This window comes from Asparagus officinalis, chromosome 5, assembly GCF_001876935.1.
Source record: "Asparagus officinalis chromosome 5, Aspof.V1, whole genome shotgun sequence".
In the NCBI taxonomy this organism is placed as follows: domain Eukaryota; kingdom Viridiplantae; phylum Streptophyta; class Magnoliopsida; order Asparagales; family Asparagaceae; genus Asparagus; species Asparagus officinalis.
Window position 1 is genome coordinate 109746459 of NC_033798.1, and position 66378 is coordinate 109812836.

At 37.5% G+C, this 66378-nt stretch overlaps 2 protein-coding genes and 1 pseudogene across 2 annotated transcripts; 2 read left to right on the forward strand and 1 right to left on the reverse strand.

Moving 5' to 3' along the window:
• LOC109842351 lies at positions 8502 to 25640 on the forward strand. The gene is made up of 6 exons (XM_020411239.1): positions 8502 to 8644; positions 23382 to 24011; positions 24090 to 24262; positions 24512 to 24872; positions 25003 to 25249; positions 25410 to 25640. Exons 1-6 carry the CDS (start codon positions 8502 to 8504, stop codon positions 25638 to 25640), a joined length of 1785 nt encoding a protein of 594 aa, XP_020266828.1.
• Positions 47296 to 49929, forward strand: LOC109840645 (abscisic acid receptor PYL8-like). Its single transcript, XM_020409371.1, is given in 4 exon segments — positions 47296 to 47714; positions 47805 to 47934; positions 47937 to 48013; positions 49321 to 49929. Coding segments are annotated over 4 exon segments (543 nt in total). The 5' UTR covers positions 47296 to 47591; the 3' UTR covers positions 49534 to 49929.
• Positions 53739 to 60738, reverse strand: LOC109842352 (annotated as a pseudogene).

Sequence of the window (66378 nt, forward strand, 5' to 3'; positions counted from 1 at the left end):
TCATGAAGAAGAACGATAAAATCAGGATTTGCATCGACTTCAGGGACCTGAATACGGTATGTCCAAAAGACGACTTTCCTCTCCCAATCACAGATGTCATTATCGACAATACGTGTGGATTTAAGAGAATGTCTTTTATGGATGGTTTTTTAGGATATAACCAAATCAAGATGCACCCAGATAACGAGAAGCATACAACGTTCAGAACGCCCCTTGGTGTCTTTTGCTACACGGTGATGCCTTTTGGTCTAAAGAATGCAGGTGCCACGTACCGGCGAGCAATGACTAAGATTTTCCAAGAACATCTCAGGAAAACAGTCGAATGTTACGTTGATGATTTGGTTGTAAAAAGCCGTAACAAAGAAGATCACATCAAGGACTTGAAGATGATGTTCGATCTCATGCGAAGTCATCAATTGAAGATGAACCCCACTAAATCCTTCCTTGGAATGTCCAGTGGAAAATTCCTTGAATTCGTCGTCACCACTAAAGGTATACGTATCGATCCTGATAAGGTGAAGGCAGTACATGAACTGCAACCCCCTAGAACTCTAAGAGAGCTCAGAGGATTGCAAGGGCGTTTAGCTTACATCCGGCGGTTCATCTCAAATCTTTCTGGGAAGTGCCAACCATTCTCTAAGCTAAACAAGAAAGGTGTGTCATTTATTTGGGACGACGCCTGCCAAAAAGCATTCGAAGATATCAAAACATATCTAACGAATCCTTCGTTGCACCGAAATCGGGTAAACCGTTCTTGATTTACATCAAGGCGATGAACCACTCGATAAGTGCTTTACTAGCACAAGACGACGATAACGGTCACGAACAGGCAGTTTATTACCTAAGTCGGACCTTGATAGGCGCCGAGTCTCGATATCCGATGATCGAGAAAGAGTGCCTCGCATTGGTATTCGCGATGCAAAAGATGCGGCATTACTTGGTTGGACAGACGATTTACGTCATTTCCAATGTTAATCCAGTACGGGTGTTTATGACGCAACCAGCCTCTATGAATTGGCGGTTAGCGAAATGGGCTCTTCTCTTGTCCCAATATGATTTGCACTTCAAACAGCAGAAGTCGATCAAAGGACAAGCGATTTGTGATCTTTTGGCGGCAAACCCGAAAACGGATACGGCAGAAGTTTATGATGACTTGCCGGATGAAACCCACGAGGTTAACACTACATCGCACTAACAAGTATGACAATTATATTTCGATGGTGCTTCGAGGGCAGTTAATAGGGCAGTAAACCCCGGATGTCCTAAAGTCTCCTCCGGAGTTGGAGTTGTCTTAGTTTCCCCGGGGATGCATGTGATGCCTCATGCTTATTCACTGACTAGTCCATGTTCCAATAACGTAGCTGAGTACAACGCGCTTCTCATTGGATTCAGTTTCGCTAAGGAGCTGGGGGTCGAATATCTCGAAGCTTTTGGGGATTCTCAATTGATAGTCAACCAAGTCCGTGGAGAGTATGAAGTCAGGAAACAAGACCTGATCCCGTACCACCAGGAGGCCATCAAAATAGCAGATTCTTTTGAAGAATTCTTTATTGAATACATCCCTCGTCTCCAGAATGCTTATGCGGATGTACTGGCAGCACTAGCGGTATCACTTGCGCAGCCTCCCGAAACCGAACTATTAGTCACAGTAAGAACGCATCAACTCTGCATACCCATATACGATATGGATACTGAAGAGGAAGATGATAGAAACATAAGCGCCAAGGAGATGAATTCAACTCAAATTGGGTCTGAGTCCCGAGATTGGCGTTTTCCTATCATTGAATACGTCCAATATGGTATTTTGCCAGAGGATGTAAAAGAAAGAGAATCAATCCGCCGAAGAGCACCAAGATTCTTCTATAATACCGAGACCCATACATTATACCGTAGAGGGTACGATGGTCTTTTACTCCGATGTCTTTCGAACAGAGAAGCAAATGAAGTTCTTAAGGAAGCACACGAAGGAGAATGTGGTGCGCATCAGCCCGGTCCCAAACTGTATGATCGCATCAGGAGAATGGGATATTTTTGGCCAACAATGGTTCGTGACATAATCGAATACGCCTGAGAGTGTCATGCTTGTCAAATATATGCAAATTATATGCACCAACCACCAGAACGTTTACACACGTCAACCACATCTTGGCCGTTCGAGACATGGGGTATGGACATTGTCGGTCCTATTTTTCCCCCTTCAGTCAAAGGCGATCGATTCATTCTCGCAATCACAGATTACTTTTCAAAGTGGGCTGAAGCAATTCCACTTAGAGAAGTGAAGACGAATAACGTCATCAATTTCATCAAGCATCATGTCATATACCGACACGGCGTGCCAAGACGGATCATTCATGACAACGGTCCACAGTTCATAAGCAACGCCTTCGTCAGGTTTTGTGACAAGTTCAAAATTCAAGATGTTTCGTCAACAGCTTATTATCCCGCTGCGAATGGATTAGCTGAGGCGTTTAACAAGACGATCATTAAGATACTATCAAAGCTCGTGAAAACCAATAAACGAGACTGGGACGATAAACTCGGTGAAGCACTCTGGGCTTATCGCACCACCATACGCACACCTACAGGAGCTACCCCATATTCATTGGTATACGGATGTGAAGCTGTGCTACCATTGGAAATCCAAATCCCATCCCTTCGGATCGCCCTCACGACTGATATGACGACAGAAGAACAACATCAAAAACGTCTCGAAGAACTCGAAAGGTTGGATGAAAAACGCTTGGAAGCTCAACATAGACACAGTCTATTCAAATGGCGCATATCGCCTGATTACTCAAGAGGGCGCCAGGCAATTAATGCCAATAAATGGGAAGTTCCTGAAAAAATATTATCCCTAGTACATTCAGGATAACCCATTTACCGGGAAGTTCCTTGAAGAATATTACGTTTAATATTCTAGAGGATAACCCAAAATCATTTTTACCACCAAAATCCCTCACTGATCAATTTTAATTGACAGTGAGTCCACCAAAAGTGTCTTTCTGGCCCAAACCACCAACAAATTCCCCTCTTGAATCTTTCCATGAACAAGAGGTCTACCTTCAGTTCAAAGTCCCTTTTCGATAAACGAAAGAACTCCATTCTTTTTCTCTTTGGTTAAGCCTTCTCATGGTTATAACCGAAGTCAAAATTCCACTTCGATAAACGAAAAACTCATCTTCAGATTAGATAACCAATCCTATAAAAGGTAAGTTTATCTAGATTTTCCAGATTCTCGGAGTGGAGATCCCACTTCTAGTTTCTTTTGCGCTGGAAATAGAATATAAAATTCTTCCTTTCCAGAATCAGGGAATATAATGTAAAATTCTTCCTTCCTTGTATTCGGGTTCGCCTTCACCCTAAAAGAAGACCGGGAAATAAAATATAAAATTTTTCCTTTCCCACACCAACCTTTTCCAAGAATTTGTCAATCTAGGATTCATCCTAGGAAGTTTATCCCGAATCCTAAGCAGGGATAAGTCTGCGCCTAACACGCGCTGCCGGTTTAGTCTTTCTCTGTAGAAAAAGACACCAGAGTTCGATTCTGGGGTATTCTATCCTGAAACCTAAGCAAGGATAAGTCTGCGCTTAACCCGCGCTGCCGGTTAGTTCTTAACCGTTAAAAAGAACACCCACCCACATATTCAACATTGTGGCAGGTTGTTATTAATAACACCAAAATCCATGCCTTACACGCATGGGGAATTTCATCCTGAATCCTAAGAAAGGATATGCCGACGCCTAACACGCGTCGCCGGTTTAGTCTTTCGCCGTAGAAAAAGACACCAGAAGACCAGTCTGGGGTATTTTATCCCGAAACCTAAGTAGGGATAAAGTCAACACCTAACACGTGTTGCCGGGTAGCCTATTCCCGTAACAATGGCGAAGTCTATGTATTCGACATCATAGCACGAAGTCTAAGAGAATTCATTCTCTTAGCACAACGTTACATGCGAACGGAGTTAGACAATCCGCATGCTAGCCCGACTCAAACGGTAGTCGGTAAAGGCTTATCAAACCCGTTGATGGCTGAGGATTTGCCAAAAATTCTATAAATGCAAGTCATTGACGCATCATCTTCATTAGTTGGTCTCGTGACTTGAGCATCCAACAATTTCAGGATAAGATCCATACATGCAGATGAATCAACTTTCATAGTTGGTCCTGCAACTCCGACATTTAGGACCGCCATGCTCCAATACCTCAAGAGCTTAAACTGTGTATACTCTAACAAATGTCAAGCGATCCGAAACCCTAGGTCAACGCTAGTCAACGTGTTGCGATCAAAAAGTCAACGTATGACGTTTGAAACCCTAGGGTCAACTCCGGTCAACGAGTAACCCTAGGTCAACGCCAGTCAACGCGTTGCGATCAAAAAGTCAACGTACGACGTTCAAAACCCTAAGGACGTTCAAAACCCTAAGGTCAACGCCTATCAACGCGTAACCCTAGGTCAACGCCAGTCAACGCGTTGCAATCAAAAAGTCAACGTACGACGTTCAAAACCCTAAGGTCAATGCCTATCAACGCGTAACCCTAGGTTAACGCCAGTCAACATGTTGCGAGCAAAAAGTCAACACGAGTCAATATATCATGATGGAGATAGTCAGTTCAAAGTCAACTTAATGACACGAGCCAAACTCAACTCATCAGTTTTAGATTTGAGACTTCGACGACGGCCAGACGATAAACGTGGCGCCGGAAGGATTTCAGCTATTCGTCAAAGCATCGAATAGACTGAAAATCGAAGGAGTCAAGAATTGAAGCTAACTGCAGGTCCTTTACACTGACCAGGCTAAACCAGTCCTGAACCAGTCCTAAACCAGTCTTGAACCAGGTTGAACCAGTTCTGAACCAGTTTGAACCAGATTTGAACCAAAATTCAAATTGGAGCTGAACCGAGTATCGAAACGACCTCAAATCGACCGATGGTTCAGTCCTTTGTTTATTCTTTCCTCTCCCACACATTCGGAAGGGTCGGAAGATTTTTTGAGCCTAATTACTGCCTTTTTGGGGTCATTATCAGGCCGGTTCAGCTCATTCGGGCACGAAAAATACTCCAATAAGGTATACGAGTATAAACTATTCCCTATTTTTGGTTGAGAAGTTTCTAGAGAATATTTTTCTAAAAATATTCTTAAGAATAACTCAATAACACTACGCCGGACAACGCGTCACAAATAAAGACTCAACGCCAATAATCGATGGTCAGTTCTATGTTGAACCAGCAAACACGAGCTAAAGATCAGAAAATCAGGAATCGACTTCAAGTTTAAAATTCCGACAACGGTCAGACAATAAATGCAGCACCGGAACCCTTACAGACATTCGACAAAGCACCGAATAGCCTGAAGGATTGAAGGAATCAAGAACAGAAGCCATTCCAAGGTCCTGTTACACCGACTGAAGGTTGGGACAATCATATCTAAAGTATTCCAGACTCTTCTATAAAAGAACGAGGTTGAAATACTTTGAAGGGGGTATCTGTAGGTGTATAAAACTGCCTATGGGTCCCTTAGCACAGCTCGGCACGGTGATTCGACAAACCAACGAAATGGGTCCCTTAGCACAGCTCGGCACGGTGATTCGACAAACCAACGAACCATCGGATGACGTATCTAAATGCGATCGTTAGTCCACAACACCGAAGCCAAGTGACACGTGACGAAGCGGATTAACGAGGCGACAAGGCTAACGAACCGCACGCAAACAACGGAATAAATCCACTCGCGTGCGGAATCAAGCTAACGGTTCGGTGAGTCAACGAGTCATCCAACTGTGGAACGGATTCGAACTGGAACATCGAAGCGGATTTACTGCCAAATCAGAGTTCAGATCAACGACGAAGCTCGGATAAACCGATAAACCGCGAAACTGGACAACGGACACAACGGCGAACACCCGGCCAAAACCGAGTCACTCAGGTGGCTCGGGGGGCGGGCCACCGGCCATGGCCGAGCCACCCAAGGGTGGCTCGGTGGCCGAGCCACACTCTGATCTGGGCTCAGATCTGAGCCCAGATCCGCTTTGATTGCCTATAAATAGAGGGGGCATGGCTCATTTTTGAAAGGTTGGAACTTTTTGAGGCGAAACTCTGCTGGATTGAGAACTGAACTTTGGAGTTTTGAAGCTTTGAAGACTTAAACATTTTCAGATCTGGTTCTTGGTGATCATCCACGTCAGATAAGATAGAAGTTCGAGAGAGAGATCAGATCTGAGATCTACACGGTCATCCTCCGGATCAAAACTTGGTTTTTTATCTCGAGAAGAGTATCGATTTCGCTTGGTCGACTTCGATTACTAAAGACTATTATTTCCTTAGTGAAATAGTACCCCCGGCTGTTATTTCCTTCGTGAAATAACACCCGTCATACCGTGTAGATCCGACCAGATCAAGATCACACGGTGGTCCACGGATTAACCCCGGCACAGGCAAAGAACCCACACAAGCAAGAGACCGCAAAACAGGATCTTGCGATTTGTTCGAGAAAAGGAGAGTTGTAATTTTTTCTTTGATTTTGTTGTAACCGGATCTTATAAAAAGACCGGATCTTTTATAATCGAAAAACTATTACTTGAGAAAGCAATGACATCAATGAAAGCAACTTTCACCACGAACAATGGGTTATTGATTCGAGAGCCTCATTCTACACCACTGCTAATAGGAAGCTTCTTCAAAACTATGTAGCAAGGGACTTTGGGAAAATATATTTGGGGGATAACGAGCATTGTAGTATTGTGGGAAGAAGCAATGTGTAGATTCAGATGAAGGGTTTTAAGTGGTCTCTGAAGAATGTTAGGCATGTACTAAAGCTAAAGAGGAATCTTATTTCAGTTGGTCAGCTTGGACTGGAAGGTTGCATTTCGACATTTACCGGAGATTCGTGGAAGATCTCCAATGCTACTATGATAGTTTCTCACGGTAATAAAACTAGAACTCTTTATTTAACTTCACATGTAAGTAACACCCTCGCAATTGCAGCTAGCAAGGAAAGTGCAGATCTGTGACATAATAGGTTGGGACACATGAGCGAGAAGGGTATGAAGATTCTACACTCTTAGGGAAAGTTATCTGGCATCGATTCAGTAGAAGTTGGCATTTGTGAAGACTGTATCTATAAGAAACAGAAGAGGGTCAGCTTTCAGATGAGTGGAAGACCACTCAAAGCTCATAAGCTAGAGCATGTTCATACAAATGTATAGGGTCCAACTAGCGTGTGTTCTCTTGGCAGTTCGGCATACTATGTCACCTTTATCGTTGATCACTCGAGGAAGGTGTGGGTATACTTCATAAAACATAAGTCAGAGGTATTTGGGATCTTCAAGAAGTGGAAAACTATGGTAGAAAATGAGACAGATCTGAAGGTAAAGTGACTGAGTTCAAACAGTGGTGGAGAATTCGAGCTGAAGGAGTTCAAGAAGTTCTATGCTCTGAATGAGATTCTCTTAGAGAGGACTACTCTAGGAACAATGCAATAGAACGACATTGTAGAGAGAATGAACAAAACATTGACAGAGCGTGCGAGGAGCATACGTCTACATGCAGGTCTACCTAAGAAGTTTTGGGCGGATGCGGTGCATACAACAGCTTATTTGATAAATCATGGGCCTTTAGTTCCATTAAATTTTAGAATTCCAGAAGAGGTTTGGAGTGGAAAGAAAGTTAATCTCTCACACTTGAGGGTCTTTAGTTACGTGGCATATGTTCATATATGTGACCATGTCAAGGATAAGCTAGAAGCTAAGTCATAGAAGTGTACATTCATTAGATACGGCATTGATGAGTTTGGATATCGCCTGTGGGATGATAAGAATAGGAAAATCATCAGGAATAGAGAAGTCATATTTAATGAATAGGTGATGTACAAGGACAAGGATAATGTCACGGATAGCCAAAGCAGTGGGAAAAATACTAAGGATTCAAGTGGATCCAAGTACATAGATTTAGAGAAACTTCTAGATAGGAGAGATAATGTTAGTTCTGACCAAAGAACGGAGGATACTCCAGGTGCAGAGACTAATACCCAGGACGAGGAGCTTAGGAGGTCATCCAGAATACCCAAACTGAATCCTAGATATCTTTCGTCGCTCGATTACTTACTTTTGACGGACAATGAAGAACCAGAGTGCCATGAGGAGACTATGTAAATTAGTGAATCTCAGCAGTAGGAGCATGTGATACGAGAAGAGATGAATTCTCTACACTCGAATGAGACACGGGAATTAGCCTAGCTACCTGCAAAGAAGAAAGTCTTACATAACAAGTGGGTCTACCGGGTCAAGCAGAAGAATGATGGCAGCAAAAGATATAAGGCCAGATTAGTTATGAAAGAATTCTAATAGAGGGAATGAGTAGATTATACAAAGATATTTTTGCCCTGTCGTGAAGCTTAAAATCATCAGGGTGGTGTTAAGCTTGGTAGTTGCTGAAAATATCTACTATGAGTAGTTAGATGTAAAGATTGTCTTTCTTCATAGTGACTTGGATAAAAAAAATCTATATGGAGCAACATGTTGGTTTCATAGAGGAAGGAAAGGAAGAGATGATATATAGGCTCAAGAAGAGCTTATACGGTTTAAAACAGGCTCCAAGACAGTGGTACAGGAAATTTGATAACTTCATGCAGAGCAATAGCTATGGAAGGTGCAATTCGGATCATTGCTGCTATTTCAAGAGGTTCGGGTCCAGCTATATCGTATTATTAATGTACGTAGATGACATGTTAGTTGTAGGGCCATGTTTACAAGAGATTAACAAGTTGAAGAGATAGTATGTGGGCTCAAGAAGAGCTTATACGGTTTGAAACAGACTCTAAGACAGTGGTACAAAAAATTTAATAATTTCATGTGGAGCATAGCTATGGAAGGTGCAATTCAGATCATTGCTGCTACTATAAGAGGTTCGGGTCTAGCTATATCGTGTTATTGATGTATGTAGGTGACATGTTAGTTGTAGGGCCATGTTTATAAGAGATTAAAAAGTTGAAGAAGCATTTGGCAAATGAGTTTGCTATGAAGGACCTGGGTGTAGCCAAGCAAATTCTTAGGATACGAATCAGTCAAGATGTGGCTGAAGGGACGCTAAAGTTGAGTCAAGCTGAATATATTAAGAAGGTACTTCAGAGATTCAACATGCAAAATGCAAAGGTGGTAGGCACGCCCCTTGGAAGTCAGTTCAGGTTATCTGAGGAGCAGTCACCTAAGATAGATGTAGAGAAGGAGTTTATGACCAGAGTTCCATACTCATCAGCCATTAGTAATCTTATATAGGCGATGGTTTGCATGAGGTCGGATATCACTCATGCAGTGGGAGTTGTGAACAGGTTTGCCAGCAATCTAGGGAAGCAATATTGGGAGACCGTGAAGTGGATATTACGATACTTGAAAAGGACTACGGATATGCTATTGTATTTTGGGAGAAAGGAGTTGGTACTACAGGGATACATGGATGTAGATTTTGCCGATGATCATGATACGAGGCGAAGTATCACGGGGTATGTTCATACCTTAGGGTCAATAACAGTGAGCTGGCTCTCACGTTTGCAGAAGATAGTAACGTTGTCCATGACTGAGGCAGAGTATATCACAGTAACTGAAGCTAGCAAGGAGATGATTTAGTTGACCGAATGTCTGGAAGAGTTGGGTCTGAAGTAGAGGAACGGAGTTCTTTATTGTGATAGACAAAGTGCTATACACCTTACCAAGAATCTAATATATCATGTCAGAACAAAGAACATCGATGTGCATTACCACTTCATACGCTCGCTGATAGAGGATGGAAAGTTACTGTTGGAGAAAATTTTAGGGATCCAAAATCCTGTAGATATGTTGACTAAGGCAGTGACCATCGAGAAACTAAAGTTGTGTGCAACTTTAATTGGTCTTCACGCATAGGAGATGAGGGCAGAGCCATACTAGGAGGACAGGTGGGATTATCGAGAATGATGTTGATTGAAGAAAGAAATTTTTTTGGGGAGGAGAAGATGCTTGCCAAGATGGCTGAAGTTCGGGAGAACTTGTTGATGGAGGTTTGGTATCCAAGTGGGAGATTGTTAGTTTCAGGAGTGTAGACCCTAACCTGGAACGAAATCAAGAAGTTAGAAAACCCCTTGATCAGTCGATCGAAGGGCTGACATCAGTCAACCGATTCGATTGTAGGAAAGAAGCTGGAAAACATCTCTCTGGTCAGTCGATAAGCGAGGTGCCACCAGTCGCCCGACAACATGCATGAAATAAGCTAAAAGCTCTTATTGGTCGACCGATGCAAGTACATCAATCGACCGATATCGGGCCATCCTGTTTCCTGATTCGGTTTGGAATCTGTTCTGAGTTAGGGTTTTATATATTTCTTGAACATTCTTTTGAGAGTTAATACATGAAAAAGAGAGGGTTTTGAGAGCACTTTGAGATCAGAGGTCTTAGAGAGAGAGTAGTCTATTGCAAACTTTGTAATCTTCTTCAATAATCAATAAATTTCTGGTGTGTCTCCCAAGGACGTAGGCACGTTTGCCTAACCTCGTTAAATCTGGTGTTCTCTCTTTTATTTATTCTTTCCTGTAAGTTTTTTGATTCGCTGTGATTTCATGCTTACTAATTGTTCGTCATAAGATCCGGAGGGCACAGGTTGTCGATTGTTCAACCCTAACAGTCTAGCCTATGGCCTAACCAGAGGAGGAGATGATGTCAAAGCCACCGAGGGACCCCTTGGGCGACCCGGAAGTTGAGAAAGGAGGAGGAGCTCTCTCTAATAAGAGCAAGATGGCTCTGATTTCATGATAAGTATAGGGAGATTTAGGGAAACTTGACAATATTATTAATCGCATTGAAGTGTTTAAACAGAAGAGCAATCATAGAAGCTTTAGGATCCTAAATAATATAGGACTAAAGTAAAGCAAAATAAAAGAGCCTAACTACTATATTTAACACTTTTGTTGTTTTAAGTTTGGTCTATTCTAACCTTAAACAAATCTAGATTTACATAAAATCTAGAATGCTTGAAAAGTAAATGAACACACACTATATATTGTGCTTATGACTAAGCAAAATGGATGGACGTATTTCTATGTTCGGTTAGACTTACAGCTCGGAGAATAGAACATGTGAATTTATATAATAATAATTACCGATAGCTGAATATCTACTACTCCAAACGTAAAAGCAAAACCTTAAAATCACTGTTCACGCTACAGTAAACATTATTGTTGCTAAAGTTTGATCCAGGACATTAAAAATATTATTCGTTCTGTAGTGATGTTTTCATTCTTAGTTGTATGCATTGCGCTGATTTTTTTTCCCATACATATTGTTCATGTTACAATATATTTTTTAACCTTAGACATACTCTATATGCTACAATAATTTTTGGCTCTTTGTCTACTGTTCAAGCTGAGGTAACACCTTTTAACATTGAAAATATTATATGTATCTGTAGGTTGTCTAAAAATCACTACAGATAGCTGATCCCCCATCAAACACCAATGATGGAAGTTACAATCTGACGACTTTTAGAAGGCTATAATTTGAAGACTTTCACGTAGATCGATAAAGGTTATAATTTGACGACCTTTACAACAACCGATGAAAGCTCTAGTTTAACAGCCTTCACAACCAACATCGGGAGTTACAATATGATGACTCTCATATTTTTAAGGAGCCAAGATGAAGATTACAAGATGATAGTATTTGCAAAGCTTCAGCAAAAGAGACCATAAATTGATGGTCTCTTCACATCAAAACGCAGAGGTCATCCATGCGTTTCATCATCAAAACGCAGAGGTCATCCCTGTGTTATAACATCAAAACGCAGAGGTCATTCCTGTGTTACAACATCAAAACACAGAGGTCATCCATGTGTTTCACCATCAAAACGCAAAGGTCATCCCTGTGTTATAACATCAAAACACAGAGGTCATCCCTGTGTTACAACATCAAAACACAGAGGTCATGCCCACGTTTCAAAGTCAAAACACAGAGTTCATCCCCAGCACTCCAGTTAAAAATGCAGAGTTCGCGGACTCAAAACGTGGAGTTCATCTCTGCATCCTAACTCTGCGTTTTAGATTTACAATGCAGCGTAACCTATGCGTTCAGCTACCAAAATAGGCCCAACTCTGCGTTTTAAGTCTAAAACACAGAGTTCGGGCCCTGAACGTTATTTTTTAGCGTTTGACTCGTTCAAAGCACGAACTGAACGGTTTTAAAACCGTTTTCCCCACGATTTGGGAAGCATTTTAAGGAGCGGTTACACCCCATTCAGCCCCACTTAGGAGCGAATTAAGGGGGCGGTTATACCCCTTAATCACCTATAAATAAGAGTAAACTCAACTGAGTTCGGATCCTTTGGATCTTGGAGTATCTTGGAGATCTAGAGATCATCTTCTTCGGATCATCTCCTTGACAGCAGATCATCTTCAAGCTTCCGGTAGCAACAAAGTTCTTGGAGCATTCCCTTGGCTTATTAACAGATTTTTCGGTTCAAATCAACTCTTTTTTAAGAGTTTAAACTTGCTCTGAATTATCAACTCGTTCAGAGTTTCAAACTTGCTTTGCAAGTTCTCCATAGCATCAAATCGTGAGGAGAAGATATCGTTCCAGTGAATTAAGACGTTCAGATCGTCAACGGAGAGCAAACTTGACGCGAGCATTCGAGGGAAGTACTCCATCGCCACCGTGAAGAACCCAAAATTAAACAAAGGGGAGAATTCAGATTAATTCTCTTCTCTTTTGTAATCAGGAAATCCAAATTGTAATTGAGTTTGAGAGAATAAAACATTCAATTCCTTCATTGTCTTTTTATAATTTTTCCACCAAGCAGTATCATTTTTTTGTTGCAATTGATGAATTTAACCTTTATCAAATATTTTAAAAATATAAATTTTTTCTGGCTCTATTATAGAAAATTGGTGAAACTTACTAATTAGTGTGCTATTTTGTTAACTTCTCTGGAGATTCACTTCGTAAATAGCAGTATAAAATCATCACTGAAGTTTTTATAAATAGTTATATATAAAAACTATAGTATTAATTTGGCGATAGACAAAGCTCAATAAATAATACTGCACCAACGCACGGGCTTAATACTAGTATTGATTAAACCTAATGCTAAGTTTTTGTAGGGATAGAATATCATACGTTGAACAAAAAAGTTTACGCTTGTCCATTTTAAGGGTGGTTTATGACCAGCAACTTTTTAAATAACTAGTTTTTACACACGTGTAATGCACGTGATTTAATATCATGATTAAGTATTTTTGGCAGTTTGTGCTTATTTTTTTCTTTAAACTCTTACGTCTTAATTATTTTTTTTATGTTTGTTTAAATGGGATACACCCAATTTAAATTTTCATGTTGATATTTGAATTGATAAAAAACAAATATAATTTAAAAATAATTTAAATTTTCATATTATTTTTGACCGATATGAAACTAAGCTTTATTTGAGAAAGTATAACATTACAAAGTGAATAATATTAAAATAGTGTTATACAAGGAAGGTGAATATTTAAAACCAATATGGCAAAATGATTGATTTAAAGTATGTTAAAACGATGCAAAAGAGAATATGAAGTTTATTCCTAATCATTGATAGACATCATAAAAAATATAAATTAAAGATTAATGCTAACTCTAGTATACTTTTATATGATAAAAACATCCACATAAGAATATAAAAGTACTGAAAAAAATTCATGAAACTCCCTTCTAAAGATTCCTAATTTAACTCAAAATAATTAAACTATTCTATAAAATATTCATAAAATATTGTTTTTATTTCTTCTATTTTATTTTTTATTGAGTTAAGATCAATCCTTCTTCAGGTTTATCATTTATCATTTCTCAGACAATTCTAGAGTATTGTCTTCATCATCTACATCAATTGTGACATCAGGCTAATTTTGTATTTTTTATGCTATTATCTTTCCTAGGCTCGTTAATTTTTTATCATCTCATTTAACTTTACAAAGAAGTCAAATGTACTTATGATGTTCAACACAAACTGCTCAAAATATAGACTTTGATTTTTTTTCTATTTCAATGAGAATAAATATTAATTTCATATATATAAAATTCTTTGTGTTCCTAATTTATTACTTAAATAAATTAGAAGCTATCTCTTTATTTTCCTCTAAAATGAATTCTTCTGATGTGCATCCAATAAGAATTTCTGTTATTTCAATAATATTACCTTTGCTCTATCCCTGTCATTTTCCATAGAGATCTAAACTAAATACTTGCATTATTTATTACCAATTTCTCTTAGATTATAATATTAATATTTAATTTGAAGAACACAGTATGGAATTTATGAATACTTACTAATTTTTCTTATGTCTTCCATGGAGATTTTTTCTTTGATTAGGATAAAGTTATTAAATTATTTTTTAATGTAACTCATTCAGTGCTTCATTAATAGATATGTCTTATGTTAATGCCAATTCAAGTGATTCATTGACGTTTTCTGAATTTTAGATTTATTTCCATCACTTTCCCATTTGCAATGGAAATAACTCAATTCTTTTAAAGTTATCTCTAAATATTCTAATAGTTTCTCCATATGTAATTCCTTGTATTCTTTTACCCTATAAATATTATTAACGTCAAAGATTAAAGTTTCTAAATTAAAATCAATTAATGCTAAGGTATAATATTATAGTGTTTTATCATTTCTATGGATTTAAACATCTATCAATTAATGTTACGAATGTATTTTGGCTACCCCAACTTATTACTAAAATTATATGAAATTACTTTAATTTATATAGTGCCGATAATTTTTAATCTATAATATTTTTAAAAATTTTATCCATTAACCGGATGTTTTTAATCAATTCTTATTGTTTTTGTTTACCAGTATCAACTTAGACTATTCTTAGATGCTGAAAATGGATAGTAAATCCCTAAATTAGAAATTTTAATATATATATATATATATATATATATATATATATATATATATATATATATATATATATATATATATATATATATATATATATATATATATATATATATATATATATATATATATATATATATATATATATTTTTGTAATTATTAAAACTATAGATTAATTTTGAAAAATATTAAATTTTAGCGGTCTACCAATCGACGAATTTGATGTGTGCTAGTTAATTTTTTTGAAAATTTAGAGTTTTTTTTACGATTTTTAAATTTTGAAGGAGTTTTTTAAAAATTTTGAGGTTAATTTTGGCAAATTTTAATTTTTTAGGTGTCTAAGGGTAATATCTTGAATTCATCTTATTTTATTTACAAATTTTAGAATTTTAGGGTGGCTTTTTATAATTTGAACTTTTGAAGGTGTTTCTATAATTTTTGAGATATTGAGGGTGTTAATTAAAAAATTTAAATTTAAATGTCAAAAATTTTAGGTGTATCATGGTAATCTCTTGAATTCATCTGTGTTGTTTGTAAGTTTTAAAATTTTAGAATTTTAATGTGCTTGTCTGTAATTTAAACTTTTGAGGGTGTTTCTATAATTTTTGAGACATTGAGGTGTTAACTGTAAATTTTAAATCCTTTACAAACTGATGTTAATTTTTTAATTTCATGTTTTTTATTTTAAGTTTTGAGACATTGGGATGATTTTTATAATTTTAAACTTTTTAGGGTCTTTTCTGTAATTTTAAAACTTTTTATGGTTTTTTTGTAATACTTCATGTATTATAATATGTTATCTACTTGTAATTTCTTTATCTTAACAAACTAATATCATTTTTATGTTTTATATATTTTATTAATATTAGTTTTTTTAAATTGTTAAGCTAAACATGGTTCACATAGGATTAGGATAAGATATGATTATGATTATGATAGATTAAGATATAAATAAAATATTCAAAATAGTGAAGGGTAATATTGACCATTAAAAATTAGAATTTGATTATAGATAAGGTAGTTCAAACTATAAAGGTGTATATTTGTCTAAAAAAGATTTTCCGAACTCGTACTTTAAAGAGAGTATGATTTATGATTATATATTGTTGGACACTCCAAGCATTGCTAAAGAAACAAATATATTTAGATACTTTATATAACAAAAACTACTACTCTATATTGGAAAACGTAAGCATGGTCGGATTGTTGAATGAGGGAAGGCAAGACTGGTGGTAGTGGCCGAGAAAAAGCGTAGCTAGAGGTGCTGATCGAAACAAAGTGTTGGAAAAGGGGGGGGTGGCCGGTGGGGAGTGCTTGGTAGATGAGCTGGTTGTTAGGGTGTGCTAGCGAGGAAAGATGGACGAAGGCAAGGATCATGGCATCAAAGTCATTCTTTAATCCCCTTATGAGATCATCACAGTCGTCAAGCTCTGATACCATGATAAGTATAGATAGTTTTGAAAAAACTTAACAAAATTATTCATTCCACTAAAGTGTTTAAATATAAGAGAAAGTAGATAGGTTCTAATATCTTAAGCGATATAGGGACTAAAATAAAGTAAGACCAGATAATCAAACTATATTATCAATTTTTATTATAAATAAAAAAAACAATTTATCATATGAATCTGGCTACTTATTTTTTGTAGTTTTTCTTAATCCTATATTCATGCAGTCTAAATAACTCTTTGCTGCAATCAAAGTGATAACTAACTTATATTTTCAAATATACGCATTAATTACCCTTAACTGTATAACTCCGATCATAGATGCCTCATGATATTACTGAACAAGATAAGTCAACTGACACCCATCCGTGCACATGGTTTACCTCATTCCCCGACAAGGAGGTCTTGGGGGTCCTCTGTGGGCCCACATGCATTGTATTCAAACGAAACTCATCAAATCACCACCTCCAAATCTACTAATCCGCACCTCTCACCGCGGAAACGACAGCGGACATCTGCGATCCGGTCACCAGCCCGTGATCTACGCCTCTTCCGGTCATCGTTACCACCGACGCCGCCTCCTTGATAACAGCGCCCCTTCTCTTGCCCAGAGATGGCAACCCTCGTCGAAATCTGTGCTGGCATCGTATGAGGGACCCATTTAAATGTCAGAGACGAGGACCAATGAAATGCGCCAGAGCTTCTATGGTCCCACAGCGCTAGCACTTTACTGAGGTCGTGCAAATTGGTTCCGGATTGGTGCCGTGCCTGAGGATATTCCAGAAAACACTGATGTCAAGGAAAAGCCTTTTTCATTTTCCGAAATCAAGGGGAAAATATTTAAGCACAAGTCCGAAATTAATTTATCTCAATACTCAAAAATATAATCTCTGCAATAAAAATTTGTTATTGATGCAAAAACATGGTTTTATGGTTCTTTAGATTACAAACATCATATCATACTCCCTTTAAAAGCACGAGTTCGGATAAATCTTTTTATGATCAATATTACCATTTACTATTTTAAATATTTTATTTATATTTTAGTCTATTCTAATCATAATTATATCCTATCTTAATCCTACGTGAACTATCTATAGCTTAACAATTTAAAAAATTATATTAATAAAATATGTAAAACATATTTTTATGGTATTAGTTTGTAAAAATAAAGAAATTATACATAATCATAATTATATCCTATCTTAATCCTACGTGAACTATCTATAGCTTAACAATTTAAAAAATTATATTAATAAAATATGTAAAACATATTTTTATGGTATTAGTTTGTAAAAATAAAGAAATTATACATAATCATAATTATATCCTATCTTAATCCTACGTGAACTATCTATAGCTTAAAGTTTAAAAAAATTATATTAATAAAATATTAAAAACATCGTTTTATGGTATTAGTTTGTAAAGATAAAAAAATTACACGTAGCTAACGTACTATAATACATAAAGTATTGCAAAAAAATCTATAAGTTTTAAAATTACACAAAATACGCTAAAAAGTTTAAAATTATAAAAACTATCCCAACGTCTAAAACCTTAAAACAACAAAAAATAAATCAAGAAATTAACAACGAATAATTTAAAATTTGCGGATAACATCTCATTATCTCAAAAATTATAGAAACACCATCAAAAGTTCAAATTATAAACAAGCACCAGAAATGCTAAAATTTCAAGACTTACAAACAACATAGATGAATTCAAAGGATTACCATAATGCACCTAAAAATTTCTAATATTTCAAAGCTTAAAATAGCAAACATGAAATTAAAAAATTAACAGCAGCCTCCGAAGAATTTAAAATTTTCAATTAACACCTTCAATGTCCTAAAAATTATAGAAACTCCCTTAAAAGTTTAAATTATAAAAAAATAACCCTAAAATTAAAAAATTTAAAATTTCCAAAGAATAAAAAATAAATTCAAGAGATTACCCTCATGCACCTAAAAATTTAAAATTTAGCGAAATTAACCTCAAAGTTACAAAAATTGTAAAAAAATTCTTTCAAATTTTAAAAATATAAAAAATTCTAAAATTTTAAAATTTATAACCAATACATATCAAATCTGAAAACTATTGGTAGACCGCTAAAATTTAATTTTTTTTAAATTAATCTATAGTTTTAACAATTGCAAAAAATAGCCTCAAAGTTATAGAAATGTAAGAAATATCGTGACATTTAAAAATTACCACCGATACATAAAACATAGAAGTTACAACTACCAAACTTAAAAGTAATTTTTAAAAATACTCTCAAAGTTTTAAAAATTACAAATCATACCTTCAAAGTTCCAAACAACAAAAAAGGCTAAAATTTTAAAACTTGGCAAAGAAAAGTATAATTGTTAGATATTCTTTTATTAAAATATATATATTTAATTTCTAATTTGTGGTTTACTATCCCTTTTCAGCATCTAAAGACAGTCTAAGTTGACACTCATAAATAAAAGTAATAAGAATTGATTAAAAATATCCGGTTAGAGAAATAAAAATTTAAAAAATATTATAGCTTAAAAATTATCATCACCATATAAAATTAAAACAACTACATAAAATTTTACTAATGAGTTGGAGCAGCAAAACACATTAGTAATATTAATTAATAGATATTTAAATCCATAAAAATGATAAAAATACTAGAATATAATAGCTTAGCATTCAAAGAACACAATGAATTACGTATGGAGAAACTATCAGAATGTTCAGAGATATCATTCAAAAGAATCAAACTATTTCCATTGCAAATGAGAAAGTGACGGAAATAAATTTAAAATTTAGAAAATGCCCATGAATTATTTGAATTGGCATTAACATAAGACATGTTTATTAAAAAAGCACCAACTGAGCTACATTGAAGATTAATTTAATAACTTTATCCTAATCAAAGAAGAATTCTCTATGGAAGATATAAGAAAAATTAGTAAGCATTCATAAATTTTATACTTTTTTCTTAAAATACTAAATAAATTAAATATTAATATTATAATCTAAGGTAAATTAGCAATAAAAATATAGCTATTTAGTTTAGATCTTTGTGAAAAATAACATGGATAGAGCAAATATAATATTATTTATGTAACAGAAACTCTTGTTAGGTACATATTAGAAGAATTTATTATAGAAAAAAAGAGGTAACTCTTAATCATATTTAAGTAATAAATTACGAACACGAAGAATTTTATATATATTTAATTAATATTTATTCTCATTGAAATAAAAAAAATCAAAGTCTGTATTTCAAGATTTTGTGTTGAATATCGGAAATACATTGAACTTCTTTGTGAAGTTAAACAATAAGATAAAATATTAACGAGCCTAGGAACGATAACAGCATAAAAAGTATAACTCTAGCCCGATGCCACAATTGAGTAGATGATGAAGATACTACTATTGAATTGCCAGAGAAAAAGATAAAAGTGAGGAAGAATTGATATTAGCTCAGTAAAAAAACAGAAAGAGTAAAAGATAATATTTTGTGAATATTTTATAGAATAGTTTAAATATTTTGTGTGAATTTAGAAATCTTTAGAATGGAGCTTTTTTAGCACTTTTATATGCTTGTGCATATGTTTTTATCATATGAAAGTATACTAGAATTAGCATTAATCTTTAATTTATAATTTTTTATGAAAGTTGTCAATGATTAAGAACAAAATTTATAATCTCTTTTGTATATTTTAGTATACTTTTAAGCAATTATTTTGCCTTATTGGTTTTAAATATTCACCTTCTTTGTATAATACTATTTCAATATTTTTTTCTTATACAACATTGTATTTTCTAAAGTAAAGATTGATTTTATGTCAGTCAAAATAATATGAAAAACTTAAATTAACTTCAAATTATATTTTTTTCTATCAATTTTAATATTAACATAAAAATTTAAATTGGGTGTAGCCTGTTTAAACAAACATTAAAGAAAATAACTAATCGTAATATTAAAGTTTAGAGACTAAAGTGAGCATAAACTATTAAAGTAAAACTGAGAAACAAATTTTAGTTATAAAACAAGCTAAAAATACTTAATCATGATATTTAACCACGTGCATTGCACATGTATAAAACCTAGTTAAAAAAATATGTAGGTTTAATATATAAGTATCTTCCATTAAAATGTTTGATTTTACACTCTAACAAGTATAATTGACGAGAAATGTACTAAAGATATTTACAATTAGCTAACAGAACAAATTGTTATGAAGGTCTTTTAAGTCCAATCAAAAGGAAACACAAACTTATTTCGGTTTAGATTTAAAACTAATACTCATAAAATAGATTTAGTATCTAATAATGTTGATGAAAGCTAGGCTCAATCTTCACCTTTAAAAAAAGAAAGAAAGAAAGATTCAACGTAAACAAAACTATTAAGGATAGTTTCCCATTTAAGTCAAACACATACAATTCAATATACTTATACATTTTTTCTAATGTTAGTTAATTGGGACATTTTCATGGGAAGTGAGATAATTGTTAAAGCAGAACATTTTTTTGCTAGTGGGATATTTTAGTGGGATAAATAGGAACAATTTTATGAAGCGGTATATTTCAATAAAGTAACGTGAGATAAATTTTTATAATCATGAAGTATATATTTATGTATTTTAAGAATATAAAGACTATTTATGTATTTTAAACTTACTATTATTGATTGATAATTGTTTACGGGAATGTTGTTTGCTATTAAATATAACTTTTGACTATAAGATATTGACGGTTATTATAATCATATATGTTGTAGCTTTTTTATTGTTTAATTATTATTATAGTACAAGTCTAAAAAAATCTTTTTCAAAATTTCCTTCATTTTTTGCTCCCTAAGACCACTTTTCCTCATCTCTCAATTTTATTCTTTAATAAATAATAGATTGTTACAATATTTAATTTTAAATTAAATATATAATTATAATATTCGATAAAAAAATATCAAAAATGACTAAGAGGAGACGAAAGCTGATCTGACAGCATGGTCCAATGATGGTGATGACCATATTAAGAAAAAAGTATAGAAAAATAGAAATATAAAAAATAATAAAATAAATAGGAGTTCTAGTTTTCACCACCTAGTTTCAAGCTAAAACTTAGAATAATTTGAGGGACTAGAACTCTCATTTTTATATAGAAAAATAATAAAAGTAGGGGTAATTTTGTACAATTATCCCAGTTCTAGTTTTGTTAGAGATTTAATTGATTAACACTATAAAATTTTGTTTTGGTTTTAGTTCTAGTTGACTAACACAATAAAATTTTGGGGAAAATGTGTCGGGGCCCCAAAAGCTGAAAAACCATGTGACGAGGCCCCTTGTATTTTCCCCCTTGTGTATAAGCCCCAAAAAGCAGCCTCTAATATTTCTAGGGCCCGCCACGTCAGCTGTATACAGCCAGAGGCATTATATTTTAAAAAAACCCGACTTTGCCCTTCTCCTTCTTCCCCAGACGCTTTGTCACCTCTCTTCGTCACATCCCATTAAATGCAAACCACTGTAAGAAATGGAGGGAAATTTTCCCCCTTTTTCAGTCTATCATGAGCAATAAATATCTAGTTATCCATTACTCTTCCATTACTCTTCCTCAGACCCAAATTCTCTCCATTACTTTTCCTCAGACCAAAATTCTCTCCATTACTCTTCCCTCTACTTCATAATGGCTGAAAAGGACATCACCTGCATCGTAGCTTCGGGTGATAGAGCAGTATTCATGAAGATTAACACTTCAACCACCATTCTTGATCTAAAATTTGATGTGTCAGATAGGTTAGATCTTCCATATCAAAGATGAAACGAATGGAAGCTTCAAATTTCCTATTGAGAACGAGGGGGATCTGTCGTCTATGGTGGAGCATTGTCATAACAGAGGATTAAAGGAGGTTCACATGCAAACTTTCAATGAAAAAGAGGATTCTTCAAAAGTTCACAGCGCCGTTCAAGTTCAAGATGACATGTAGGGGCAATGATTTTTTTGATGCTAAGAACAATATTCATGTAATATCAGTTAATGTTAGTTCATTGGATTATAAGATAATCGAAGTGCCATCCAGATTGCTAGTAATTCAGTCTTTCATGAGCGCACGAAGCACATAGAAATTGATTCTCACTACGTTCGTCATCATTTCCTTGCCTTTCATTTCTTTAAAAAACTTCCTGCTCGTAGCTCGGATTCTAATAGATTTGCTAATTCTAGCCCATAACTTGTAGTTATAAACCCAGCCAGCGGTTTTAAATGAAAACTTGTTAAATCTAGCTATTACGTTAGTTCTACCTTCTATCACACTAGTTCTAGCTTGTATACAGCCAGTTCTAGCCCACAACTTGCTAGTTCTAATCCCAGCCAGCGGTTTTAAATGAAAACTTGTTAAATCTAGCTATTACGTTAGTTCTACCTTCTATCCCACTAGTTCTAGCTTGTATACAGCCAGTTCTAGCCCACAACTTGCTAGTTCTAATTCTATCCCACTAGTTCTAGCTTGTATACAGCCAGTTCTAGCCCACAACTTGCTAGTTCTAATCCCAGCCATCGGTTTTAAATAAAAACTTGTTAAATCTAGCTATTACGTTAGTTCTACCTTCTATCCCACTAGTTCTAGCTTGTATACAGCCAGTTCTAGCCCACAACTTGCTAGTTCTAATCCCAGCCGATTTTTTTTCATGCTAAGTTGTTAATTCTAGGTACTACGTTAATTCATGTGATATCAGTTAATGTTAATGTCGGTTCTAATAGATTTATTGTTAAGTATAATCTATTAGTTGTTAGTTCCAATAGACTTATTGTTAGTGCTAATCGATTTGCTATGAGATCTAGTTCAAACTGTGTTAGGTCCAACATGTTAGTTCTAAGTGACTTCATGTTCGGTCTAAACGTTTTCATGTTAGTTCTAAATGAAATCTTTTTAGTTCAATTGGATTCCACGATAGTTATAACACAAGCAGTTGATGTTTTTTTGCAGAATCGTTATTTGTGTTATTTGTTGATGTTTCTATTGTATAGTTTATGATCATTTGTTCATTTCTTTAAATTTGCAGCGTTACCAGCAGCATGAACTCAAAAAGCATAGAGGGTGGCCCGCCGTTGTCGACGCCCACATGTGTTTCAGATAGGATCCCCAATGATAATCCTTCTGGAGATAATGTTCCGATGATTGATGACATGATTAGCAGATCAGAGAGGATTCCTGCTTGGTGGCACACTGCTTTAACCGGTGAGGGACAACGGTTTGAGAGTGCGAAGGAATTAAGATTGGCTTTACTATACTATTCCATGGCCAAAAAATTCGAGTACTTGTTTGCTAAGAATGAACCGAAGCGTATTCGAGTCTTTTGTCGGTTCAAGGAAGCCCAAAATTGCCCGTGGATGTTATTTGCCTCTCCAACACAAAATGAGAACAGACTTGAAATCAAAACCTTCGTGGACAACCACACATGTGGGAATTTTGGCAATAATGCAGGTCAATCTAGGGCGTCACGACAATTCATTGCGACCCAAGTATTACCCACGTTAAAGGTCCGACCAGATTTACGACCTATCGACGTACAAAAGGAGTTACTAACTTCGTATGGGCTTAGGGTCGATTATAGCAAGATATGGTGGGGTAAAGAAAGAGCACAAGAGCAACTATATGGTGATGCCCATGAGTCCTACGATCAATTACGATGGTAAAAGAAGATAATATCTATAATATAGACACTAATTTCATTTATGTTGATCCTAACATATAATCTTCAATGGTCTAGGTATGTAGAAGAGGTTAAGAAGACAAACCCAGGTAGCTACATTCATGTTGAACAAAATGAGGGGAGGTTTTCAAAGCTATTCATCTGTTATGCCGCCTGCATAAATGGGTTTTTGAACGGTTGTAGACCACTTATATTTTTGGATGGTACCTTTCTGAAAGATCGTTTCAAAGGTATACTCCTCAGCGCCGTTGCATACGATGGAAATCAGGGGATATTCCCATTAGCCTATTGCATCTGCGATCAGGAAAATACTGTAAACTGGAATTGGTTCTTACAATGTTAGTTCGGGTAATGTTAGTTCTACTAGAATTCATGCTAGTTCTAACTCATTCGTTGTTAACTCTAACTTCAAATATGTTGACTACAAATATTTCGTTGTTAACTCTAACTTCAAATATGTTAACTACAAATATTTATAGGTTTATGGTCTATTCTCTATGAAAGGCCATATCCATACAACCCTCCACACAAGCTAGTTATAATATCTGATGCGGATAAGGGGATCAGAGAAGCAGTCAGAGAATATTTTCCGGATGCTATACACTCTAGATGTGTTCTGCATCTAGTTGAGAATTTCAGGAAAAAGTTGCGGGATTTGAGTTTCAAGGCAAAGGATACTCGGATTTTGGGCAACCTTTTGCAATCTGCTTGTTACAAATATACTAAAGCAGAATGGAATGACTATGTGGAGGACATTAGACTGGCGGACGAACGAGCCTACAATATTGTCATGAACTACGCTCCAGAGAACTGGGCTAACGCAATTTTCCCCGGAATTAGGTAATTTATAAGCTATGTCATTTCTTATTTCATGAAAAAACAATTTAGAAGCTTTCACTAAGAACTACTCAGCTAGAACTGACATGAACTCTAACTCAGTATTTTTGATGAATTCCCTGTTATGTTCCAGATATGGTCACGTTACATCAAATGTTGCAGAGTCATTCAACAAATGGATACATGAGGCTAGGCTTCTACGGATACTACAACTCGTAGAACACATACGTAAACAGATTATGGTTCGCATGAATGAGCGACGATTAATGGCTGAAAGTTGGAATGGATTTCTTTGTCCCAAAGCTGAACTTGTCCTCAAAGAGAACATGGAAAATGGGCGTCCATTGGATGTGCGTCAATCTCATACAAGATTATTTGAGGTACAATCTCATAAAACTTGTAAAGTGGATCTTGACAATAAAACATGCACGTGCCGCGCGTGGGATGTAACCCGTATCCCTTGCAAACATGCATGTGCAACCATTATGTTTATGAAGAGGGATGTTTACCAATTCTGTGACTGGTTTATGATGGTTGAAGCTTTTTAAAAAGAGCTACGAGCCAATCCTCTACCCCATCCCCGATTACGAGAAGCGTAGAGTACCACGGGAGAAGATACAGATCCTACCACCATTAACAACAAAAAGGAAAGGGAGAAATAAGACCAGGCGTATCAACAACAGAACAGTTTACACCAGGCCACTTAAATGCTCTCGATGTCATGTGGAAGGTCACAACCGTAAAACATGTAATGAATCTATTGCTAACTAAGTACTTGATATGTTGTTAACAATTTTGCTTGTATATTTACAAACTAGTACGTTTTGTTTAATGTTGAAAGTATTCTCATATGTGATGAGAACTAGCATCATCTCCACTAGCAAAAATGATGTAAGTATTAGCACTATACGAGAACAAATAGATCTGACAATGGCTAAGATAGAACAGACACGACAGCAACAAGAACTAAAACCACAGCAGCTAGAACAAACATTGACTATCCTAGAAATAACACGATAGCAAAAATAAAAACTGTGGAGGTAAAATACGAAGGGCTGTCATTAGAACTAATGTGGAACCAAGAAATAACAATTTAGCATGAAAAAAACAAGGGATGCCAGTAGAACTAGCAAGATGTGGGCTAGAACTGGCGGGATACAAGTTAGAACTGGTGGGATACAAGTTAGAACTAACGTGGAACAAGAAAATAACAACTTAGCATAAAAAAACAAGGGCTGTCATTAGAACTAGCAAGATGTGAGCTAGAACAGGTGGGATACAAGTTAGAACTGGTGGGATACAAGTTAGAACTAACGTGGAACCAAGAAATAATAATTTTGCAAGAAAAAAACAAGGGCTGTCATTAGAACTAGCAAGATGTGGGCTAGAACTGGTGGGATACAAGTTAGATATGGTGGGATAGGAGCTAGAACTAACGAGGAACCAAGAAATAACAACTTAGCATGAAAAAAAATAAGAGATGTCATTAGAACTAGCAAGATGTGGGCTAGAACTGGTAGGATACAAGTTAGAACTGGTGGGATAGGAGTTAGAACTAACGTGGAACCTATAATTAACAATTTAGCATGAAAAAAACAAGGGCTGTCATTAGAACTAGCAAGATGTGGGCTAGAACTGGTGGGATACAAGTTAGAACTGGTGGGATACAAGTTAGAACTAACGTGGAACCAAGAAATAACAATTTTACATGAAAAAAACAAGGGCTGTCATTAGAACTAGCAAGATGTGGCCTAGAACTAGTGGGATACAAGTTAGAAATGGTGGGATACAAGTTAGAACTAAGGTGGAACCTATAATTAACAATTTAGCATGAAAAAATCAAGGGCTGTCATTAGAACTAGCAAGATGTGGGCTAGAACTGGTGGGATACAAGTTAAAACTGGTGGGATAGGAGCTAGAACTAACGTGGAACCTATAATTAACAATTTAGCAAGAAAAAAACAAGGACTGTCATTAGAACTAGCAAGATGTGGGCTAGAACTTGTGGGATACAAGTTAGAACTGGTGGGATACAAGTTAGAACTAACGTGGAACCAAGAAATAACAATTTTGCATGAAAAAAACAAGAGCTGTCATTAGAACTAGCAAGATGTGGACTAGAACTAGTAGGATACAAGTTAGATATGGTGGGATAGGAGCTAGACCTAACGAGGAACCCAGAAATAACAACTTAGCAATAAAAAAACAAGAGATGTCATTAGAACTAGCAAGATGTGGGCTAGAACTGGTGAGATACAAGTTAGAAGTGGTGGGATAGGAGTTAGAACTAACGTGGAACCTATAATTAACAATTTAGCATAAAAAAACAAGAGCAAGATGTGTGGCTAGAACTGGTGGGATACAAGTTAGAACTGGTGGGATGTGGGCTAGAACTAACGTGGAACCCAGAATTAACAACTTAGCATGAAAAAAACAAGGGCTGTCATTAGAACTAGCAAGATGTGGGCTAGAACTGGTGGGATACAAGTTAGATATGGTGGGATAGGAGCTAGAACTAACGAGGAACCAAGAAATAACAACTTAGCATGAAAAAAATAAGAGATGTCATTAGAACTAGCAAGATGTGGGCTAGAACTGGTGGGATACAAGTTAGAACTGGTGGGATAGGAGTTAGAACTAACGTGGAACCTATAATTAACAATTTAGCATGAAAAAATAAGGGTTGTCATTAGAACTAGCAAGATGTGGGCTAGAACTGGTGGGATACAAGTTAGAACTGGTGGGATACAAGTTAGAACTAACGTGGAACCAAGAAATAACAATTTTGCATGAAAAAAACAAGGGCTGTCATTAGAACTAGCAAGATGTGGCCTAGAACTAGTGGGATACATGTTAGAACTGGTGGGATACAAGTTAGAACTAAGGTGGAACCTATAATTAACAATTTAGCATGAAAAAATCAAGGGCTGTCATTAGAACTAGCAAGATGTGGGCTAGAACTGGTGGGATAAGAGCTAGAACTAACGTGGAACCTATAATTAATAATTTAGCAAGAAAAAAACAAAGACTGTCATTAGAACTAGCAAGATGTAGGCTAGAACTGGTGGGATACAAGTTAGAACTGGTGGGATACAAGTTAGAACTAACGTGGAACCAAGAAATAACAATTTTGCATGAAAAAAATAAGAGCTGTCATTAGAACTAGCAAGATGTGGGCTAGAACTAGTGGGATACAAGTTAGATATGGTGGGATAGGAGCTAGACCTAACGAGGAACACAGAAATAACAACTTAGCAATAAAAAAACAAGAGATGTCATTAGAACTAGCAAGATGTGGGCTAGAACTGGTGAGATACAAGTTAGAAGTGGTGGGATAGGAGTTAGAACTAACGTGGAACCTATAATTAACAATTTAGCATAAAAAAACAAGGGCTGTCATTAGAACTAGCAAGATGTGGGCTAGAACTGGTGGGATACAAGTTAGAACTGGTGGGATACAAGTTAGAACTAACGTGGAACCTTTAATTAATAATTTAGCAAGAAAAAAACAAGGGCAGTCATTAGAACTAGCAAGATGTGGGCTAGAACTGGTGGGATACAAGTTAGATATGGTGGGATAGGAGCTAGAACTAACGAGGAACCCAGAAATAACAACTTAGCAATAAAAAAGCAAGAGATGTCAATAAAACTAGCAAGATATGGGCTAGCACTGGTGAGATACAAGTTAGAAGTGGTGGGATAGGAGTTAGAACTAACGTGGAACCTATAATTAACAATTTAGCATAAAAAAACAAGGGCTGTCATTAGAACTAGCAAGATGTGGGCTAGAACTGGTGGGATACAAGTTAGAACTGGTGGGATATAAGTTAGAACTAACGAGGAACCCAGAAATAACAACTTAGCAATAAAAAAGCAAGAGATGTCAATAAAACTAGCAAGATATGGGCTAGCACTGGTGAGATACAAGTTAGAAGTGGTGGGATAGGAGTTAGAACTAACGTGGAACCTATAATTAACAATTTAGCATAAAAAAACAAGGGCTGTCATTAGAACTAGCAAGATGTGGGCTAGAACTGGTGGGATACAAGTTAGAACTGGTGGGATACAAGTTAGAACTAACGTGGAACCAAGAAATAACAATTCTTAGCATAAAAAACAAGGGCTGTCATTAGAACTAGCAAGATGTGGGCTAGAACTAGTGGTATACAAGTTAGAACTAGTGGGATACAAGTTAGAACTAACGTGGAACAAGGAAATAACAACTTAGCATAAAAAACAAGGGCTGTCATTAGAACTAGCAAGATGTGGGCTAGAACTGGTGGGATACAAGTTAGAACTGGTAGGATACAAGTTAGAACTAACGTGGAACCCAGAAATAACAACTTAGCATGAAAAAACAAGGGCTGTCATTAGAACTAGCAAGATGTGGGCTAGAACTGGCGGGATACAAGTTAGAACTGGTGGGATACAAGTTAGAACTAACGTGGAACCTATAATTAACAACTTAGCATGAAAAAAACAAGGACTGTCATTAGATTTAGCAAGATGTAGGCTAGAACTGGTGGGATACAAGTTAGAACTGATGGGATACAAGTTAGAACTAACGTGAAACCTATAATTAACAATTTAGCAAGAAAAAAACAAGGGCTGTCATTAGAACTAGCAAGATGTGGGCTAGAACTGGTGGGATACAAGTTAGAACTGGTGGGATACAAGTTAGAACTAACGTGGAACCCAGAAATAACAATTTAGCATAAAAAAACAAGGGCTGTCGTTAGAACTAGCAAGATGTGGGCTAGAACTGGTGGGATACAAGTTAGAACTGGTGGGATAGGAGTTAGAACTAACGTGGAACCTATAATTAACAATTTGCATGAAAAAAATAAGAGCTGTCATTAGAACTAGCAAGATGTGGGCTAGAACTAGTGGGATACAAGTTAGATATGGTGGGATAGGAGCTAGACCTAACGAGGAACACAGAAATAACAACTTAGCAATAAAAAAACAAGAGATGTCATTAGAACTAGCAAGATGTGGGCTAGAACTGGTGAGATACAAGTTAGAAGTGGTGGGATAGGAGTTAGAACTAACGTGGAACCTATAATTAACAATTTAGCATAAAAAAACAAGGGCTGTCATTAGAACTAGCAAGATGTGGGCTAGAACTGGTGGGATACAAGTTAGAACTGGTGGGATACAAGTTAGAACTAACGTGGAACCTATAATTAACAATTTAGCAAGAAAAAAACAAGGGCTGTCATTAGAACTAGCAAGATGTTGGCTGGAACTGGTGGGATACAAGTTAGAACTGGTGGGATACAAGCTAGAACTAGTGAGATAGAACTAACGTGGAACCCAGAATTAACAACTTAGCATGAAAAAAACAAGGGCTTTGATTAGAACTAGCAAGATATGGGCTAGCACTGGTGAGATACAAGTTAGAAGTGGTGGGATAGGAGTTAGAACTAACGTGGAACCTATAATTAACAATTTAGCATAAAAAAACAAGGGCTGTCATTAGAACTAGCAAGATGTGGGCTAGAACTGGTGGGATACAAGTTAGAACTGGTGGGATATAAGTTAGAACTAACGTGGAACCTATAATTAACAATTTAGCATGAAAAAAATCAAGGGCTGTCATTAAAACTAGCAAGATGTGGGCTAGAACTGGTGGGATACAAGTTAGAACTGGTGGGATAGGAGCTAGAACTAACGTGGAACCTATAATTAATAATTTAGCAAGAAAAAAATAAGGGCTATCATTAGAACTAGCAAGATATGGGCTAGAATTGGTGGGATACAAGTTAGAACTGGTGGGATAGGAGCTAGAACTAAATGGAACCCAGAAATAACAACTTAGCATGAAAAAAACAAGGGCTGTCATTAGAACTAGCAAGATGTGGGCTAGAACTGGTGGGATACAAGTTAGAACTAGTGGGATACAAGTTAGAACTAACGTGGAACAAGGAAATAACAACTTAGCATAAAAAACAAGGGCTGTCATTAGAACTAGCAAGATGTGGGCTAGAACTAGTGGTATACAAGTTAGAACTAGTGGGATACAAGTTAGAACTAACGTGGAACCTATAATTAACAATTTAGCATGAAAAAAATCAAGGGCTGTCATTAGAACTAGCAAGATGTGGGCTAGAACTGGTGGGATACAAGTTAGAACTGGTGAGATAGGAGCTAGAAGTAACGAGGAACCCAGAAATAACAACTTAGCATGAAAAAATCAAGGGATGTTATTAGAACTAGCAAGATGTGGGCTAGAACTGGTGGGATACAAGTTAGAACAGGTGGGATACAAGTTAGAACTAACGTGGAACCTATAATTAACAATTTAGCATAAAAAACAAGGGCTGTCATTAGAACTAGAAAGATGTGGGCTAGAACTGGTGGGATACAAGTTAAAACTAACGTAGAACCAAGAAATAACAATTTAGCATGAAAAAAACAAGGGTTGTCATTAGAACTAGCAAGATGTGGGCTAGAACTGGTGGGATACAAGTTAGAACTAACGTGGAACCCAGAAATAACAATTTAGCATAAAAAATCATGGGCTGTCATTAGAACTAACAAGATGTGGGCAAGAACTGGTGGGATACAAGTTAGAACTGGTGGGATACAAGTTAGAACTAACGTGGAACCAAGAAATAACAATTTAGCATGAAAGAAACAAAGGATGTTATTAGAACTAGCAAGATGTGGGCTAGAACTGGTGGGATACAAGTTAGAACTAACGTGGAACCTATAATTAACAATTTAGCATGAAAAAATCAAGAGTTGTCATTAGAACTAGCAAGATGTCGGCTAGAACTGATGGAATACAAGTTAGAACTGGTGGGATACAAGTTAGAACTAACGAGGAACCCAGAAATAACAACTTGGCAAGAAAAAAAACAAGGACTGTCATTAGAACTAGCAAGATGTGGGCTAGAACTGGTGGGATACAAGTTAGAACTGGTGGGATAGGAGTTAGAACTAACGTGGAACCTATAATTAACAATTTAGCATGAAAAATCAAGGGCTGTCATTAGAACTAGCAAGATGTGGGCTAGAACTGGTGGGATACAAGTTAGAACTGGTGGGATACAAGTTAGAACTAACGTGGAACCAAGAAAAAACAATTTAGCATGAAAAAAATAAGGGATGTCATGAGAACTAGCAAGATGTGGGCTAGAACTGGTGGGATACAAGTTAGAACTGGTGGGATACAAGTTAGAACTAACGTGGAACCTATAATTAACAATTTAGCATGAAAAAATCAAGGGTTGTCATTAGAACTAGCAAGATGTGGGCTAGAACTGGTGGGATACAAGTTAGAACTGGTGGGATACAAGTTAGAACTAACGAGGAACCCAGAAATAACAACTTAGCAAGAAAAAAACAAGGGCTGTCATTAGAACTAGCAAGATGTGGGCTAGAACTGGTGGGATACAAGTTAGAACTGGTGGGATACAAGTTAGAACTAACGTGGAACCTATAATTAACAACTTAGCTTGAAAAAAACAAGGGCTGTCATTAGAACTAGCAAGATGTGGGCTAGAACTGGTAGGATACAAGTTAGAACTGGTGGGATAGGAGCTAGAAGTAACGAGGAACCCCGAAATAACAACTTAGCATGAAAAAAACAAGGGCTGTCATTAGAACTAGCAAGATGTGGGCTAGAACTGGTGGGATACAAGTTAGAACTGGTGGGATACAAGTTAGAACTAACGTGGAACCAAGAAATAACAATTTAGCATGAAAAAAACAAGGGCTGTCATTAGAACTAGCAAGATGTTGGCTAGAACTGGTGGGATACAAGTTAGAACTGGTGGGATAGGAGCTAGAAGTAACGAGGAACCCAGAAATAACAACTTAGCATGAAAAAAACAAGGGCTGTCATTAGAACTAGTAAGATGTGGGCTAGAACTGGTGGGATACAAGTTAGAACCAGTGGGATACAAGTTAGAACTAACGTGGAACCAAGAAATAACAATTTAGCATGAAAAAAAATAAGGGTTGTCCTTAGAACTAGCAAGATGTGGGCTAGAACTGGTGGGATACAAGTTAGAACTTGTGGGATACAAGTTAGAACTAATGTAGAAGCATGTATTAAAAATTAGCGGTAAGAATCAACATTGTAGCCAGAATTAACAATTGCAGCAGCTATAACACGCTCGAGGGCTAATAGAACTAATACGATAGCCTCTAGAAATAACATATCATTCGGTATAACGATTTTAAATAGAATTAACAACGATTTATAAAAACATGACTGTGAGGTACGTTTATAACAACGATTTATAACAACCGCCTACAACTTGCAACGCTTTTTAACAATGATTTATAACTATCAACGAATAGTTTCCTTCCATTACAGCAGCAAAATTTGACAGAAACTATCTTCATGCGGTTTGCGGACCAGAAATAACCTGGGTCCTCATTTGTTGCTTCCCTCGCTTGAGCGATAGATGTCTGATAAAACTTTTTCACTACTAGTTCTCTTACGCTTTCCGCGCGTGGATGATGAAGAGCTGGACTTTGATGAAGAACTTTGCGAGCCAGAAGCGTTTCCTGGCTAAGGAGAATTGACGGTGCGGTGAGCCGCCCCCAGATTGGAAGGGCCGATCCCTTGGTTTTGGAGAAAGCGCCGCCACTGTTCTCTATCCACAGTTATGTGCCTACCGTCCCAGCTAACCTCCTGCAACTCTGGATCATAACTAATAGGCTGCGCAGGCTGTGAACCTAAGTTAAGGCGAGTGGATCCCTGAGCCCTCTCCAAACCTGGCCTGCATAGGACCTGCGTCACGGCGTAGCCTTCCTTTAAGTTTTCGTCAACTGGAGATGTGTAACGGAACCCAAGCCTCTTAGGGATGGCAGATAAATCCCTAACCTTGAGGAGCACTTTGCAGTCTTCGAAGTTAGTATTGCTTATGACGTCCCCAGAGCACTTAATGTATTCACCAATACCAGCGAGGAGAGTTCGCAGGAATTCATAATTCCAGAGGTGGTATGGTACATTGAAGAGACGGATCCATATAATAAAAGGTTGGGGCACCGTTGTTAACCTGTGATCTTCCCTCCAACGGCGGAATCTTCCCCTAAAGGTGCCCATGTCTACTAGGCCGAGCTCTATGGCTTGGGCAAGTAGGGCGTCCGATGGAAACTGCACCATGAAGCTATGCCCTGCCGCGTTTTTTATTTGATGGGGCCACGACGTTAGATTGAATCGATAAGACAGCATCTTTCTGAGCTCCTGGACGGATGGACGGCCCGCTTCAAGATTGAAGATGGCGAAAGCAGAGAGATGCCTGATGGTGCTGGCGGTGGTGGTAGGGACAGTAAGCATCCTTGGTGGGGCCCGAGCAGTTATACCGTGATGACAATCTCGAGAGTGGTGCCCTGACCCATGGCAATGTACACACGCGGAATCCTTATCCATCTTTGATGTTTACTAACAAAGATTGAAGAAGCTGGGTTTGAGAGTTCGTTTTGGAATAAGGGGTTTAGAGAGTCCGCCGATGCTGGTGGAAGAAGAAGAAGTTGATGGGTTATGAAGGTATGGCGGCGACGTGAGAATCGAGAGAAATAGCACTAAACTATACTATATTAAATGAGAATATATGATGGGACGGCTGTTGGGGTGATAGGACATGTCTTGAAAAGGAGCAAATATCAGGTGTGTATTAAGGCAGTGATGAGAAATAATTTTCTTGGGAAGACGCGAACAAAATGAGCCAGAAATAAAATATTCGTCCATGAACTATCATTAACCAAAGATAGAACTATGCCGAAATTATAGATAATAAGAATAAGCTTCTATTACCCTAGTTCAAACTTGTATACAGCCAGCTCTAGCACGCACCTTGATAGTTCTATACCCAGCCATTGTTTTTTAAATGAAAAGTTATAAATTCTAACTTCTACGTCAGTTCTAACTTGTATTACCCTAGTTCTATCTTGTATACAGGAAGTTCTACAACAAAGCTTGCCAGTTCTAAACACAGACCGTGTTAGTTCTAGCTCCTATCCCACCAGTTCTAACTTGTATCCCACCAGTTCTAGCCCACATCTTACTAGTTCTAATGACATCCCTTGTTTTTTTCATGCTAAGTTGTTATTTCTGGGTTCCATGTTAGTTCTAGCTCCTATCCCACCAGTTCTAACTTGTATCCTACCAGTTCTAGCCCACATCTTATTAGTTCTAAAGAGAGCCCTTATTTTTTTCTTGCTAAATTGTTAATTATAGGTTCCACGTTAGTTCTAACTTGTATCCCACCAGTTCTAACTTGTATCCCACCAGTTCCAGCCAACATCTTGCTAGTTCTAATGACAGCCCTTGTTTTTTTCTTGCTAAATTGTTAATTATAGGTTCCACGTTAGTTCTAACTTGTATCCCACCAGTTCTAACTTGTATCCCACCAGTTCTAGCCCATATCTTGCTAGTTCTAATGACATCCCTTATTTTTTTCATGCTAAGTTGTTAATTATAGGTTCCACGTTAGTTCTAACTTGTATCCCACCAGTTCTAACTTGTATCCCACCAGTTCTAGCCCATATCTTGCTAGTTCTAATGACAGCCCTTATTTTTTTCTTGCTAAGTTGTTATTTCTGGGTTCCTCGTTAGTTCTAACTTGTGTCCCACCAGTTCTAACTTGTATCCCACCAGTTCTAACCCACATCTTGCTAGTTCTAATGACCGCCCTTGATTTTTTCATGCTAAATTGTTAATTATAGGTTTCACGTTAGTTCTAACTTGTATCCCACCAGTTCTAACTTGTATCCCATCAGTTCTAGCCCACATCTTGCTAGTTCTAATGACATCCCTTGTTTTTTTCATGCTAAATTGTTATTTCTTGGTTCCACATTAGTTCTAACTTGTATCCCACCAGTTCTAACTTATATCCCACCAGTTCTAACCCACATCTTGCTAGTTCTAACGACAGCCCTTGTTTTTTTATGCTAAATTGTTATTTCTGGGTTCCACGTTAGTTCTAACTTGTATCCCACCAGTTCTAACTTGTATCCCACCAGTTCTAGCCCACATCTTGCTAGTTCTAATGACAGCCCTTGTTTTTTCATGCTAAATTGTTATTTCTTGGTTCCACATTAGTTCTAACTTGTAACCCACCAGTTCTAACTTATATCCCACCAGTTCTAGCTCACATCTTGCTAGTTCTAATGACAGTCCTTGTTTTTTCTTGCTAAATTGTTATTTATAGGTTCCACGTTAGTTCTAACTTGCATCCCACCAGTTCTAACTTGTATCCCACCAGTTCTAGCCTACATCTTGCTAGTTCTAATGACAACCCTTGTTTTTTATGCTAAATTGTTAATTATAGGTTCCACGTTAGTTCTAACTTGTATCCCACCTGTTCTAACTTATATCCCACCAGTTCTAGCCCACATCTTGCTAGTTCTAATGACATCCCTTGTTTTTTTCATGCTAAGTTGTTATTGCTGGGTTCCTCGTTACTTCTAGCTCCTATCCCACCCGTTCTAACCTGTATCCCACCAGTTCTAGCCCACATCTTGCTAGTTCTAATGACAGCCCTTGATTTTTTCATGCTAAATGCCCACATCTTGCTAGTTCTAATGACAGCCCTTGATTTTTTCATGCTAAATTGTTAATTATAGGTTCCACGTTAGTTCTAACTTGTATCCCACCAGTTCTAACTTGTATCCCACCAGTTCTAGCCCACATCTTGCTAGTTCTAATGACATCCCTTATTTTTTTATGCTAAGTTGTTATTTCCTTGTTCCACGTTAGTTCTAACTTGTATCCCACCAGTTCTAACTTATATCCCACCAGTTCTTGCCCACATCTTGCTAGTTCTAATGACAGCCCTTGTTTTTTTCATGCTAAGTTGTTATTTCTGTGTTCCATTTAGTTCTAGCTCCTATCCAACCAGTTCTAACTTGTATCCCACCAGTTCTAGCCCACATCTTGCTAGTTCTAATGACAACCCTTGTTTTTTTCTTGCTAAATTATTAATTATAGGTTCCACGTTAGTTCTAACTTGTATCACACATGTTCTAACTTGTATCCCACCAGTTCTAGCCCACATCTTGCTAGTTCTAATGGCAGCCCTTGTTTTTTTCTTGCTAAATTATTAATTATAGGTTCCACGTTAGTTCTAACTTGTATCCCACCAGTTCTAACTTGTATCTCACCAGTTCTAGCCCACATCTTGCTAGTTCTAATGACAGCCCTTGTTTTTTTCATGCTAAATTGTTATTTCTGGGTTCCACGTTAGTTCTAACTTGTATCCCACCAGTTCTAACTTATATCTCACCAGTTCTAGTCTACATCTTGCTAGTTCTAATGACAGCCCTTGTTTTTTTCATGCTAAATTGTTATTTCTTGGTTCCACGTTAGTTCTAACTTGTATCCCACCAGTTCTAACTTGTATCCCACCAGTTCTAGCCCACATCTTGCTAGTTCTAATGACAGCCCTTGTTTTTTTCATGCTAAATTGTTATTTCTTGGTTCCACGTTAGTTATAACTTGTAACCCACCAGTTCTAACTTGTATCCCACCAGTTCTAGCCCACATCTTGCTAGTTCTAATGACAACCCTTGTTTTTTTGATGCTAAATTGTTATTTCTTGGTTCCACATTAGTTCTAACTTGTATCCCACCAGTTCTAGCCCACATCTTGCTAGTTCTAATGACAGCCCTTGTTTTTTTCATGCTAAATTGTTAAATATAGGTTCCACGTTAGTTCTAACTCCTATCCCACCAGTTCTAACTTGTATCCCACCAGTTCTAGCCCACATCTTGCTAGTTATAATGACATCCCTTGATTTTTTTTCATGCTAAGTTGTTATTTCTGGGTTCCTCGTTAGTTCTAATTTGCATCCCATCAGTTCTAACTTGTATCCCACCAGTTCTAGCTCACATCTTGCTAGTTCTAATGAAAACCCTTGTTTTTTATGCTAAATTGTTAATTATAGGTTCCACGTTAGTTCTAACTTGTATCCCACCTGTTCTAACTTGTATCCCACCAGTTCTAGCCCACATCTTGCTAGTTCTAATTACATCCCTTGATTTTTTCATGCTAAGTTGTTATTTCTGGGTTCCTCGTTATTTCTAGCTCCTATCCCACCAGTTCTAATTTGTATCCCACCAGTTCTAGCCCATATTTTGTTAGTTCTAATGACAGTCCTTGATTTTTTCATGCTAAATTGTTAATTATAGGTTCCACGTTAGTTCTAACTTGTATCCCACCAGTTCTAACTTGTATCCCACCAGTTCTAGCCCACATCTTGCTAGTTTTAATGACAGCCCTTTGATTTTTTCATGCTAAATTGTTAATTATAGGTTCCACGTTAGTTCTAACTTGTATCCCACCAGTTCTAGCCCACATCTTGCTAGTTCTAATACTTGTATCCCACCAGTTCTAGCCCACATCTTGCTAGTTCTAATGACAGCCCTTGTTTTTTTATGCTAAGATGTTATTTCCTTGTTCCACGTTAGTTCTAACTTGTATCCCGCCAGTTCTAGCCCACATCTTGCTAGTTCTAATGACTGCCCTTGTTTTTTTCATGCTAAGTTGTTATTTCTAGGTTCCATTTAGTTCTAGCTCCTATCCCACCAGTTCTAACTTGTATCTCCCCAGTTCTAGCCCACATCTTGCTAGTTCTAATGACATCCCTTGTTTTTTTCATGCTAATTTGTGATTTCTTGATTTCACATTAGTTCTAGCTCCTATCCCACTAGTTCAAGCTTGTATATAGCTAGTTCTAGCCCACATCTTACTAGTTCTAAACCCAACCTTTGTTATTTACTTGCACACTTGTTATTTTTGCTTTTACAGATTGAACCAGCAGAAACGAACGTAATACACTTAAACAAATGCTCAAGTAGAGTTAACAAGAAAGAGCTATAACTTTCTCTTTTTGACCAACAACAGGACATTTGATAGTCAAATACCTCTGATATACATTTTCAATCTAACTGCTACATACATAATTCTATTTATAAATAATGAATCATTCTCTTTGTATAAACATGTCATTCATCACTATAAGCTGACCCATCTGCATGTCTTTGCTCGCAGCCGGCTAACAATAATTTTGTGGCAACCCTCGCTCGCATAGCTTCAGGGGTTTCGTCCGGAGGATTTACCCGCAATGTCGAGCGACCTTGAATTATTGCTTGGATGTAGAGGTAGACGAATACACCATAGTCAAAGCTGCAACATAGTATGCTATATTAGACATTTTCCCAAGAGATAGAACTATAACACTAGTTTAGCGAAGGAACTAACCTCCCTCTTTGTGACTCGCATTTGATGGCCCTGTATTTAAATACTCTGGATACATTTGACCTTACAAAATCAGCTTGTTGTTCATTAAAATAGTTTATGATTTTATGAACAGGCTCCATCCATGCTTCATGGCCAGCAGAACTGTAGTGGTTGATGACCTTTTCTTTCAGATCAACTTCAACCAGATGCCAATGGTCGTGCCTGACCAACGGAATCAACAGATGCTCTATTCGAACGGCTGTGTATTTTTCAATATATTGCAATAATAGCTCGTAATTCGATGGGTCGACGGAGTAAAGTGAGTGCTGGCAATAGTAGCACGTAATGTTCAGTATTATGCATGAGGGAAGATAGAACCAACTTGCTTCTACATTAGGACTAACATGTTATAAGCTAGAACTAACATTCTAGTTGTTAGGACTAACATCCATTTTCGCCAAAACTACCACGATAATTTAGTACTTACAAGAAAGAACACCGAGACGACGCCAAATTTTTTGTCATATGACTCTTGCTGGATCGTGTCCAACAATGCTTCTTCCATCTGTAACATCAATGAAACATTAAAAATCAATATATGAACAAGACTTTATACATTATTAAGCGTATATAATCTAACCTTATCATCAAGTCGGCCACCACGAAGCAAATACAACAGCTCTTCTCTGTTCATAGAGCTATTGCCTATTTTAATAACATCATATCTCCTGAAAATAAGAACTAACATGGATTAGGACTAACATGTAAGGAATTAGCATATAAATAGTCAATTGAACCTTACTTGTGATTCTTTTGGGAGCAAAACTTGGTTAGGCAATTATTTTCAGCTTCGGAGAGTCTAGCAGATACTTCAGATGGTATCCTAAAATTATGTACAAAGGTACCCCTGCTATCTATTATACGTATGTTAAACAATGCAATGTCTGGAATATCTCTATTTCACTCGCCCAATAGAACTTCCTCCTCAGTCATTGCCTTCAAACTCAACTCCTCCCAAGTGGGATGTTGTTTGCCATTATAAAAATTGGTAAATTTGTCAGTTTCGTGTACACCATCAGGACTTGAAAGTATATCTATAACTTTTTGCTTTTTCTTTCCCTTTCCCTCTGTGTATGGGGTCTTACACCATTTAGACCGCTTTCTTGCCCTTCGAACCTTCCTCCGTGGGGCTGCTACAATCTCTTCTGTTTGCACATCCCTTGACAAAGCTTCAAAGATTTTGTCCACCTGATGTGAAATATTAGCAACAGCCTCGGCAGAACTATCTACATTCTCACTTTCTCTTCCAACATGCTCCTCTTCCCTATACACAATCTCCGCCTCTTTCTATACATTCTCCTCATCCCTGCTATCTACATTCCCCCCTTCTCCACCAACAAGCTCCTCTTCCTTCTCTGATTTCCTATCTACATTTTCCACCTCCTTATCTACATTTTCCACTTCCCTATCTACATTTTCCTCCTCCTTATCTACATTATCCTCAACCTTGTTATCTACAATAACCTCCTCTCTATCTGAATTCTCCACAGCTTTATTCTCGGGGGGTTCCGTTCACCATTCTTCAGGGGGGCGACATCCTCCCCGTCTTCCCCTTCTATTATAGCTTTCCCCTCAACTATATTCCCAACATCAGCTCCTTCAATTGTGGTGCCCTCCAATTCAACTTCACATCCATGAACAGCAACATCATCAACAGGCTCCTCAGCATCATCCTCAGCCATCTTATGTTCAGCTTCTTGCATGATGGGGTCTTCCTTATGTAATATACTATATTTGGAAGGCTGTTCCTCCTCATCAGGCTGTGGATTCAGCTTCATTTTTTTTATAATTTTTTGTTTGATATTTGCCTTCAGCACCGCCGGGTCTATGACGTCATCAGGTCTTCCAAGTTCTTCAATTATTCTGTTTAGCCTGTTGATCTCAATCATAAATTCTTTACAATATGTACTCTTGCTCTGCTTTGTGGCAAAGAGTAGTCGTTGGAGGAATTTAGCAGAATTTCTCCAAAAGGTAAGTTGTTGCTCAATGGGTAGATCCTTCACCTCCTCTTCATCTTCAAAAGCATTGTCAATATGTTTTGACATGATCTGAAATTATTAAGAGATTATATTATAATAAAATAGGATTATACATACATGGATATTGTTTACATTTAGCTTTAGACAACTTAGACTTAACAGGATACTTACATAGCCTATTGAGAAGTTCTTCGTTTCCTCCGCCCTCGCCTTCCTCTTTAACTTAGGCACATGACGCACTCCTTCACTCCCTTGAATGGAGGGAAGTGCAACAACCTTTGAAGGAGCAGGCTCAACTTCCACAACAGGCCGATCAACTTCAGTTATTGAAGCTGATTTAGCCTTATATTTAACGGTCCTCGTCCTCAAATATGAGACTTTCACCTCCTTTTCTGATGCCCAGTTTGTCATTGGAGGTCTGGACTTGTCGACGTAGGGATATTTCTTTAACCCCGTCATCTCATAGTACCAAAGCTAAAGCAAATACATTAAGCATTCAAATCAGAACTAACAAGGCATAAATTAGAGCTAACAAACAGATACTCCGTTAGAACTATTGTGACCCCAACTAGAACCTAGAACTAGCATGCCTCCTATTAGAACTAAGGTGAGATGCAATAGAACTAACCGAACTTTATTAGAACTAACGTGACCCAATTCTGAACTAACATGATGCCATTTAAGGCTTAGCAGCATGACCCAAATAAGGACTAACATGAATACGGCTAGAACTAACATGAGCAGAAACTAGAACTAACGTGGTGAAAAGTAGAACTAACATAGCAGAAAACAGAACTAACGTGGCATAAGTTAGAACTCACATGGCATGAATCAGAGCTAGAATGAACCAAATTGAGTAAAACATGGCACTTACACACAAAAGTGTCATGCAACCTGGGACATATATGACCTTTGGCCCCTTCTTGCACACCATAGCAGCTTTAATCCCCCTGTTAATTTCTGTATAAAAGAATTGATCCCAAGCTACCTTATTGACCCTCTCCATGCTATCCAGATATCTGAGTAGAGGTCTAGGGATACCCTCCCCGCTTCTGGGGCACCATATCATAGAGCATTGGTACAGAATTTGCAGCAGAACAAAATCTCGGATATCATCTTCTTCTGTAGACTCCACGAGCCTTTCCAGCTGCCCTTCAAGGTATCTTCGATGGGTAATTGTTACTTTTTTTAACTTCTTCCCATCTTCAGTTTTAAAAAGATGAGCGAAGTATTGTAATTAGATTCTGTTTGTTGAGTCCCGGTTGATATGTATGAGTTCCCCATGAGCTGGGAAGTATGTATGGTTATGGACCTATTGCAAATCAAATTTAACACTTTTCAAGCCCACAGTCTTTGAATCAGGGATACAAAATGTGTCATTGGCCCTATCATAATAACTCAGCAGCAGTTCAAGCGTGGGCGATCAGGCTGGAGAGCCCCGAATAAAATGTAGTGCTGAAATATCGATCCGCGATATGCATCCATGTGGCACTGACACATCTTCGGAGCAATAGACTTCATGAATTTCCAATAACCCGTGATATTGACGGTTAGCCTTAATGATTCAAACGGGTTAAATTCAGCAAGCCTTTTCCTGTAAAAATAAAAATTTCAAGTTGAATTAGAACTAACACTAAACAGCATCTAATAGAACTAACACCGACTGTTATAGAACTAACATGGACTCAAACTAGAACTAACATTGCCTAGCACTAACATTAGGGCACGGCATCTAATAGAACTAACGCCGACTGTTATAAAACTAACAAGGACTGAAACTAGAACTAACATTTCTAGCACTAACATTAGGGCACGACATCTAATAGAACTAACGCCGACTGTTATAGAACTAACATGGACTCAAACTAGAACTAACATTGCCTAGCACTAACATTAGGGCACATTACTTCGAAACCCCAAATAGTGGATAACTTCGAAACCCCAGATAGTGGATACCTAGCACTTACTGTTTTTCTGGGGGGGGGGGTTTCGATGGCACGGCCAGCCCTTGCCGTTCTTCTTTGGCGGTTTCGCCATTCTAGGGCATTCTTTTGCATTACCATGAGGGTTTGAGTGGCTTCCTCTGCGCTGCCAACCCCAGACGAACCGTCTTTTTCCTTCAAATCGCTGGTATGAGAGATTTCGTAGTCATTTACAGATTCCGCTTCCCTGGACGACATTTTCCGGCGAAAAACCTAGACAGCGAAAATATACTCCGTCGCTGGAAATGGAAGATTGAGAGTTTCGGTAGCTCTTTTGTATTTTGGAAGAAAGTAAAAATAGAGGCGGTGTAAAAGAGGCGCCGTAATCGAGTCCAGTCTCATTTAATGAGATGTGACAAAGCGTCTGGGGACGAAGAAGAAGGGCAAAGTCGGGTTTTTACAAAATACAATGACTCTAGCTGTATACAGCTGACGTGGAGGGCCTTAGAAATATTAAAGGATGCTTTTTTGGGGCTTATACACAAGGGGGAAAATACAAGGGGCCTCGTCACATGATATTTCAGCTTTTGGGGCCCCGACACATTTTTCCCTAAAATTTTATCTTACAAATTATATACTAGTTTTGAGTTCTATTTGACTAACCCCCCTAAGAAACAACTAATCTACTATCCTATATTTATAAATATGAAGCTTACTTTTCTTCATTTAGAAAATCATGATAATAATTTATGGAGCTACTAAGACTCGTTTGCTTAAAAAAAAGTACAATGTACTTAAAACACACAATGTACATCCCAAACTTAAGTATAAAATGTTGACCTGGGTGTTATGTTTTTGAGTAAATTGAGCATTTAACAAGCAAAAAAAAATCGCTATTACACCCTTATAAAGGACTAGTAGTTTGTGACATCTATCTAATTCTTTAAACGCTATAAGACATTTGAGACAAAGAACAATCCATACGAAAATTATTTATGGCTAGTGCGTAAATAAATGCATAAGACAAGACAGTGTTTGGCAAATCTATTAAACAAGATCAGATAAAGATAATATTGGTCCAAAGTCTTAATTCTAATTTTTCAAAATCTAACTCAAGACTAAAACTAGTATTATTAGGCCAAATTTTAACCTTTAAACTTGTTATTTTTTAATCCACCCCCGTCCTAATTTCCTTTTAAACTAGTTTATAAGGGCATGTTTGTTTTACTAAAAAAAGAGGGAAATCAAAGAAATGAAAAACTATTAAAATGAAGAATTGGTTTGGGAGTGTTTGGTTGGCTAAAAAATGAAGGAAATCAAAAAATGGAGATGAAATGATGTTAGTTGTCATATTATTATTGGATGATGTGAGTGATTTTTTAAGAAAACTAGTTTTGATGTTGTTTGGTTGGCCAAAAAAAATAATAAAATGAATTATAAGAAACCTATTTCCTGTAGTTTGTTGTTTTTTTTTGGTTTGGTTCATTCTTAAAAATAAGAAATAAAATGAGATGAGATGAGTTGTCATTGTATTATTGGGTGATGTGATCCAAGATTAAGAAAAGTGTTTTCACAACTTTTTGGGATGAAAACAAAGAAATGAAATGTTAATGAGATGAGGTGAATTGTTATAATATTTTATTGGATGATGTGAGTGATTTGAAATGATGAAAAAAGATGAGTTGAGTGATGTTTGGATGAAAATAATATTTTATTAGATGTGATGGATGAGTGGTTAGATGAAAATAATATTTTATTAGATGATGTGGATGAGTTGTTGGATGAAAATAATATTTTATTGGATGTTGTGGGTGAGTTTTAGGGATGGAAATGGAGGAAATAGTACTTTTTGAGATTTTCACCTTTCCCATTTCCATTTCTTGGTTTTTCTTGGTTTTTAGGAAATAACCAAACAGGCCCTAAAAAGAACTAGTTTACCTTCTATTTGCCAAAACTGAGGGTACGGACATAATTTTAGCACACTTGGCCGTGCGGTACTCTTATTTGGTTATTTCATAAAAAACCAAAAAATAGAAATGAAAACCAAAAAATCTCAAAAAATACAATTTTACACATTTACATCCCTAAAACTCACCCACAACATCTAATAAAATATTATTTTTATCCAACAACTCATCCACCACATCTAATAAAATATTATTTTCATCCAACAACTCATCCATCACATCCACCATATCTAATAAAATATTATTTTCATCCACAACATCACTCAACTCATCTCATCTCATATTTAAAAATCACTCACATCATCCAATAAGATTGTGACAACTCATCTCATCTCATTAACATTTCATTTCTTTGTTTTCCTCTCAAAAAGCTAGCGAAATAATTTCCTTAAGTGTGGTCACATCATCCAATAATATAATGATAACTCATCTCATCTCATCTATTTTCTTATTTTTAAGAAATAACCAAACAAAAGAAAACAACCTAATACAAGAAATATGTTTTTTATACTTTATTTTCTTATTTTTTCCGCCAACCAAACAACATCAAAACAAGTATTCTTAAAAAATCACTCACATCATCTTATAATAAGGTGACAACTCATCCCATCTCATCTCCATTTCTTTGATTTCTTTCTTTTTTTAGCCAACCAAACAATCCCAAAACCTATTTTTCTTAAAAATATGTTTCCTTTTCTTTGATTTCCCACTTTTTTAGGCAAGCAAACAGCCCCTTAAAGTAATTATCAGGCTTCAGTGCAGGAGAGCTGTGGGAATTTTCAGTAGTGGAGGAGAGAGAGAGAAAATTATATAAAATTGGACCGCCCATGTTCAGTTGGTTCAGCCGTAGACACGTGGTATCATCTAAACCGTCATCATCGAGATCTGCGGTAGGTGTCTGTCTGGCTTTAGGCGCAGCGGAGGGGCCAGCAAACGTCCAAGACGAGGGATGGTGCTCACGTTGTTGCACTGCTTGAAAATTAACGGGGTTTAAAATATTGAGCATAATTACTTGGATGCCCTTGGTATTAGGGAGAAATTACAGGGATCAATGGGGGTAGGTAGAGGAGCACTGGATGAGGCCCTAAATGTCAACTACGTCTAACGAGAGGGGCAGGCAACAATTTGAGGACCTGCTGCTGTTGCCCTTTCTATAGGTTATAATCATGTTTTCAGATCATTAAATGATATAATTAAGGGTGATTGCAACCTGTGAAGGGTCAAGTCCTTTAATTACTGAAGGATCTAAAGATATCCTACTGTGGACCGGTCCTCTTTTTAACTGCTGGACAAAGAAAGTAGGGTGATTTTGCAGTCTACATTATGTTTTGGGAACTTGGGTCGTCAAAAAGAAAAGATAAAGAGCCTGCACAAGGGTCCATAGGTACCGAATCGACACGACTATGTCCTTGTTCGTGCAACGGGGCAAGCAAGATCTTGTGTTCTATTATTACTTGTAGTGGTGAGTTGATGGGCGGGGGGGGAGGTTTGGGGCCAAGGAAAATATGAATTGTACGTATTCCTATTTTCAAATAACTGAGAAATATCCCGAGGATCGTCAAAAAAATTAAATATTATTATCTGATAATTTGTTAATGGTATAAAACAAAATTGGGGCTAGTTGAACATCTACAAAATCGGGTTAATTTACTCTGTCATTAATTTTTAAAGTATTTGTAACATTTATTTAGATAAAAGAGTTCTTTAGACGGACCTTGTTTAGAAATTAAAGATACGAGTGCATATCCAACATGATCCATTAATTCAACTAAAAAAAAATAAGTAATTTTTGTTGAAGATGTTAGTTAGTTCAAATCAATAGCTCATATCATCTTTACCTAAAAAAGAAAACCTTTTTCTGTAGCTAAGACAAAGAAATGGAAGGAAGAAAAAAAAAAGAGCCAGCCAATTGCCACAAAACTCAAAACTAGCAATCATCAAGTGGCAGTTTCCTGTAGCTAAAGTGATATTTTTCCCATGCAAGATTCGACGTAATAAAAACACCGAAACGGTAACTAAACTAGGCGGGCAGGCAAATTACCGACACGGAGGCCTATACGATAAAAGCCACAGAATTCCAGCAGCAGCCAATCATCGTCGATCATCAGGAAGTCGCCACAACAGGAGGCCTACTCTAGGAATAGTGGCACAATCGTGAATAAGCGAAAAATCAGAGGTCAAAGGAAAGAGCCAATCCGGTGCATGAACCTGGAGCAGTGGGGGACCGCTGATGCGTGAGAGAGAGCATCCCTTTGGATTTTTTTTTTTATATTTTTTTATATCTCAACTTGTTGTTTCCCCACCTTTTGTATGGTGCTCGCGAGTCACTCAGCAATCCCCTCCTCATCTCTTCTCTGCGATCTTCTCTCTCTCTCCCCCCCTCTCCTCTGTACGAAATAAATACGAAGAAAGTAAAAAACCTTCAATAATTAGAAGGAGAAGAGAGAGAGATTGAGATACTTTTTCTTTGAAGTTCTCAGGAGGAGGGCGGGTTAATTTGTTTTTGGTGCCGTTTGCGATGGTGGGAAGAGGAATAGGGGCCAGCGGCGGCGGAGATCCGGCTATGGTGGTCGGCTCCGTGGAACGAGGAGGTGATGAACGGGAACAGCCTCCGAATCATGGAAGCCGAGTACGTGCGCCGGTACCACCAGCACGAAGCCAGGGACAACCAGTGCAGCTCCACTCTCATCAAGCACATCCGAGCTCCGGCTCATCTCGTAATTAATCATCAACAAAAAGCCTCCATATATATTTCCCAATTTTATTTGTTTTTATTGGGTTAAACTGATTAATCTGAGCGGGTTCAGGTTTGGTCGCTGGTGAGGAGATTCGATCAGCCGCAGAAGTACAAACCTTTTGTGAGCCGGTGTTGTGTCGTGCAGGGGGATCTTGAGATCGGCAGCGTTAGGGAGGTTAATGTGAAGTCCGGGCTCCCGGCCACGAGAGGCTCGAGTTTCTTGACGACAACGAGCATATATTGAGTATTAAGATCGTCGGTGGCGATCACAGGCTTAGGGTAATTACCCTTGCTTAATTTTGAGTTTCTTTTTTCTTTTTTCTTTTTCCCGTTTCCTTTTTTAGATTGATTTTCTGATGTTTGATGATGGTTTCAACCTTTAAGTACTGTAGCATGATTGTCGCGTGAGTCCCCTTTTCATGGCCTTGAAATATCCTCAAAAGCTTTTGAGACAGCGCGCGCCTAGAAAAGTTGAGGCTTGCTTGGGTATTCATCTGCTGCTAGCAAATGAATTGCCATTTTGATGACTATATTAGGTTGAATTTTGCACACAAAAAACATCATTTTGTAAACTTTGCATCTCCAACCTTGACCTTCATAGGTTGCGTACGTGTGTTCATTTGTTGAGACTTGACTCTACTTTATAATGCAAACCCAGTTCATGCATGGTTCAGTTTGTCATTCTCCATGGGGTACTGGGAACCTTGACGAATGCCATTTTGTTTTATTGATAATCATTATCCGTAGTCAGTTGTCACGGTTTACGAATTTGGATGCTCTGCAGTTGTTATTGCTCAGCAGTGGAGAGACCACTTTCTTGATTATTGATATATGATTTATTTCTAGATATAACTATAATCACATTGACATCAGACTGTTGTATTCCATTCTTCATCACTTTAATTTTTACATAAGATAAATCATATATGAATACTAACTAATAATTAAACAAACTTTGAGGACTCTTCCCCATCTATTTAATTACAAGGGAGATATCTAATCCCTAGTTATCACCATTTTCTTATGCTCATAATGCTTCTTATATCTCAACATCATGTATGGCTTGTGCTTTGTTGCGTGCTCCTCTTTTCCTGGTGCTTCGTCAGCAGGTTTTTTTGGTTGAGATTGCGCGAGGAAACACAGGAGCCTCATCTCACTTTTTTTTTACAAAAAAGAAAAAAAGAAAAAAGAATATATATAGTAAACTCAAATTAAGAACAAAGTTTTTTCACGATTTTGTCCTCCGGCTTATATAGAATACGTTCACGGTACCCTGTCGTATAATTTGTGTATACTATGGAGGCACTAGAGGTCATCAGGCTTATCGTTCCTCTTTCATAAAAAAATTAATCAGTTACTTCCTTTGTGAAACCTGTATGTTGAAATATTTGTTATAGATATGTGTCTCTGCTTTGATTAATGTTGTGAACTTCACTACACTTAACTACCATGATGAGCTGCAAAGTTCGCTATCCTAAACTACTATGACGAGTTGCATTCTGTCTTGATGTGGTGATTATTATTGCATATTGCAGTTAAGATATCTTTGATCATTTCCCAATGCACATTATTCTTCATGTCTGCAGAACTACTCTTCAGTAATTACTGTCCACCCTGAGATCATCGACGGTAGACCAGGAACTTTGGTGATTGAGTCATTTGTAGTTGATGTGCCTGATGGAAACACCAAGGACGAGACTTGTTACTTCGTCGAGGCATTGATCAAATGCAACCTCAAATCCCTGGCAGATGTTTCAGAACGTTTGGCTGTTCAAGACAGGACAGAGCCCATTCGCTAATTTATCTCCGTTCATATTATCGAGTTTGCTGAGCACTAAGGTGGAAGAACCAAAGACAGTGCCTATATTAAGAAGCTCCCTAGGGTTTCCAATGAGGCAATAACTCTCTCAGGACTTCATTCTCTCATACTTGCAATCGAAAACCCTATACATTGATTGAGATTTGAGAATTTGTGTAAATCCTTCATTGCCATAATGTTGTGTATAAATCCCATCATGGCTCCATCTGCTACCTGATGCCATAGGAACTCAATTTGGATGAAGTGGAGAGAGTTCGGATTCTCTGTTTTGTTTTGTTTTTTTTTTTTGGTGGTGTGCTATGTAGCTAATTTGTGTAAAAATCTATTAGACCCCCCCTCCTACTTTCTACAGTTCATGGAGACAAAAGTTTTTGGATGTGGAGATGTAAATGCTTGTTCTGATGGTTCTATGACTAAAAGTCTTAATTTGTAAGTGAGATGCAAGCTAAGCTCACGAGACTGAGAGTCTACAAATGCAAAATGCAAAATGCAAATTGGGGGAAACGGTGGTGATGATTTGTAAAGGTTGTAGCTTTTTGTGAATTGTGGTGGGGTTTGCAAGTTTAGCTACACGACAGAGGGGTTGATTGCAACTTATTCCTAATCCCCATGTGAAACGACAGTACAGAAAGCTCCATTTCCCCTTGTTTATTCGGGGATCACTCTTGTTTTGTATCCATCAAGAAGTTCAATCTACATCCCCAACAATAAGTTTAAATGCATTTTCTAGTCTCTTCACTTTCCTTTTTAATTGAAGTGGGGTTTTAGACCCTTGAAATTTTCTTTCTGATGTTCCTCATTTGCTACTTTTTTAGATTGTGTTTGATGATAAATGTCAAGCTAGATTTGAGGACCTGATTCTTAGATTAGAATTAGGATGTAATGATTGCTTTGGAATAGAGATCCTATTTAAAAAAAAAAAAAACTATATATGCAAGGAGGCAGTGGAAATCTCCCAATTGTTCTCATATTATCCTATTTATGGATCAAAGCAGCTTACTCGCATGATGCGGTTCGGCAGAACTTGCATCAATTACTAGGGTGATATCTTAAATTATTTTTTTTTAGTAATTTTAGGGAAAATCACAAAATATCCTCATAAGGTTTGCATCAAGTTTTGAAACTCTATTGTAATTTCCATCAAATAGGGCTGACTACCATGCAACCTGTTTAATGACAAAAATTTCCATTTTTTCTAAAAAAGATAAAATTATGCAAACCTTAGGAGGATGTTTTGTAACTTCCCCTAAAATTTATTTGTACCAAGACAATCATGCATAATTTAGCAAAACTTACACCTAACTCCTACTCTAACCATAAAAGTACAAATGGCAACGCTCTCTCACGCTCGTTCCCCCATATCATGACACCTAAACCTTAATAGAGAATTTCTAGATAGAATAACAAGTTATTGTACAAAAGTAGAAAAAGAAAGGTTTAAACAAATTCCAAAAGAGAAGAAAGGATTTATAGGTCGAGTTACCAAATTAGTTGCACCCACTTAATCAATTTGGTATTAAAAGTTAATCTGACAACATTTGGTACTAAAAGTCCACTCGATCACTCTGCAAGTGAGAGCATGCTCGTGTTGTGCTTGTGAACTTTTCTGGTAGCATTGGTGGTGATGATGCTCATCAAGGAAGAAAGCGAACGAACGAACGAACGAACGAAAATATATAGTAGAGATGTATTCTGGAAGCTGCGACTGATGTTTTGGTTTCTTCCTGAAACTTTTGGATTGCTGCTGCGGCCGGGCAAAGTTGGTGGATTGGCTCGTTAGTGACCACAATACTGATGTCCGCTTCCACTCCAGGAAATAAAATTAAGGGTAAAATTACACTAAACTTCCAAAACCTTTCAGCAATTTGAGGTGAACCCCAACAACTTTTGCATTTTGCAGGAAGCCCCCTAATAAGTAACGCCCATAAAATAGAACCCAAATAATACGTAAAAAGGCATTTTGAAAGTTATTATGGGTTTAGTGTAAATTACCCAAAAGACAATGGGTTTTTTCTGCAAAAGTTATTGGGGCTTTCATGCGATTTAGTCTAGTTCACCCTAAAATAAAATACGCACACTTGTCTCTCTATCTCTATCAAACAATTGGCACGCTTTCAGCTACAATGCTGGCAGTGCTTTCCCTCACTCTCAAATGAGCTCGGTACGGTACTACAAAGGGTAAGCGGGGCCCAGTGAGATGACTAGCAAACTTGCAACCTCAGTAATATGGAGATGAAGAAACTTTGATCATGGTCTCTGTCAAACTGTGATTTTTCTCACACATCTTGAAGTACTTGAAGGCCGTGAGACAATCTCATTGGTTCTAATGGGCAACTAAAAGTAACTGCTCCAAGATGAAGATATTAATTAGCTGTATTGGGACAACTGTTACCTTCTCAGCCCAACCAATGGCGTAGACATGATAATTTCAACATCACTTTATTATTATTATGCGACATGAATTATATAGTTTCCTGATAAACTTTCATAGTCGCTTGATACAGAATAAATAGAAACTACAAAGATAAAATATATGAGCTTTCCAACTTAAAAACATAACCTCACGCAAACTTCTGTTGCTTATATGTAGTAGAAAGGAAACGTTATTTGCCACAACATTGCAAGGAGTTGCCCATGGCTAAAGGTTAGATCCACCCTTCTAGTTTGACAAAGGAGCCACTTCATATTTTAAAAAGAAGCTTAATGACACAGTAGACAAATTTAAGTATATATTTGAACCGCTTTTTTTGGGAAATTTGCCTCTGTTAAGAGGGAAGTCACTCACATGAAGAGTTGAATATCAAAATAACAGAGTTAAATATTAAAATAAGACAGAGTAAAGGAATGACTCAAGTAGAAGGAAACGAGCAGAGGATCATTCACGATGGTCCCATGCTTGCTTTGAATTGTTAAACAACTGTCTATTAAATACGTTACTCAGGCCGAGAACTTGGGACTTCAATCATCTTAAAGACTGTTGATGATGCATCTTTGAGCAACAAGTGGTACCATTTTTTTCCGAGTTTTGCTACATGGACCCAAAATATAGGACCAATAGGGAGGACAGGTGAGGTGTCCCTCCCCTATTGCATAATAAGATGGTAATCATTAATGATGACCAGCTCATTATGCAATATAAAGGGGACACATCACCTGTCCCACCTATTGGTCCCATATTTTGGGTCCTTGGGGAATTTTTCTTTTTATCCCCTCTGCGTGTGTACGCAGGAGAGAGAAACTTCAGCTTAGGAAAAATCAAGTAAATCCCGAAACATGGGACTCCCCTTTCGTAATTCGGGCCCAGAGGAATTGCACAAATATTACAATATCTAATAATTAGAAATTGGAGATAGACATGTCATAAACATGGATCAACCCTTAGCTTTTTAAGCCAAGGCTCCAAGCCCTAACCACTAGGCCGCTTGAAGGAGGGTACCAGTTTTAGTAAAACCAAAGTATACTATGGCAAAATTGTAACCCAATGTTCATAGGCTGATTGGGGGCTATCAAGCTTAAATATTTTCAAGAAAGTCTGGCAGTCGCACGATGGTTCAATCGTTTTCTTGTGTGCTCTTCTTCAATCAAACACATTTTCTTAGGATATTTTGACATATTGCATTTTCTTTCTGAGAACCAAGTTCCTACTGCATTTCATATATATACGTAACAATCTAAAATCGAACCATAAAGCATAAACATAATCATATAGATAAGAAACTTATTTCGAAAAGAATGCACGGCACGTAATAGATGCACTCCAATAACATGATTTTGTTCACAAAATTGTGTTAAACCAAGTATTCATACAGCTATAATCAGAAATGTTTACGAATGTACAGGCAAAACTTTAAATGCTATTCTTAAATGTAATAATGCTAATCTTAAATGTTTTGCTTATTTTTTTCATCCAGTATGTCTCAGATTTTCTTCTAGAGAGTTTCATTACCATTATCAGAGATGGGCGTCCTTATGGGTAACTCTTGATACAAATGGTAGCGTATGCCAAAAATTTGTTTCCCTCCTGGCTATCAATTTTATGAATGTTTAAGCTGAAGAATATGATACTTCTCTTTGATCTCTAAAGGCAACAAATAAAGGGAAGAAATAGCTGATTCTTTTATAAATAGAGTACCTGTAATGCACAACTGTACACTTGTTTACATTGGTAAAGACTGTATGCATGATCTAAGTCAGCGTAAGCTCCTCTTGTTGTTCAGATAGTTGGCCTCCTGAAAGATGTAGGATTTGCTTGATGTCATCCGCTCTGAGGGTTTCATAATCTAGCAGCGCATTTGCTAGCGTATGTAATGCACTTTCATGCTGCAAAATGAAGTTAAATTCATGCATGAATAAGCCAATAATTTCAAAAAATAGAAACCATATTTTAGATGAAAGGATCCACAAGAATTAATCAACCTGATCTAACCACAACAGGAAGGGAATAAGAAAAAAGAAACAGCTGACAGTTTAAGGTTTTGTCAAACCATGACAAACCCACAGGTGTATGCTTCTACTCTTCTCTCTTTTCTAATGAATAAAAGATACTAAAGGCAGGAACTCCATCTTCATACTATCACATCCTACCAAACTTGTGTAATTATTTTCTTATTTTTTCTGGACAAAGCCTCTTAGTTTCTTTCACATCTTTCATGCTTCCAAAGTAGCACATGAATAAACAAAAACATGATTACTGTATGTATGTATCCTCTTGCTCATGCTATTTTTTAGTTTTTACAACGTAGACAATTTAGCTTTCTTGTGAGGATATTCAGTGATTGCTTAAAGTAGGACGCTTAACTGACAATTTCATGGGGGGTGCAAACAATCACGAGCTAAATACAGATTTATACGTATTATTGACCTCCGCAAAGAAATGATCATATCTTCCAACTCAGAAGGCGAATTCTGACATATTATATATGTAAATCGCCTATCTCGACGAGACAGAGCCAACCAAATTGTTAAAATTTTAAAATATCATCAGCAATATCTAGTTTTCGCTGAAATCTGAAAATAATCAGCTTTTAGTTTATTTTTAGTAATAAAATTGGAGTCTATTTAGATTAGGAAATAAATTCAATATTAGAGTCCAATTAGATTAAGAAGCAAATTCAATTTTGATTCATGATTTGTTTCATCTATTATAGGGAGTCTTTTTAGGATAGAATTTAATATTTTCTATTTCTTTATAATTCTAGTCTTCCTAGGAGTCTTATTTGTTTTTCTATTTAAGAAAAGTCATATAACCCCAAAGGATAATATATTTTCATCAATAAAATTACCCTTTCAATATTTTTTTCGTGGATTCGGAGATCGTTTTTTGTGGATCCAAAGAACACCATTGGTGGATTCCGAGGTTATCACTTCAATGCTGCGTCAATTGGCATCAGAGCCTTATTCCTCCGATCCGATGGCAGGTGATGAAGTCCTTATTTCTCGAACTGAGTTCGACGTGCTAAAGGCCGATGTTAATCAGATGAAAACTGTCATGGAGCGACTTGCGGCGACAGTTGAGCGTCTGAACACGACGGGAGTTCAAAATCGCGTTGATGGTCGCCAACGACGTGATCTGACTCCACATGATGAATTCAACAGCGACAGTGACCCTAAGCAAGACCTTGGAGTTGGTAAGAGCACTAAAGAAGCAATAAAGAAAGAAGAACCATCTCCAGAGCATAATATCTTCCGCACGAGATGCACTGTGATGCAGAAGGTTTGTAATGTTATTATTGACGGTCACAGTAGAGAGAATTTTATGTCTCGACTTATGGTGAATAAGTTAGGTTTGAAGACAGAGAAACACCCACCTCTCCATATGATCGACTGGATTCGCAAGGGCAATGATGTGCAGAACGATAAGATGTGTCAGGTACCTTTTTCTATCGGTCGCAGCTATGTTGATGATGTGTTGTGTGATGTGGTCGAGATGGATATTTGTCATATGCTTTTAGGTAGGTCATGGCAATTTGATATTGGAGCTACCCACAGAAGTGACCTCTGCAAAGAAAAGATCATATCTTTCAACTCAGAAGACGAATTCTGACATATTATATATGTAAATCGTCTATCTCGACGAGACAGAACCAACCAAATTGTCAAATTTTTAAAATCTCATCAGTAATATCCAGTTTTGGCTAAAATCCAAAAATAATCAGCTTTTAGTTTATTTTTAGTAATAAAATTAGAGTCTATTTAGATTAGGAAATAAATTCAATATTAGAGTCCAATTAGATTAGGAAACAAATTCAATTTTGATTCATGATTTATTTTTTCTATTATAGCAAGTCTTTTTAGGATAGAATTTAATACTTTCTATTTCTTTGTAATTCTAGTCTAACTAGGAGTTGTATTTATTTTTCTGTTTAAGAAGAGTCATGTAACCTCAAAGGATAATATCTTTTCATCAATAAAATTACTCTTTCAAAATTTTCTTCGTGGATTCGAAGTTCTTCGTAAATTCGGAGATCGTTCTTTATGGATTCAGATAACACCCTTAGTGGATTCCGAAGTTATCACTTCTGCGCTGCGTCATTGCTGCAACCTTTAACTCTCAATATGAGGAAAGAAGTATTGTTCTAATCGCTAGTTACATGCCTTAAAAGCTTTGCTCAAATTCTTAGAATATTAGCTGAAATTAATTAGACGGAAACTATAGGTCCAGAACAACTATATTTGTGTTGACTATATCTCCACCTGTCAATGTTCTTAAAACCTCTATATCTTATATTTACATCATGTGACGCAGACGTAGAAACGGGAGGCTAATCGGATATCGTTTCGATGCCGACGAGCACTGACAATAGCTGGTAGAAAACAAGCTTGAATCTACAAGCCCTAGGTTTCTCAAACTTGAGAAGAAAAACAATGGAGAACAATTCTCTTAATTGAATAATTGAAAGTTAATTACTTGATTTACAAAAAAAACTATTATTTATAGCCAACTAAACCTATCCTAACTCTAATAAAAAAGAAAATCTGAATCTTAAAGGAAATAACTAAAAAGGAACTCTTTCCTAATCTAAAAGGAAATAACCAAAAAGAACTTTTTTCTAATCTAAAAGAAAATAACCAAAAAGTAACTCTTTCCTAATCTGATGTCCGAGTCGACACGGGTGCTTTTCTTCTTGTCTCGTTCAATGCTTGATCTCCTGTATCAGTCCCTCCTTCTTCAGAAGAACTCGTCTCTGAGTTCGCATCACTCAAATACAACTTGAATGAAGGATGATAATCAGAAATATCTGTCACGTTAAATGTCGCTGACATAGCCATTCCTTCTGGAAGATCCACTACATATGCATTATCATTGATCTTCTTAAGAATCTTAAACGGTCCATATCTTTTCGGCTTAAGCTTGCTGTATGTTCCAGCCGGCATCCGTTCTTTCCGCAAGTAAACCATCATCATGTCTCCTTCATTGAACACCTTGAATCTCCTCTTCTTGTTCAAGCAATTCTTCATGGGAGCAACTATAGAACTGAAACTGCGAATAAAACGCCGATAAAAAGATGCTAGCCCATGAAAGCTTCTTATTTCTGTAACACCTGTTGGAGTCAGCCAATCCTTGATTGCCTTAACTTTGTTCTCGACGACTTGGATCCCCTACGAGCTTACCACGAATCCCAAGAACACAAGTTGAGTCATCAAGAACACACACTTCTTAAGGTTGATATAAAGCTCAATCTCCTTTAGCACTTAGAAGACATCTCGGAGATACAACATATGTTCCTACTCATCTTGACATTCGTAAAGGCCCTCACTATTCTTGAATGCAGTCTTCCACTCGTCGCCGGGTCGGATTCGGATCTGATGATATCCACTCCTCAAGTTGACTTTCGAAAAGACGCTCACACCTCCTAACTGATCTAACATGTCGTCTAGCCGAGAGATTGGGAACCTGTAGCGAATTGTAATCTTGTTAATGGTCCTGCTATCCACACACATCCGCCAACTGTCATCCTTCTTTGGTGTCAACAGTGCTGGAACTACGGATGGACTCATGCTCTCTCGGATGTGGCCTTTCTTAATAAGGTCCTCAATGACGTCCTGTAAAACCTTCTTTTCCTGAGGGTTCATGCGATAATTTAGGAGATTAGGAAGTACTGAACCCAAGATAATATCAATGTGGCGCTGAATATCCCTCATAGGAGGTAAACCCTCCGGCAGCTCTTTAGGAATCGGCACTTCAAACTCCTTAAGCAGTGACTTCATCTTCCCTGGGACCTCAATAAGTGCCTTCACTTCTTCTTTCACAACTAAGGCAAACCTCTGCTTTAACTCCTTTGACTCGGCCAGAAACTCTTCCTTGTTACAAAGAGATATACGTTTGGACTTTTGATCTTCGGGGCTCTTTGGAGAGGGTGGAATAAGTGGTAGGATGATCTTTTTATTCATCCACACAAAAGAGTACTCGTTTTTCTTGCCACCATGCTTAGCGTCAACATCATACCGTCACGACCATCCTAACAATACATGGCATGCGTCCATATCCACAACATCACATGCAACAGAATCACTATAAGTCTTGCCTAGTGATAGTGGTACGCAACATACTTCGGTCCCCTTCACGGAGGGATCATTCTTGATCTATCCTATGGTATAAGGCACAAACTTTGTTTCAGTCAGCAGTTTTAAGTGATCCAACAAAACCTTTGACATAATATTCTCACAGCTTTCATTGTCAATGATGAGGGTGCACACCTTGTTGTTGACTGAACATCTAGAAAAGAAAATTTGGTGTCGTTGTGATAAATCTGGTGTCTTCTGAGCGCACAGGAGTTGTTGAACAACACACGACACATTGTCGCCTTCAATCTCTGCAACCTCTTCCTCATACTCTTCTTCGAATGTCGTGTGTCCATCCTCGGCTTCTTCATAATCCGCTAGATTGATCTTTCGCCGTTGCGAGCACTCGTTGGATTTATGCCCTGGTTGGAGACATCGGAAACACTTCTCTACAGTCGGCTTGACATACATATTTGCTTGAGTCGTCGAGGGTTGTGGTTGAGTTGTCGACTGCGCGGCCAATCATGGAGGAACAGGCCGATCAATCGTCTTTTGCCCGACCGACTCACCTCTCGACTTCTCAATCGAACCTCCCTGTTCTGCTTGTCTGAAAGGTAACGCCTTGGAGGCTAATCTTTTCGTCTTAAGAGTCATGTTATGAGCTTCGTCCACAGAGTACACATTGTGGATGACCACATTCTCTTGAATTGAATACTTCAAACCTCCGATATATTTGGCCGCGAGTTGCTCCTCGCTCATCGACAAATCGCAACGAGAAGACGAAAGAACTCTTCGCTATAAGCGCTTATTGATCAGATGCCTTGATAGCATTGCTCGAACTGGTTGTGAAGGATCTGTTGGTAGTCGGGTGATAAGAACCTAGCCTGGAGTAATTGCTTCATATGTCGTCAAACCCGAACTGGTTGCTTACATTATCGTTGCCTAGTGTTTTGAGTCTGATCCCATCATATGCTGCGGCTCCTCCATTGAGACGATATGCCACAAACTTCACTTGATTTGCTTCGGGTACATTAGCCATCTCAAAGAACTTCTCCACTTCATATAGCTAATCCAAGAAAGCCTCTATGTTCAGATTTCCTCCAAAGGAGGGGAGTTCCACCTTCATCCGGTACTCTTGGTCGTAGTGATGTCCGCCCTATCAATGATAGTTACGACGAGGGTTGAAGCCTCTACCTCGACCTCTGCTATAAGGTCGCCCTCCTTCGCTCGAAACGTTTTCGTACCATGGTCTCTCAAATTGGGCACCATAGTCTGCTCCTTCGTCACTGTATTCATCATGTGGAGGGGGTTAGTTGGGATGTCATCTATGATGTAGAGGGGGTTGATATGAAGGAGGTTGATACAAAAGTGTTTGATATGGAGGAGGCTGATGTGGAGGGGGCTGATATGGAGGGGGTTGGAGATTGTACGGAGGTGGATGTCGGGGTAGCCTAACTCTGGGTTCGCTTAGGTAAAGACCGTCGGCGAAATTATTCTCATTGTCGAGGTGAAGGGTAAGTTCTTCTATGGCTTGTTGAAGGTTCTGAAGAGACGCCTCCAACGTGCAAATCTTCCATCCATAGAATCCATTCTCGTAGAAAGATCCTGTAAAGAAAGTTTCTTCTCGTCGTCACCTGTCATTGTCGAGGATGTTGAACCTGAAGCTCTGATACCACTTGACGCAGACGTAGAAACGAGAAGGCCGATCGGATATCGTTCCGATGCCGACAAGCCCTGACAATAGCAGATAGAAAACAAGCTTGAATCCACAAGCCATAGGTTTCTTAAACTTGAGAAAAAAAATACTGGAGAATAATTCTCTTGATTGAATAATTAAAAGTTAATTACCTGATTTACAAAATGAACTATTATTTATAGCCAACTAAACCTATCCTAACTTTAATAAAAAAAGAAAGTCTGAATCTAAAAGGAAATAACCAAAAACAAACTTTTCCTAATCTAAAAGGAAATAACCAAAAAGAACTCTTTCCTAATCTAAAAGAAAATAACCAAAAAGGAACTCTTTCCTAATCTGATATCCGAGTCGACACGAGTGCTTTTCTTATTGTCTCGTCCAATGCTTGATCTCCTGTATCATCATGGCTGCTAAAGTGGCTACATCTTTTGTCTGGCAAATTACCAATATAAAATTGCATATGATGCAAATGTATGATATGTAACTCATTGGTGTAAAGAAACGCAAGTTCATCAATAAAGACGTCCTACTGGGAGATTCGTTGATGAAAGAAAAATGAAATAGCTCAGAGAAGGGGAAAAAGAACCATTTTTAGTAATTTTCTGACTCTTTCATAAGCTTTTCTTAGGAGTTTCACCACCTGCACTGGTAATAGCTGCCATTAGAGCAATTCGGACTTATGTGTGAAGAGGAATGAGAAACACAACATACTTCAGCATTGATTCGTGATTGCATCTCTGATCCTGGCCGCTCTTTGACATACACAGGACCAATTGTATCGCTCATTCCACAAGTTGACACGTGAAGAAGAATAAGCAGAATATTCGATGGAGGATAGAAACACAGATGAAATTGCACCAAATTTATATACATGAATAATATAACATGTACTGGGCAAGCTCTGTGGCTGTGTGGAGATCGTTGCTTGCACCTGTTGTAATAGAGTCTTCACCAAATATAAGTTTCCTCAGCAACTCTTCCTCCCATACAGACATCAAGCCTTGCTAATAATTTCTTCTTGCTCACTGATGTTTCATCATCAGAAGGAAGCTGCGTAACCATCCCTAACGCAGATCCTCGGGGCATTATTGTTGCTTTATGAATAGGTAGCGTGCCATCGGTATTTAAAGCAACAACGGCATGTCCACTTTCATGGTAAGCTGTGAGCTAAAATGAACAAAAAAGTATTAAAAACATAAAAGTAAGGATTACACAACTGTGAACGTGGAAAGAAACAACTAGCTTGAAGCAGATAAGTCATGTATATCTTTAGCATCAAGTGTATACAAAGGAGGGAGAAAGGATAATACGTGCTTCGAATCTTCGGATATGAACATAGTTTTTCGCTCTGCACCCATGATTATCCTGTCCTTTGCAAACTCCAAGCGGGTAGCAGTTAATTTATTAAAAGCCTTCTACTGCAGCCTTGATGGCAGCAATATTAACAGGGTTTGCCAAATCTATTGAGAAAAACAAGGAAGAACTCAGATTGGTTTTATTTTTCTCAGTAAAATTATTTTTCAGTAAAATGTTTATGGAAGAACTCAGATTGGTTTTATTTTTCTCAGTAAAATGATTTCCAGTAAAATGCACATAAACATCTTTGCTTTTCAGCAAGTTTAGAATGTAGTATCACCTCTTTTGCACTTCAAGATGGACATGAATATCCACAAGCAAGATCAAAAAAAGGGGGAAAAGGAAGAGCAAAAACTGGCAGATGGCAGTCGTACGTTCTGTTCTGGTTTCGACTATATCATTGCCTCAGAATTTAGTATATCCCCACATTGCAAAATTCTCATTTTCTTAGACCCTTTCTCCATCTAGAAGAATTTGCAGGATCACTACCTAGTTGAAGGCTTCAAGCATGGACCACACATAAGATATGTTTCACGACCAACCAGGTCCCAATTGACCTTATAGGATCAGCATAGAGGTCCTCTCCTCTGCATAGGTTCCACAGAACATTCTCATTTCTTGGCTTCTGTCTATAGCTAAGAATGGAAGTGCACCAAATAATTAACTGTAGGAAATCACGGATGAGTAATCTTAGGGTATATTTCAGGAAAGTTAGTGGAGAAATCAGGGTCAATAATATGTTCCTAAGGTTAAGGGAATTAGCTGTAGACTTTCCGTGTAACAGAAATTGTATATATAGACTAGAATGAATTGTAAATAACATATACTGAATTAATAAAAATTTAGAACCTTTTTTTTTCTTCATGGTATCAAAAGCACATCTAGGGTTTCTGGGAAAAACACCACATTTGCTTCTTGTTAATCCCAGCCTTAATTTCTGGTTCGTTTCTTATTTTCTCCAGCCTTCATCGTTGTTTTTCTTTTCCTATTCATTCCTTTTATTATTCCCACCTATTATTTGATCCTATTCAATCATGACGGACGTTACATCTTCAACGCCATCGCCGCGATTGTCTTCAACTGTGGAGGAAGAACAGATTACACGAAGCACAACAGAGTTTCAGAACATCCAGGCAACATATAGACTAAATGGAAAAAATTATCTGAAATGGTCTCAATTGGTTCGAACATTCTTGAAACGAAAAGGAAAGTTGGGTCATCTACTGGAGATAGCACCTAAGAGCTGAACGGCAGGATTTGAAGCGTGGGAAGAAGCGGATTCAATGATTATGTCGAGGTTATGGAATTCCATGACCCCTGAAATCAATGATATGTGTATGTTTCTTCCTACAGCAAAGACGATTTGGGATGCCCTTCATCAGACATATTCCAAGGTCAATGATGCAGCTCTTATATATGATATCAAGACGAAGACAAATGGGGCAAAGCAGGGGACGAAAACGGTGACAGAGTATGCCAATTTTCTGCAAAACCAGTGGCAGGAACAGGATTATTACAGGACACTTGATGTGAACCGTAGCAAATGTGCAGTGGTCATCAAAAAGTTTGTAGAAAGGGACCGAGTTTATGATTTTTCAACTGGCCTAAATTCTGAATTTGATCTTGTACGGATTCAAATTCTAGGCAGACCTGAGTTTCCTGAAGCAATATCCCTGGTACGTGCAGAAGAGAGCCGCAGGAGCATTATGTTAGAGTCGCCTTCAACCGAAAATTCTACTCTTCTAAGCTCTAAACCTTAGGGGCTGGTACTGACAAAGTTGCTGTGGACAAGACCAGTCGATTAAGTGTGCAAAAGGATCGCGAAGAGTTGTGGTGCACGTACTGCAAGAAACCACGGCACACCAAAGAACGATGCTGGAAACTACATGAGAAACCATCCACAAACAGTCGTGAATGGAGACAAAAAGGTGGCCAGCAAAGGCAGGCTCTTGTGTCAGTTCAAGACTCAACTCAGGTGCTTGGAGGATTTAGTATGGAGGAAATCGAGAAGATTAGAAGTATGTTGGGGACTGTTGAAAAACCAGCAACTAACAATTCTCAACCAACGAATCAGGGTATGTGTTCATTGACACTTTCAGGTGAGACTCTAATCTCTCTTGGGTTAAATGCTTTAGATAATGAGCTTAGGAATGCTTGGATCCTTGATTCTGGTGCTACGGATCATATGACACATACTTCAAATAAATTCAAAACCTATACCCCCTGTCCTAGCAATAGAAAGATTATTGTTGCTGATGATTCTACAACCACAGCAGCATGAATAGGAGATGTTCAGGTTACCCCAAACTGGTGCTTAAAAATGTTCTTCATGTTCCCCACTTATCTACAAATCTGGTTTCCATACAAAAGCTTACCAAAGATCTAACTGGTTGTGTTATATTCCATGATTCCTATTGTGAATTTCAGGACCTGGGTTCGGGGAAGAGGATTGGACTTGCTAAGGAGCATAATGGACTTTATTACTTGGATACATCAAGTCAACCGGAATTCAGTAAATCTGTCGTGTCCACGTTGTTTTTTTCTTCCAATAAGGATGTCATCTGGTTACATCATAGGCACCTAGGTCATGTGTCTTTTTCTACGTTGAAATTAATGTTTCCCTCTTTGTTCAAGGGATTTGATGTTCAGTCTTTTCATTGTGATGTTTGTGAGTATGCGAAACACACTCGTGTACCATTTCCCATCAGTAATAAAAGATCTTCTTTCCCTTTCTTTTTAATCCATAATGATATTTGGGGTCCATCAATTGTTCCAAACATCTCAGGGTCTAAGTGGGTTGTCACATTTATTGATGATTGCTCAAGAGTCTCTTGGATCTATTTACTCAAAAATAAGTCTGATGTGAGTCATATTTTCCCTATCTTTCACGCAATGATTCAAAATCAATTTAGCACCAAGATAAAGCACTTTCGTTCGGATAATGTTCGTGATTATTTCAATCAAATCTTGAGTCCGTATTTCCAAAAAGAATGAATCATACACGAATCATCCTGTATCACCACTCCACAACAAAATGGAGTGGCAGAAAGAAAAAACCGACATCTTCTTGAGTGCACTAGAGCCTTATTGTTTCAACAAAATGTGCCAAAAACATATTGGGGAGAAGCTATACTCACATCCGCTTATGTCATAAACAAAATTCCTTCCAGGGTCTTGGGGTTTCAAAATCCACTAGAAAACCTATCCAAATTCTACCTCTATATTCGATCTTCCTTCAATCTCACTACTCGGGTTTTTGGGTGTACTTCCTTTGTCTATGTTCATAATCATAACTGTGGGAAGTTAGACCCTCGTGCTCTTAAGTGTGTCTTCGTGGGGTACTCATCTACTCAAAAGAGTTACAAATGTTACTATCCACCTACTAGAAAACTTTGTCTCAGCCGATGTTACATTTGTTGAAAATATGCCCCATTTCACCACTCCTTATCTTCAGGAGGAGTTACATACACTTGAAGATAAGGAGTCGAACTTTCCACCCCTAGAGTCATCCAAATCTGAGTCGTCCAAATCTGAATCTCAAACATCCCAAAAGTCAATTCCACAATCTGATGGGTTGGAAGAAAAAAGGGAAGGAGATGGTAAAATCTTCGACAGGTTCTGGTTTGACCAAGTGTATGCAAGGAAAGGAGATCCCATCGTGACTACAAGGCAAGAACAATCATCTGAACCAAGCTCCAGAAATGAGGTAAACTCTAGAAATGAGGTAACAACGAGTGAATCAAATCTGAGTTCTACACCACCAATAGATCATCCTTCTACTAACCCTGAGTCACCTTGTCCCGAGCCTCTTAGCCTTGACCAGGACCTACACCTGCCTATTGCTGTAAGAAAAAAGATCTGAGAATACACAAGAAGACCTCTATACCCATTGTCTCACTTTGTGTCTTATGAGAAGTTTTCCCCAAGCCATCAAAGTTTCCTTTCCACCTTAAATATAGTTTCCAATCCCAGCTCATTGTCTGAAGCATTATCAAAGAAAGAATGGAGACTTTCTATGGAAGCAGAAATGGATGCATTAGAGAAGAATGGTACTTGGGAATTGGTTAATTTACAGAAGGGTAAGAAAGCAATGGGCTATAAGTGGGTATATGCAGTAAAATTTAAGGCAGATTGGTCCCTAGAACGCTACAAGGCGAGATTAGTCGCGAAAGGATATACACAGACATATAGAGTAGATTATCAAGAAACGTTTGCTCTAGTAGCAAAGATGAATACGGTGAGGATTTTGCTGTCCTTGGCTGTTATTTTTTATTGGGAATTGTAGCAGTACGATGTGAAGAATGCCTTCCTTCATGGAAAATTAGAAGAGGAGATTTATATGAGCATTCCATCGGGATTTAGTGGGGTTGACAAAAACAATGTTTGTCGATTAGAAAAGGCATTATATGGGCTGAAACAATCCCCACGTGCTTGGTTTGGACGATTTGCTAAGGTGATGCGAACTAGTGGATACAAGCAAAGTCAAGGAGATCACATGTTTTTCATCGAGCATTCGGCCTCAGGGGGAGTCACTGTTTTAGTTGTGTACGTGGATGATATTATAGTGACAGGAAACGATGAAGCAGAGAAGGAGGCCTTGAAGCGATGTCCAACCAAGGAATTTGAAATAAAAGATTTAGGAAGATTGAAGTATTTCCTTGGAATTGAGGTGGCTTGATCAAGGCGGGGAATTTTTATTTCTCAACGAAAGTATGTTACAGACCTGCTCAAGGAAACAGGCATGGCGGCGAGCAAACCGGTTGGAACTCCCATTGAACAAAATTACAGATTGAGGCTCTTGGAGATAAGGCAACGAATAAAGAGATGTACCAAAGACTTGTTGGGAAACTTATCTATCTCGCACATACTAGGTCAGATATAGCGTACTCAGCCAGTGTTATCACATTCCCAAATTCCTAAATTCCCAAACTTGACAATCAGACAGTTTTTTTTTTCTTTTTCTATGCTAGCGATATTGTGGTATTGGTATAAATTTTGTATGAAAGTATAATAATGTTAATGTTAAATATTTAGCTCTTATTTTGTATGAAAATACGTTTTCTTGCTATATTATATAAGAATTTGTTTTTTCTCATTTGGTTAGCCTCTATATTGTTGAGGATATGCTTTTGTTCAGGTGTATTGTACATCTATTATTATATACTACAGTAGATACCTGAACCTGCCTAGTTGTATGCTTAGCACGGTTCTAGAGCTTTGTTGTGCGGTTCTGGTGCTTTGCGTAAAGCTGACAGCCTGACATGTGGTATC

Coding starts and splice junctions, on each gene's coding strand:
- LOC109842351 (XM_020411239.1), top strand. CDS start 8,502: ATGGAGCAACATGTTGGTTTCATAGAGGAAGGAAAGGAAGAGATGATA. Junction 24,012..24,089: donor TCCTACGATCAATTACGATG/GTAAAAGAAGAT, acceptor TCAATGGTCTAG/GTATGTAGAAGAGGTTAAGA. Junction 24,263..24,511: donor TCTGAAAGATCGTTTCAAAG/GTATACTCCTCA, acceptor AAATATTTATAG/GTTTATGGTCTATTCTCTAT.